This window comes from Quercus suber, unplaced genomic scaffold, assembly GCF_002906115.3.
Source record: "Quercus suber isolate HL8 unplaced genomic scaffold, Cork oak 2.0 scaffold_196, whole genome shotgun sequence".
NCBI classification, from domain to species: Eukaryota; Viridiplantae; Streptophyta; class Magnoliopsida; order Fagales; family Fagaceae; genus Quercus; species Quercus suber.
In genome coordinates, this window is record NW_027069654.1 from 645,225 (window position 1) to 714,501 (window position 69,277).

A 69,277-nucleotide genomic window follows, 5' to 3' on the forward strand; every position below is an offset into this window, starting at 1 on the left:
CTTCTTTCTTTTTTTATTATTAGGAGCCCTTCTTCTTTATATAACATCCTCCCCCATCGTCCACTTGTTCTTCATCTAGCTCCCTACTTGAGTGCATGTCATGTAATGTATCTCCCTCAGCTTTTTGTGAATGGCGGTAGTTGAAGTTACACTATTCAGGTGTCTTCTCCACATAAATGCGGCCAGAAAAGTTGCTACAGTAATACGGCAGTGGCAGCTTTTTCTTTTAGATATTTCTCTGTTCCTCTTATCTCCAAGTGTGTCTAAAGTTTATCTAGATTGCTGAAGTCACTAGTAAACTCATTCAAACTCCCCAGATATTTACATGACCCAAAATCTTTTCATTTGAGGATAATGATCTCTTCGAAACACTGATGCTCTCTTCGGACGGAGTTTCTTCGTCCCCATGTATCCTTCTTTCACGCGAAGTACCCCTCGACAATTTTAGCCTCTTCAGACATACAATAACCTTCACATTGGGCTTTAGGCCCACTACATATGGCTGGGCTTTTCCCGCCACACTTTAAAAGTATTAATCCTTCTTGTATACAATTCATGTCAACACCTGAGTCTATTAAAGCAGTTTCTGTCAAAGAAAACTCTTTATTAATTACTAAAGTGATTCCAGTATGCCATTTTTGAAAAATTTCTCTATCAATTAATCTTAAGAAATTCTGTCTATTGCTATCATCTTTATTATTACTTGAAACATCAATATCTATAACCTCTTTATCTGTTGGAGGATCAGGGGAGTCTGCCATCATTGTGCCTGTTAAGGGAGAATCTGTCAATATTTTAGGAAAATCTTTCAAGTCTACTATTTCTGCAATATTTTGTTCATCTATGTCTGTTGAATCATCCTCTTTAATTTCTTGTTTTACTATTTTTGCTTCTGTCATTAAGTCCTGTAGAGTTACTAATTTTATTTTTGTTCCATCTTGTTTCATTTTTATCTTTTCTTTCTTGTCTTTTTCTTTCTTGGCTTTTTCTTCTTTTCGACAATCCGTAACATGGTGTCCATATTTCCTACACCTAATACAAGCCATAGTTATTTCTATAGAATCTTTCAATTTTAGCAAATAGTCTTTTTTGTCTTTTAGATGATTCGGTAAGTTATCTATCAATTTCATTATTATGTCTTTTTGTTTTCTTTTTCTTTTATTGACTTTAAGTGGGTTGGTTGATTTTACTTCTTCCTTTTTCTTTACGTGGTCTATCTCTCTCTGCTGAACATTAAACATTTCCATTAATTCATTTATTACATCCTTCTCAAATTCTAATTTACTTATATGTTTTACATTTTTATTATGTCTGTCACATTATTTTTTAGTAATTAAACATAATGGATTAGTTGTATCAGCCACTAAAATAAATTTGTTCAAAGATAAAATCTTATTTTTAGGACATAATATTTATAAGGGAACCTTAAGTCCTATTGACAGAGCCATTCAATTTGTAGATAAATTTTCAGATGAAATAAAAGATAAAAATCAGTTACAAAGATTTCTTAGCAGCCTAAATTATGTTTCAGACTATTTTCAAGGATTAAGAAAAATATGTAGACCCTTATATAAAAGGTTAGAAAAGAATCCTTCTGCATGGACAGACAAACATATTATGATAGTTCGACAGATTAAAAAATATGTTAAACAAGTCACGTCTATGCCAAAAAGCAGTAGGAAGATTATAACAAATTTTTGTCTCAATCTATTGTCTAAATACTTCTATTTTATGATTTAATATAGGATCTGTCAATTGATCAGCAATTCTTTCATATATTATTCCTGACTTTAAGGATAACAAATGTCTATTTTTTCTGTAAATTCTTTCTTTATCAATTTCTTTTATTATGGAAATATTATCTAGTGAATAGATTTCTTTCGGAATTTTGTCTTTTAGATGATTGAGTAAATTATCTATCAATTTCACTATTATGTGTTTTTGTTTTCTTTTTCTTTTATTGACTTTAAGTGGGTTGGTTGATTTTAATTCTTCCTTTTTCTTTACTTGGTCTATCTCTTTCTGCTGAACATTAAACATTTTCATTAATTCATTTATTACATCTTTCTCAAATTCTAATTTACTGATTTGTTTAACAATTTGTTGAGGTCCAAAATTTCACAAAGCCCATTCCATAAAAAAATAACGAAGGCCTAATTCGTGCAGTAAGAAGAATCGACATCAAGGCCCTATGTATGTTTAGATTTCCAGCAAAAAATGCCATTAAAAAGTCTAGCAAATTCCAGTGAAAGAACTGGGCCGGGATCCCAGAGGCTTGGGATCCTCGGGACACACAACATGCTCTAAGTAAGATTGAAACGGCTCAAAACATAAACGATGAAGGACAAATAGGTCTCAAGTGCCTAGTCATGCGTCAGAAAGTGTAAAGCAAACATTCATGAACAAAGGAGCTACAAGTCAAGGAACCAAGCATGAGAAAATCATAAGTAGAAGTGGTTGGAGGGAGCTTCCAACCCAGCAATAAAAGATCCCGATTGTTTGGGAAAAATGACAAGGATGGAGGGCAGGCAAAAACTGAAAAGGCAAAGAGGGCCAAATAGCTAAGATCAGCAACCTGAGTGGATCTTGGAATAGAAAGTTAGCTAGGGGCTTTTAGCTTGGTCGGACCAAAAGGAAGAAATTATGAGGAAAAAGGAAAGGACAAGCCTCTGGTTAGCTGAAATAGTACGAGCTCTGAGGGGCAAAAGAGAGAAATCGCTCGTGCCCCGAAGCCCTTGAGTCGTACTATAAAAGGAAAAGAAAACCCATGCTGAGAGACATTCATTCATCACCATTTTGATCTGAGAAAAGATATCACAACAGAGCCAAAGAAAGAACTCTGCAAATCCCATTGAAAAACAGAGGCCTGTCTCCCGGTATCCCAAAAAATAGCCACTATAGCACATACTTGGATTCGAAAGGATTCAAACTTTGCAAGTCTTAGAGGTTTGAATAGCCATCAAAGTCTGCAATTTTTGAGTTAATTTGAACCTTGTATCATGTCTTAGTGGGCACACTGTAATCCATAATCAAGAAAAATAATGAAATACCTCATATTGATTTGAGGATCTCTAACAATTATTTGGTGTATTTTCTTTATTACATTGTCTTCCTTTACTTTTTCTTGCTAAAATCCTTCTCACCTAACTATCTTGAAAGGCAAAGCCCAAGCAAAGCCACTCGGACTTGAGTTCCAAATCCCACAAGTCTTGTGCAAAAGCACTAAGTCTGTGAGAATTGGGGCCAGGATCCTCGTGGCTGGATCATTCTCATAAAACTCATTTACGTATATGTATATGTATATATATTAAAATGTATATCCTGATCTAAGAAACTAAAAATTATTTGAAGATATATGTATTGTATAGTGTGTTTTTATGTAGCACCCATAGAGGTAAAGGGAAAGGACAAAGCTCGATTGCATAATAAACATGGAAAAAGATCATATAGTTCAGAGAACCAGCAATCTGGGTTCTTACAGGCCTAATACGCCCTGGGATCCCACGATAGTATTCTCGGGATCCCACAACAGTACACCCTGGGGTACCAAGTGAAAGAACTCTTTTAAATGTTTATACAATAAAAGATAAGCTTTAAATACTCTATTTCAATATCCTTCTCATTGTGAATATTATGAACACTTATTTTACTTATTTTGTAAGAGTAAATGGTCATTTTACGAGACTAAAACACTTATAATGGTATTTTATTGCTTAGGAGGAATTGCATTTTTCATCTTGAGGAGCTTTATGTAACTAGCGCACAACTTGGTTCGTAATCAGCCCCATTTAGCTGCGGTGAACTAAGCCCAATCCATCAAAACAACAAGTATTTGGGCCCGAGATCCTTGTCTCTACTTAGGCCTGTGTGCTAAGAAAAAAAGAACTCTCACATTTTGGCGACTCCACTGGGGACTGGGAAAAAGGAGAGGGAAGAGGTAGTCCCTTCGCAAGCATGGCTCCAAAGCTAGGAAACACCAAGAGGAAGGAAAGTTCCTCTTAGTGCATTCAACATCAAGATCCCAAAATTGTGGGTTCCTCCAACAAACGTTCTACCAAGGGACTTTATATGGAATTTTGGGGAACTTCCTAACACAAGATAAGTTTTATGCATCATTATTTTCTCCATTTTATATTTTGAATATAATGGAATGAAGTCTATAGTTTTCAAATGGATAGCTATCACTGTGTTGCATGAAAGCAAAAGCATTGTATTGTTTAGTAATAGAAGTAGACACTTGTTCTACACAATATAGAATCACAGATAAGTTTAGTTGCCATACTCATCCTCCAATTAAATAGACCTCATTTAAAGATGTTCATAGAAGATAACTGCCCAGCTGAATCAATTAGTTTTGAAAAATAATAAATAAATAAAATGAGGTCCTAAACTTTGATTAGCATTTATGCAATTAGTTTAGTCCTAAACTTTGAAGTCCAAAACTTGAAGATGCTTGTTAAATGAGGTATTGGTGGTGTGAAACTACTTTGTACCATTGATCTCCAAAGGCAACTCATTGATCTCATAAAACTTAACTAATACTAAAGGTATTTTGAGAGTATAGCCAACCTATAAAGTACAACCAAAAAGTTGAAAATAAATGTTGAACTCAGCTAGAAGAAACAAAATCTTGTTTCTCATGAGGATTCTACTCTTTACAAAAAGGGGGTAAGAGGGGTCATGTAATAATATTTTAACAATCAAAACATTGTCTCATTACTTAAAAAAAAATGGAGAAGTGAGCAAAAAAAAAAAAAGATTGATGGAATGAAGATTGTATGAGCTACATAGTAAAGCAATTGCCTCACATTTGGGGATTGATTTATTTTTCTTTTAAAAAAAATCATAATATTGTTTCATTTCTTTTTAAAAAAGAAAAAAAGAAAAAAGAAAGAGAAGTAAGCGAATCAAAGAGGCTTGATGAGATGTAAATTACATAGCAAAGCAATCGCCTCATGTCGTGGGGCTAAATAATTTTGCAGCAACTTGATAATAATATCATATGGCGCAGGTTAACAAAATGAACAAGTTTCCTTGGCTCCGCCCATGGATTTGGCAAAATGGAGTAGTTCCATGATCCCAGCAAAGCCTAGGAGATCCTTGACTCTAGGAAGCAAAGCCTGGGAGATCCTTGATCCCAACAAAGCTGAGGAGATCCTTTATTCTAGCAAGGCTGAGTACACCCTCAATTCCAGCAAAGCCTAGGAGATCCTTGACTCTAGGAAGCAACGCCTGGGAGATCCTTGATCCCAACAAAGCTGAGGAGATCCTTGATTCCAAATGAGATCCTAGATTCCAGTAATAATAATAAATAAATAAATAAATAAATAAATAAAAGAGTAGTTCCCTGGGTCTAGACACGAATCCAACAAAAATGGAGTAGCTCCTTGATTTCAAAGAAGTTGAGTAGTTCCTTGGTTCCAACCATGGTTCTAGCAAAATGAAGTAGTTCTTTGGTTCCATAAAAAATTTCGAGTTGTGCCTTGATGGAATAGTTTTCTGATTCTAGCAAAGTGGAACAATTTTTTGGTTCCAACAAAGTTGAAGTACCTCCATGGATCCAGCAAAGTTAAATGGTTATAAAAAAAAAATTGAGGCATAAAAAAAAAAAAAAAAATTTTGATAGAAGTTCCACAATAGCATCAAGAGAAGGTGGATCAAGCATGGTTCAACAACTACCTCATGTCCTAGGGGCCAAAGCCTATTGTGCAATAGGCCTTGAATATATTTTGAAGAAAATCAACAGAAACACTACATTGCAAGTCAGCAGCAAAATCAACATTATTGAAAGTTCAACAACTATACAGTACATCTATCATTTCTTATAGCTCAACAAATGGGCCCACCCATGGAAATAACAAGATTTGGAGGAGATACATAGACCACTAAAGGACACCTACAACTAGCTCTAAAGGCCAACCATGAGATCACAAGTATTGCCTAATCCTCTCAATGTACCACTAGTACATGAAAGAGGAATTGAATGGGAAGTCCACAAAAAGTCACTGTCAATCCTAGTCCTTTCATCCAATACAAAGTAAACTTTGTGGAAAATATACTTTATGATGAATTGGCTCCCGCTGGAGAATATCCTATTGTTAGGATCCCGGGGGGCTCCAATCTCAAGGATCCTGAGGGGCTTCTATCTTAGAAGAAGAAGAAACCTGGAGGGAAAGCAAAATTTTACTTATGAAGGCACACGGGACCTAAATGTAGCCTAAAAAAGGATCTTGGACCACCATCTTACATGATAGCCCAGGAAGAGATCTTGGAGGAACCTGGGGATACGATGAGTTAGAATATCCCATCTCTAGGATCTCGAGGGGCCCCCATCCCAGAAGAAGGAAACAATACCCATGATTAGAGGGATCCCTTGGACAAAAAAAAGACAAAAGGAGGAAGGATAATATACTGCTTTTGAAGATCCTGGAGAAACTTATGGATACGGAAAGGAAGACATAAATCCTACCAAAGGAAAAACTAGAAGAGGTGAACTTGGAGGCTAACCCAAGGAACCTGGGCCTATCCTAATCAGCAATTAGTTATCGGTACCCAAAAAAAAAAAAAAAAAAGAGAAACTGGTGGAGCTATTGAAAACTATGAAGATTTAGTGGCGTAGACTTCCCCAAATTAAATAAAGCACGTCTAAAGGATAAATTTCATTTGCCTAACATCGATCTCCTCATAGATCCAGCCAAGGCAACAACAATATCAACCATGAAGAAACATACCATGGTCAAGGAACTCAAGAGATTCTTGGAAAGAGTTTCTACATTAGAAAGTTCACACCAATACCAACCTTGGTCACTAGTAGACTATCCAAACTATTGAAAAAGGAGAATGTTTTCATATGGGGAGCTGAGCATCCAATCATAAAACTTCAACATGAGTCATTTGCTACCTTATGGGTACTAGTCCATGGCAAAATCATTATTGTTATACCTGGGATCCCGATCCCACGCATACAAAGCATTAAAGGAAACTAAAATGAGGTGTCCTAACATAGAAAGGGCTCGTTTGGTGGTCATGCATCTCAACAACTGAATCATTACTTTTTTACCACCAAATCCTATTGGTGATAAGCTCTCATCCAATAAAAGCCCTCCTCCATCAGCCCTTGTGATCTTGAAGAGTGGCTCAGTGGCTAATATTAATTTTCCAATACAACATAGGTCCGAAGGATCCCCAAAACTGTCAAGAGCTAAGCTATAGCAAAATTACTGGTCTAGTTCCCCGAAGAAGAGGAGCACCTATCGAGTGAGAAGATCTCTAAAAAAAGGCAGTAGCGGTAGAGATCCTTGTAAAGAAATAGACTATGAGGTTTGTGAAGACAGCCTTCAACGAGCATGTCTAGAGGAAGCCTTCCTCTTCCAGGATCCCCGTAAGAGGATCCCCCACTTGAAGAAAAACACCATGACAGAATCATCTTGGTGGAGCTCCTGGCCAACAGTTCACCAGTAAGAGCAACCTTAGATGACTCATAAAAGAAGTTTATTTCCATAAAGGATTTGTTCACAACCAAGAGAGGATATTTTAGAAGATCCTCAGAGAAGGAAACAAATCCTCAACCCTTTAAAGAAAAAAAAAAGAAATCAATTCAATGAGTCCACTTGAGAACAAGGGGCTACGCAGGAACTTTTTCTGAAAATTGAAAAATTCAATGGTCATGAACAAACTTTCCAAGTGGCATGGGCTAGGACTGGAAAAGGGAAAATTTTCCATGTACCTAGCCGAGGACTTGATCATAATAGAAATTTTCCAAGTGGCATGGCCTAGGGCTTAGGAAAGGGCAAACTTTCCATGTACCTGGCACAAGACTTGACCAAAATAGAATTTTCCAAGTAGCATGGCCTAGGACTTGGGAAAGGGAAAATTTTCCATGTACCTAGCCCAAGACTTGATCAAAACAGAAATTTTCTAAGTGACATGGCCTAGGACTTGGAAGAACAAACTTTCCATGTACTTGGCCCAGGACTTGGCCAAAACAAATTTTCCAAGTGGCATGGTCTAGGACTTGGGAAAGGGAAAATTTTCCATGTACCTAGCCCGGGACTTGATCATAATAGAAATTTTCCAAGTGGCATGGCCTAGGACTTGGGAAAGGGAAAATTTTCCATGTACCTAGCCCAGGACTTGATCATAATAGAAATTTTCCAAGTGGCATGGCCTAGGACTTGAAGAAGGGAAAATTTTCCATGTACCTAGCCCAAGACTTGACCAAAATAGAATTTTCCAAGTGAAATGGCCCAGGACTTGGAAGAACAAACTTTCCATGTACTTGGCCCAAGACTTGGCCAAAACAAATTTTTCCAAGTGACATGGCCTAGGACTTGAGAAGAGCAAACTTTCCATGTACCTAGCCCAAGAATTGGCCTAGAACAAATTTTCTAAATACATGGCTCAGAAATTGGCCAAAAGCAAAAGTTTCCAAGTACGACCAAGAAACTAGTCAAAAGCAAAAGTTTATGAATACAAGCCATAGCACGTTCCAATAATGCGTGTAGATTGTAAGCATATCCCAGTAATGGGTACAAGTTGTACCATGTACCAGCAATAGCTACAAGTCGTAGCACATCCTAGCAAAGGGTGCAAATTGTAAGCGAGGTCCAATGAGGGGTACAAAGAGAAAGAGCCTCAAGTGGGTATGAAAACCCAAAAGTAGGTGTATAAAGTGCACAAGATTGACCTCCTTGAAAGAAATTGGTTCAAGGGAGCCTGAGGAAGCAAGGAAGGCATAGCTTAAAAAAAAATTCCAAGAGTACATCACTCGAAGCCATAAAAGCATGGATGCTTTTGCAAATCTCTATACAAAGAGATTAGTCAATGACATTGCAAACCAGCTAGCAACATTTCCCTCCTCCTACAAGGTGTAAACTCACCAAAGGCTTGGAGGTACTTCAATTCAACAAAAGAAAGGTACCCTTTCGGTGAGCCCACTCATTAATACCATGTTTGAATATATCAAAACACTGCAGAAAGTTGTGCAAGAGGTATCACCCATGCACTAATACTTTATTCATGTAGATTAAAGTGAAGATTCTAATATTTTGGTCTTCTTACTTGACCAATTATCAAAAATCAAAATTTGGAATTCTTGTGTGGTTGAAATCCTCACATGGTTTCATATACATGAAATAATTTTATTGCTATGTCTTATTTGGCAATTGGCTTTTCCAATGCATACACTGGGGGCTAAGATAGGATTAAAAAAAAATCCCTTAGATATATCTTTCACTTGATGAAAATTGAGAAGCCTAGTGCAAACTTTACTATCCATAAGTTCAACCACTATTATTTTCTTTGGCTCATGAACTATATGTATATAGCAATATAATTGGTGGCATGATATGTGAATAATTTGCTGCAATTTGAAATATTATACAATCTCTCACAATTTGGAAAAAGAATAAAGAGCATCCACAAGAAGAGCAAGGTCTTTAGCTAAAGTAAGGCATGGAGATGTTCTTAAGCATTCTAAGTCATGTCCTTAGGGAAGTTTCTATCTCATAATACATTTTTAGAAGAATAGCTAGCCTTGATTAGACATTAAATCAGCATGTTTATATGATTCAATGACTTATGATATCATGGTCTCATTGGTAAGTCACTATTCTTGGACTAAAAATCTCATATGGCAAACATCTGGGTATTATTCACCTTAGCCATAGCAAGCATGTACTACAATGCATAGAATATCTTTGGCAAAGTTCATGGGGGCTTCCCTCACTTAACCTATTTTGTAAAACAAACAAAATCTTGTTGACAAAGCAATGCTATCTGATATTGAGATTTAATTTTTGTATGCTACTTTCAAAATGCATATCCTAGAATTACTAGCAAAAAACTCTAGTGCTATAAATATACTATTGGCATCAAATGCAACATCAATATAATTTTGGCTATATATGAATACTTCATTTTCAACCTGACAAAATTGACTTGTTTTATGGAAAATTGAATACCAATCTACAGCTTAATACTAACATGAAGGTGAATTCTAATCTTTGGCAACATGTTAGTTCATTCCATGAAGGAAGTGTAGCAATTCATTTGGAATTTCCCTCAAGAATTATTTGATCTACACATTGGTTCTACAAAGCAGGAAAGTGTCCAAAAACAATTTATTTTCTCGCGAGTGGGCTACAGGTAACCCACGTGCTCGGGGGGCTAATGTTGAGGTCCAAAATTTCACAAAGCCCATTCCATAAAAAAAAAAAATAAAGAAGGCCCAATTCGTGCAGTAAGAAGAATCGACATCAAGGCCCTATGTATGTTCAGATTTCCAGCAAAAAAGGCCATTAAAAAGTCTAGCAAATTTCAGTGAAAGAACTGGGCAGGGATTCCCAGAGGCTCGGGATCCTCGGGACACACAACATGATCTAAGTAAGATTGAAATGGCTCAAAGCATAAACGATGAATGACAAACAGGTCTCAAGCACCCAGTCATGCGTTAGAAAGTGTAAAGCAAACATTCATGAACAAAGGAGCTGCACCTCAAGGAACCAAGCATAAGAAAACCATAAGTAGAAGTGGTTGGAGGGAGCTTTCAACCCAGCAGTAAAAGATCCCGATTGTTTGGGAAAAATGACAAGGATGGAGGGCAGACAAAAACTGAAAAGGCGAAGAGGGCCAAATAGCTAAGATCAGCAACCTGAGTGGATCTTGGAATAGAAATTTAGCTAGGGGCTTTCAGCTTGGTCAGACCAAAAGGAAGAAATTATGAGGAAAAAGGAAAGGACAAGCCTCTGGTTAGCTGACACAGTACGAGCTCTGTGGGGCAAAAGAGAGAAATCGCTCGTGCCCCAAAGCCCTAGAGTCGCACTATAAAAGGAAGAGAAAACCCATGCTGAGAGACATTCATTCATCACCATTTTGATCTGAGAAAAGATATCACAACAGAGCCATAGAAAGAATTCTGTAAATCCCATTGAAAAACAGAGGACTGTCTCCCGGTATCCCAAAAAATAGCTACTATAGCACATACTTGGATTCGAAAGGATTCAAACTTTACAAGTCTTAGAGGTTTGAATAGCCATCAAAGTCTGCAATTTTTGAGTTAATTTGAACCTTGTATCATGTCTTAGTGAGCACACTGTAATCCACAGTCAAGAAAAATAATGAAATACCTCATATTGATTTGAGAATCTCTAACAATTATTTGGTGTACTTTCTTTATTACATTGTCTTCCTTTACTTTTTCTTGCTAAAATCCTTCTCACCTAACTATCTTGGAAGGCAAAGCCCAAGCAAAGCCACTCGGACTTGAGTTCCAAATCCCACAAGTCTTGTGCAAAAGCACTAAATCTGTGGGAATTTGGGCCAGGATCCTCGTGGCTGGATCATTCTCATGAAACTCATTTACGTATATGTATATATATTAAAATGTATATCCTAATCTAAGAAACTAACAATTATTTGAAGACATGTGTATTGTATAGTGTGTTTTTATGTAGCACCCATAGAGGTAAAGGGAAAAGACAAAACTCGATTGCATAATAAACATGCAAAAAGATAATATAGTTGAGAGAACCAGCAATCTGGGTTCTTACAGGCCTAGTACGCCCCAGGATCCCACGATAGTATCCTTGGGATCCCACAATAGTACACCCTGAGATACCAAGTGAAGGAACTCTTTTAAATGTTTATAGAATAAAAGATAAGCCTTAAATACTCTATTTCAATCTCCTTCTCATTGTGAATATTATGAACACTTATTTTACTTATTTCGTAAGAGTAAATGGTCATTTTACGAGACTAAAACACTTATAATGGTATTTTATTGCTTAGGAGGAATTGCATTTTTCATCTTGAGGAGTTTTATGTAACTTGCGCACAACTTGGTTCATAATCAGCCCCATTTAGCTGCGGTAAACCAAGCTCAGTCCACCAAAACAACAAGTATTTGGGCCTGAGATCCTCATCTCTACTTAGGCCTGTGTGCTAGGAAAAAAAGCACTCTCACACAATTTTATTATGTCTTTCACATTGTTTCTTAGTATGTCCATATTGTTTACATTTATGACAAATAATATTTCTAATATGTCTGGCAATTTTCTCATTATCTGAAGGCTCAGTATTATTTAAAACTGTTATCTCTCTTTTTCTGTCAGTGTCTAAAGGTGAATTTAAATTTTCTATCTTTTTAGGTAATTCTGCTAAACTATCATTTTGAGTATATATCGTAGTTCTTTCAATTGATTTTAGTCTTTCATCAATTTCTTCTTTAAAATTATTACTCTTTTTGGAATTATCTCTTCTTTCTTTGTTGACTACTTTTATCAAACCATCATTTTCTTTTTCTTTCTCTTTCCTTGTCACAATTCTTTCTTTGTCTATGTCTCTTTCTATGCTAAACTCTTTACGTAGAGTTTCTTTTGGGTTGTTAGCCTTTTGTCTTTCAAAGTCTTACATTTTCTATGTCTTTTCCTATATCTAACTTTCCTATATCTAACTTGTTACGTAGTGTTTATTTTGAGTTGGTTAGAGTACTATTACCTTGTTGTCTTTCTATTCTTTCTAACATCTCTTTTACTATGCCTTTGAGTATTATTCCTTTTTCTTTGTCTCCATCAATTCTATCTACTTTGTCTTCATCAATTATATTTAGCTTCTTCTTTTGCATTGCTTCTATCATGTCATCTTTCCTATTATAATTTTCTTGGCTTTCTATAGAACTTCTTACTACTTGACTATAGTCTTTCTTTTCTGTCAAAGTAGTCTCTAGAGTTTTTAAATTATTTCTCCCGTCATCTTTTCTACACGTGATATTTATGAATCTGTCAGTGCTTACTAAGCTACTATTTTTTTTTATCATGCCAATTATCTGTCACTAAAGATGATCTTTGATGGGGTTCAAAGTTTCTTTCTTGTTTTGAATTTAAAGCTTTAATTTTTACATAGAGGTCCAAAAAACTATCTATTCTATTATCTCTATCATTTTTTCTTTCTACAGTGGTGGATCTTTCAATTGCTTCTAAAGATTCCAATTTTTTATTAATCCTATCTAAGAAACTATTATTGTGTCTATCAGTCTGTCTGTTGATTTTATCTCCTATTAATGTATTCCAATTATTTGTGTTATTATAGTTATAATTATAATTATCCATATCACTGTCAGAGTCAGAATCTATTTCATAATCCATATTATCACTTAACCAATTATTTTCTATAACTCTCATGCTATAACCTTCATCATAATCTATATCATCATAGTCCATGTTTCTAATTAGTGTGTGCCTAACCTAAGTGTGAACAAGCAAACAGATGATGAAGTGATAAACGTATTTATTCTATTTCCAAGCAATTAATAATTACTAGCGGAACTATTACTAACCATTGATATCCTTGTTATCGGGACCACCTCCTCGAGAAACTCCATTGTGGGCCCACCCAAACACACGTCTGTCCATTGGCTAACAAAAAAGGGGCCAGTGGGAATTTGCCCCACCTCGTCAGGTGTAAGTGGGAGGCATTTAAACCTACCACCACCTAATAAAGGGAGTAGTTAGGTACCTACCAGAGTCACATGTCTTCATGCACCTTAGATGCGTTGCACCTGCTTATTACTACGACATCACACTTGCCTTTTTGCTGCCAGATTCGGACTTAAGCTAGCAAGGTGCTACCACATCTTACACTCAATAGGGAAACACAGAGCCGGGCTATAGTCATAAAGAGACACCGTACGATGGAGAGCCCTCCTTTACCCTCGAATGGGTAGTGAGAGTTCCGTACAAGGGAATATGGGTCCCTACTTTAATACCAATGACTACCTAGTGGGGATTCGCCCCACCTTGTCAAGTGTAAGTGGGAGGCATTTAAACCTACCATTACCTAATAATGGGAGTAGTTAGGTACCTACTAGAGTCACATGTCTTCATGCACCTTAGATGCGTCGCACCTGCTTATTGCTATGCCATCACACCTGCCTTTTGCTGCCAGATTCGGACTTACGCTAGCAAGGTGCTGCCACGTCTTACACTCAACAGGAACAAGATAAGCATTAGCAACAGAAGGGGTCTTGCAAGGCTTGCACTCAGACATAGAGAACTTGGCATACTTAGACTGATGCACAAAAATCCCAGCACAAGTGTAATCAAACTGAAGCCCCAAAAAGTAATGCAATCTTCCAAGATCCTTAAGATCAAAATCCTATCTCAGAGTAGCAAGAAGAGAAGCAATGAAACTAGGTTGATTACCAGTCACTATGATGTCATCAACATAGAGCAATAAGAAGATCAAATGATCATCATGAGCATAGATAAACAGATTCCCATCAGCCCCAGAGGCAACAAAACCAACATGAAGCAATTGAGTACTAAACCTCTCAAACCAAGCCCTAGGAGCTTGCTTTAAACCATATAAGGCTTTATGCAACAAACAGACATGAGCAGGGCAAGCCGGATCCACATAACCTTGTGGTTGAGCCATATAAACTTCCTCCTTTAAGATACCATGCAAGAAAGCATTCCCAACATCCAACTGTTTCAACTCCTAACCATAATTCACAGCAAGTACAATAAGAATTCTAACATTAGTGGATTTAACCATAGGACTGAAAGTATCCTCATAGTCCAAACCATACTATTGAAGATAACCTCTAGCAACCAATCTAGCTTTATATCTAGCTATAGTCCCATCACTATTCCTTTTGAGCTTAAACACCCATTTGCAAGTGACAATGTTCTTATCCACAGGAGGAAGAACAAGTGACCAAGTCTGTTGCTTAATTAAAGAATGGAATTATGAATCAATTGTAAAAGAGGGAGGTTCCAGGTATGTGTAATCAGTCACAGCTTTAAAAACCTTAGGCTTATGGATACCCAATTTTGATCTTGTAAGCATAGGATGATGATTGATAGGAATAGGAAGAGGAGGATCAGATGAGGAACTAGGAGAAGAAGTGCTAGGAATGATGGAGGTAACAGATGCATTAGATGAAGAGGGTAAAGAAGATAAGGGAGGATCAAGGACACAAGAAATGGGAGTGGATGACTAAAAAAGCTCAAAAGTAAAAGAAGCAACAAGTGAAACAGAAGAAGAAGGGTCTGGACAAGTGTCAGTAGGTGTAGCAAGGGCATCAGAAGCAAAAGGAAGATGAGCATGTGTAAAGGTAGAATTGACAGCAAAAGGGAACAGGTTTTCATTGAATAAGGCATAGCAAGTGGTATAGACTTTATTGGTAGAAGTGTCCAAACATAAGCAACCCTTGGACAAAGGTGGATAGCCTAGAAAAACACACTCCACAGACCTAGGCTGAAGTTTGTATTTGTTATAGGGACAGATATTGGGATAGCGTGCACAACCAAAGGTCTTAAGGGCAGAAAGAGAAGAGGAGACACCATTAACCAATTCCCAAGGAGAAATTAAACCAATGACAGAACTAGGAAGCCTATTGATAAGAAAGGAAGCAGTGGAGAAAGCATAAAACCAAAAATTCAAAGGTAAATGAGCCTGATAAAGTAAAGCAAGACCAGTTTTCACAATATGTCTATGCTTTCTCTCAGAGATGCCATTTTGTTGAGGAGTATGTGGACAGGAGGTCTGATGTATAATACCATGGTTAGAACAAAACTCTTGAAATTGAGAGTTAACATATTCTTTACCATTGTCAGACCTAAGAATTTCGATTTTAGTGGAGTATTGAATCTCAACTAGGTTCTTAAAATGCTTGAATACAGTAAAGAATTCATGCTTTTGTTTGAGAAGAAAGAAGCAGGTAAACCTAGTGCAATCATCAATGAACACAACATAGTAATTATAACCAAGTAAAGAAGAAATTGGTGCTGGACCCCAAATATCAGAATGCACAAGCTGAAGCATAAAAGTAGATTGAATTTCATGTTTGTTCAAAGGAAGTATGTGCATTTTAGCACTTATACAATATGTAAAAGAAGAACAATATTTATCAAACTTATTGAATGTAAAAGCAGAATTTACAAGTTGAATAGCAAAATGAAGGAGTTTCGCACTTGGATGTCCAAGTCTGCTATGCCAGAGAGAGATTTGATCAGGACTAACAGAAGTTTGGGAAGAATTAGGAACATGTGATGTAGAAAAGGCAGTGGAATTGGAGGAATGCAAGGAAGAAGGATCAGGAATAGGGTAGACACCATCCTTACTTAATCCTTTGTAAAGGATCTTCCCTGTAAGTAAATCCTAAATAGAGAATCTATAAGCATCAAAGTAGCAGAAAACATTATTTTGCAAACAAAGTTTATGAACAGATAGCAAATTAGAAGCTGTTAGGACATATGTGTTTTCACTTGCTAAGAACATATGTCACTTATTTATGTAAATTGGCTAATCTTTTGGCAAAATGCACTCTACTTGTAATTGGGTAGTTCTAGGTGTTTTTTAATACCTCAAGAAATAAGGTTTCAAGATCAAGTGTTGAAGTCATCAAGTCTTTCCAAAAAAAAAACCGAAGTGCAAAATCATTAAAGCTCGACATCTACTTGATAGCTCCTTGACACCTGTTATCTGTCGAGATTTATAAAATCAGATTTTCTGATCTGATTTCTTGGGATCCGTGAATATGCTTTTGGGCCTTCTTTTCTCCTAACCCTAAACATATAAAAGAATTGTTTTAAGAGCCGTCAAATTGTACACAAATTGCACAAGCATTGAGAAAACTATGTTCAAGCAATTTATGATCAAAAACGAAGTTCTTGACCTAGTTCATCTTCTCTGAAGAAGTTGCTGTGTATTTGCACCAAAGGGTTTTGTGACCAAGCATCTTCCTGATCTTCATCGTGTAGGATAAACTGAAGAACTTTGCAACCAACCTCTCCTTCTAAGTTGGTGTCTGAAGTCGTGTACTGGGATCTGCGCATTGGTTAGTCACGCACTTGGGAGCTGTGCATCAAAAGGGGGAACTATTACTACAGATCAAGTCCAATTGGGTATTAGGGTAAGGGTTCAACTGTAAGTTGGTAAGGTACTTGGGATTCCTTTACTTGTAACCGCTTGATTTGATAATAGTGGAGTTTCTGGAATGGTGACCTAAAAATCACCCAGTGGAGTTTTTGCCGCAAGGGTTTTCTCCATTCGTAAACAAATCACCGTGTCTTTTAATTTTCGCTGCATATTTAGTTTTTGGTGATTTGTTTGTGCTTCCATGCATTTGCATGATAAATTGATTAATTTACAACTTGGCTAATAAATTAATTGGTTTAATCAGAATGGGTCATTCAGTTTGTGGCCTATCAAGTGGTATCAGAGCAGGCACACTTTGATTAGGCTTAATCTTTGCTATGTTGATCCATTGACCCCTGTTTGTCATGGATAGAGGACAGTCATTAATCATACCTCTTTTATTTGATGGCATTAACTATGCATACTAAAAAGTACGCATGAGAGTTTTCTTGCAGTCTTTAGATGAAAAGGTGTGGCAAGCTGTAGAGATTGCCTGGACCAAGCCAAAAGAAGAGCCGGGCGATTGGGATGATGCCAAGATCAAGGTGGCAAACTTCAACAGCAAAGCGTTGAATGCCCTATTTAGCGCAGTCACCAATGAGGAGTTCAAGAAGATATCCTCTACTGAAACTGCAAAGGAAGCATGGACCATCCTCCAGACAACCTATGAGGGTATAAAGGCTGTCAAGGATTCAAAACTTCAAAGGCTCACTACAAGCTTTGAAGAAATAAAGATGGAGGAGGCTGAGTCGTTTGATGAGTTCTATGCCAAGCTAAAGGACATAGTAAACTCAGCCTTCAATCTTGGGGAAACCATCCCTGAACCCAAGATTGTAAGGAAGGTGCTCAAATCTCTACCCGAGAGATTCCATGCTACGATTATTGCTATAGAGGAATCAAAGGACATTGACAAGATTCCTTTAACTGAGCTAGTTGGAAACTTGCAGACCTATGAGATAAGATTATCTAGGATTGGCAAAACGGGTAAAGGCAAGAGCATGGCCTTGAAGGCAAAGAGCAGTGATACAGATGAGTCTTTCGATGATGAAGATTCCAAGATGAAATCCTACATTACAAGGCAGTTCAGGAAGTTTATGAAGAATGCCAATGGGAGGAGCTTCGATAAGGACCATAGACAATCTAGTTCTTTCCAATCTAAGGTGCAAGACAAAGGGAAAAAGGATGCTAAGCAAGGTGGTCAGTACACTGTTCCTGCAGAACCAAAGTGTTTTGGATGTCATGGATTCGGTCATATGAAGCATGAATGCCCGACATAGCTCAAGAGCATTGAGAAGAGTAAGGCACTTGCTGTAACCTTGAGTGACACTGAGCCCAAAGATGATTCCGACAATGAGGATGACGGAATCTTAAATGCCTTCACTGCCATAATCAATCCTACTAAAGGGATTGTTGAAGAAGTGGACGAAGAAGAAGAACTGGTGGAGTCCAAATTCGAGAAGATGGATGATCAAGATGATATCCATTCAGCCTATGAAAAGCTTTACAAGCTCTCTGAGAAGCATGAAAAATTGTATAGGCTGGCCACCAAGAAGCTCAGTAATGTGGAACTTGATCGTGAAGAGTTGTCCATAAAGTTTGATGAGGCGAATCAAACTATTGGAGCACTAAGGTTTAAGAACAATTTCTTGGCTGAAAAGACCAAGAAGCTTAAAGCGGAGCTGTTTCAAATCAAAGCTCAACTGGAGAGGACTTCAAGTGCAAAGCTTAATGAGATGCTCAGCATCCAGAAATCTGCTTCGGATCTAACAAGTTTAGGGTATGGTCTTTCTTCCTCTTATATTGCTTCTACTAGTGCTACTATTTTTGTTTCTCCTGCTAATAACATTGATATTGAGAACACTGATGATAAAACTGAATTAGCTAGTGAGAACTTAGACAAGGGTAAATCTATCTTAGGAGCACCTCCTAAACAGGATAAAAAAAGATGTTAAAAACCCTAAGGCTAAGAAGGCTAACTCTCAAAAGCCTAAATAAAAGAAGCAGCATCTCTGTCATCATTGTATGGAGTTGTCGGTCAAACTCGACCAAATTGCTATAAGTGGCTAGCCACTCAACAGAGCAATGGCATGATCGCGTCTGGTAGCCAGAATCAGCTTCAATCCTCTCTTGCTCCTCTTGGAGATCTTCTGAAAGCCCTCATGTTCCTTTTAAACTTGAACAGTTTCAATTCTTCCCCCTCACAGCCGGTTCAAGGGTTTAATCAAAGGAAAGGTTCTTCCAAGGTGTGGAAGAAAAAGGACTCTAAGTGATTTCATCACTCTCTTCTCTCTTCATGTTTTTCTTGTTTGTTGCATTGTTTGTGTGCTTTGCATTTATTTTGAGTCAGTCTAGTTTTATGTTTGTTTAACATGTTTTTGTGTGTTTACTTTCAGTTTTGTTTATTTTATTTTTGATACAAAAATTTAAAAAAAAATTGAAAAATCAGAAAAATACAAAAACAGTGTGTGTTTTGTGTACATTGGTATTTGTGTACCTTGGATGGCCATTGAAACAAAGTTTTCTAAACTTTGTATCTCTTGTAACTTAAATGAGCATCTCCATGCACAACTAAGCAATTGAACTTTGTGGCTCTTGCTTGTGATGAGTAAGATTAAGTTATCTCTTAAAACTTAACACTCATATCACTCTTTTTGACAGGTAGAACTAGAAAATCCTAAGAGAAAGGCATAAATAATCATCTCACCACCGTTGCCCGCCAATCATAATATGACACATGTATGCTTCGGCATAGCAAAAGTACAGTGTCAAAGACACCCGTATACTTTGGCATAACAAAAGTGCAGTGTCAAATGCTTAACATGTTGGGTATTTCTTTTCTCTCTTTTTATATGCCTATGCATGATATGCTTAAAAGAAAATATGCAAAGAAAAATAAAAAGCAAAAAGATCAAAAATGCTTTAAATATAGTTGCAAGCGTGTATTCTAAGAGATGTGGGAGTTATATGATGTACCTCAAAGGTGATAATCCCCATCAAATAGTTATGATTGTGTGTAAGTTAAAGTTATTTTCTTATATCTCAAATCGTCATAACATGTATACACATATGCAATTTTGCGATGTTTTTCACACACAACACACAATATTCTTTGCTACTTTTGATACATGTGCAGGTACAATGTGATTTGGCCATCACAAGTGTTTACATGTGCTAATGTATGCTCAAAAATATGCAAAGAAAAATAAAAAGCAAAAAGATCAAAAATGCTTTAAATATGGTTACAAGCGTGTATTCTAGAAGATGTGGGAGTTATAGGATGTACCTCAAATGTGATAGTCCCTATCAAATAGTTATGATTGTGTGTGAGTTAAAGTTATTTTCTCATATCTCAGATCGTCATAACATGTATACACATATGCAATCTTGCGATATTTTTCACACATAACACGTAATATTCTTTGCTACTTTTGATACATGTGCAGGTACAATGTGATTTGGCCATCACAAGTGTTTACATGTGCTAATGTATGCTCACTAAACTGTCTTGACTTGTTTTTGAAAAATAAAATTGGTTAGACTTGTTTAGTGTGTGTGTGTGTGTGTGTGTGTGTGTTTCTGAGGATCCATATGCTTAAATTGTTTAATGAGAGATGTTTTTTAGAGCTTAATATGTTGATTTGATCATTGATTGAGGTGTATGTTGGATTGCATTCATGTCTGTGTTTTTTACTTCTTAAAAAACTGCTTTTAACTGCTGGCTCGACACCTCCTCGACACCTCCTCAATACCTTATTATCTGTCGAGCTTCTCAAGCCTTTTTTTTATCGCAGTCTCAACACCTCTTCGACACCTGATGGATCGATCGAGAAAGTTCCTGTCTCCTCGATACCTTCTTGATACCTTGTCGATCGATCGAGTTTCTGTTCTTGGTTTTGGTGTTTATTCCTCGATACCTTCTCGACACCTGTAGCTGTCGACGTTCATTTTCTCGACACCTACCTCGACAGCTGTCTAAACACCTCTCGACACCTTAGCTATCAAGATTTACTAAAGCTTCTATTTAAGCTGCTGTCGCGATCTGAACTTCATTTTCTCGATCTCTCTCGACCTATCCGCAGATGTTCATCTCCCTAACCTCTTTTTCTCACTCAAAATCTCCAACCCACATGATTTTCGGCCATTCCTTGCTTCAAATCACTTGGTAAGATCTCTTTTTCTTTCCTTTTTCATGCATTTCATGTTTTGAATCTTAGGTTTTGGGGTTTTTCAAAATTTTTAGGGTTTTTCACAATTAATGAATTTTTCTTGAAATTTTGGATTGGGTTTTCACTTAAATGTGTTCAAAATGTCATACATTGCATTTCATGTGCATTAGAATGGTATTTTCATGCATTTAGATATGTGTTTTCTACTTGTGTGCTGGTAGGATTGGATTGGGCTAAGCCCATGATGCTTTTTAATTTGCATGTCACATGTTCATGCATTCCCCATGCATACATACTCTTTGTTCAATATATTTGATATATGTGAATTGTTTTGGGACTTTTCTGATTGTCTCCTTCTCTATCTCTTTCTCATTTTGTTTACGTTAGTAGTGTCTATGGCACCTAAGCGTAAATCCACTCCGGCTCAGAACCCTTTGCATTCTGGAGCTTCTTCATCTTCTGATTCTGCTCCTCTAAATCTTCAGTTCCGTGATGGTGATGCCTACAAGGCATTTTCGGAGAACTTTTCTAGACGAGGTGTTCATTCGGAACGCCAAGTCATCTTGGCGAACTTCGCCGACACTGACCTTCCCTCTGTCATTCATAGTAGGGGATAGGAGTCACTGTGTGACGTCCCGGTCACATCTCCTCTTGTGCTTATTCAGGAGTTTTACTCCAACATGCACGAGATCGATCGTTCAGTACCTCTCTTTTTCACTCGTGTTCGAGGTACGCGCATCCTTGTCGCACCGCAGCTAATTGCGAATGTGCTTAGGGTTCCTAGGATAGAGTTTCCTGACTATCCTTCTTGTGAGCGTCTGAGGACTGTGTCCAAAGATGAGCTCATTTCTGCTTTTTGTGAGCACCCCGCTGTTTGGGTGAGCATCAGTATACATCATGTAGACCTTTTGCTAAAGGTCCTAGATTCTTAAACATAGTGATGACTTTTGTACTCCATCCACTATCTCATTACAACTCCATCACAGAGACTCGTGCTTATTTTTGTTATCTCTTCTTGAGCATCTTACTATAGATTTTTCTTCTCATTTCATCCTTTCTATCATAAATGTTCATTTAGATTCGGCGTCTCGTGATAAGCTCATCTTTCCTTCCGCTATCACAAGGATCTTATGCCATTTTTCTATCCCTTTTCCTGTATCCGACCACTTCACACACATCTGTGCCATAGATGCCGCTACCGTAAAATGTAGTGAGGCTCAATTTAGGTCGAGACAGCCGGATTCCACTCCTTCCTCCCGCTCTGCTCCATCTCATACTGCTCCATCTACATCGGCTCCTTCTTCCTCTATGGGCGATGTATCTCTCGGAGACATCATGGCGTAGTCACAGCGCATGGATGCTCGCCTCGATACACTCTCCACTAAGTTGTATTAGGTGAATGTTCGTGTTGGTTGTATTGCACCATGACAGGCGACCATGGGCGGTTTTGCTCCTGAGGCTACTCCTTCACCACCTCTTCCAGCAACTTCTGACTCTGAAGATGATGATGATGATGATGATGGAGATGCTAGCTCTACTGATGAGATGTCTACATGACACTCTATCCTTTGTCACTCGTGACACAAAGGGGGAGTAGTTTTGGGTTATGAGAGTAGTCATCTTAGAGGAAGAGTTAGTATAGGACATTTTTGATAGGGGGAGTGTTGATATTTGAGGGATGTAATGAGACTTTGATGTATCTTTTTCTTTTCTACTTTTTAGATACATTGTTCTTGTATATGAGGTCTTATGACCAGTTTTTACATACATTGTACATATATTCTTTATATATTGGATGTATGTTTCTTTCACCTCTCTCGTCATATGTTGTTTCTTCTCTATCTTTACACACATGTTCATTATACTTGTATGCAATCTATTATTTCTGTTTCACATAAGATGCCTTGATGAGTTTTGTTTAAAGTGTCTCAGAAATACAGGTTGTCAAAGTCTACTTACCATAAACTCTCTTCTTGCAAAGTTTTTCAAGAGTTTATATTAGGATAGATTTTATTGTATTCAACAAGTGAGTATGAGTTGAGTGATTTATGACTTCTCTCATATGTTCATTTGTTTGTTGTGGTTTTTTCACGGATTGCCAAAGGAGGAGATTGTTAGGACATATGCGTTTTCACTTGTTAAGAACATATGTCACATATTTATGTAAATTGGCTAATCCTTTGACAAAATGCACTCTACTTATAATTGGGTAGTTCTAGGTGTTTTTTAATACTTCAAGAAACAAGGTTTCAAGATCAAGTATTGAAGTCATCAAGTCTGTCCAAAAAAAAAAAAACAAACTGAAGTGCAAAATCATTAAAGCTCGACACCTGTTCGATAGCTCCTCGACACCTGCTATCTGTCGAGATTTATAAAATCAGATTTTCTGATCTGATTTCTTGGGATCCATGAATATGCTTTTAGGTCTTCTTTTCTCCTAACCCTAAACATATAAAAGGATTGTTTTAAGAGCCATCAAACTGTACACAAGTTGTACAAGCATTGAGAAAACTCTGTTCAAGAAAGTTCATCTTCTCTGAAGAAGTTGCTGTGTATTTGCATCAAAGGATTTTATGTCCAAGCATCTTCCTAATCTTCATCGTGTAGGATGAACTGAAGAACTTTGTAGCCAACCTCTCCTTCTAAGTTGGTGTTTAAAGTCGCGTACTGGGATCCGCGCATTGGTTAGTCACGTACTTGGGAGCCGTGCATCAAAAGGGGGAACTGTCACTACAGATCAAGTACAATTAGGTATTGGGGTAAGGGTTCAACTGTAGGTTGGTAAGGTACTTGGGATTCCTTTACTTGTAACTGCTTGATTTGATGATAGTGGAGTTTCGAGAGTAGTGACCTGAAAATCACCCAGTGGAGTTTTTGCCGCAAGGGTTTTCCCCGTTCGTAAATAAATCACCGTGTCTTTTAATTTCTGCTGCATATTTCATTTTTGGTGATTTGTTTGTGCTTCCACGCGTTTGCGTGATAAATTGATTAATTTATAACTTGGCTAATAAATTGATTGGTTTAATCACAAGGGGTCATTCAGTTTGTGGCCTATCAGAAGCAAGATCAAGAACCCTAAGTATACCATCAAGCTTAAAGTTGTGAGTTAAAGTACATAACTCACCATTACCAATGTGAGTCACAGGAAAGTCTTGATTATTACCAACAATCACAGTTTCAGAACTAGTGGTAGATTGTTGTTGTAGTGAAAGATTAGCCAAATTTGGTGTAACATAATCTGAAAACCCTGTATCAGTAAGCCACCCATTAGCCATATGAACTTGAGATGAGTTGGCTACCATAGCAACAAGCTTGGATGGAGCATGCTTTCCTTGGAAGGAAAAATCCATCATATGATAATAGTCAAGAGCAGTGTGACCACTCTTGCCACAAATCTGACATTGTGGTCTCTGTGACAAACCCTGAGATCTTGAAGGTCTTGGTGGATTAGGCTGAGACTGACTGAAGGGAGAAGAGAAAGCATTATTGTTGAAATTTCCATTAGGATTAAAACCACGACCACCAAAACTGCTACCTCTTCCTTCATTACCACGACCTCTCTGAGCATTGTTCCTGCCTCTACCTCTACCAAATCTTGGAGGTTGGTAATTGGCAACCATAGCCATAGTGATGCATCAATCACACCAGATCTCTTCCTAATAGCTCTTTCCTCAGCATTGAGAAGAGTATTAAGTTCTTCAACAATAAGAACATCACTGCGAGTCCTAATAGCTGAACTGGAGGAGTCATAATCTGATGGCAGACCATCAAGTGCAATATGAAGAAGCTCTTCATCATCAAGAATAACTGATACTGCAGCCAATTTGTCACGGATTTGCTTGATCTTTTGAAAGTATACATCAATTGAATCTGTACCTTTCTTCATAGCACTCAATTCATTCCTCAAGCTCATCACACTTGACCTAGAAATTGAGGCAAAACGTTTTTTCAAAACTTTCCAAACACCTCTACCAGATTTCTGCCCAATAGTAAGAGCAAGAACAGAGGGAGAAAGTGTGAAATTAAGAAATGTAAACAAAGCTTGCTCTCGATTTCTCCAAATGAGAAAATCTGGATTAACTTCTGTAGTGAAATTACCAGAAGAATCATTTAAGAACTGATCTGGTGCCATTACAGTATCAATGATAGCATCAATCATGGAGTAGGTTTCCAAGATAACCTCAATCTGGTGCTTCCAAACAATGTAGTTGGAGTAGTCAAGTTTCACCATCATCATTGATGACATATTTGAAAGTAAAAGAAGTGAAGGATTAAAATGAGTGATAGTGTTTGTCATTGTAGAAGGAGTGGTTGAAGAAGGTGATGAAGTTGAAGCTGAAGTTGAAGAAGGAGTAGACGCCATGGAAGCAAAGCTCTGATACCATGAAAGGAAAGCTAAAGAACAAAGCTATAAAAGAAAGTTCTCGAAGAGTGAAAGAAAGCTTTGTTTTTCAAAGAAAACTAATTGCATAATTACATTCTTAAGAGAGGTTTGTTTATATAAGAATAGAGAGAGGGAGAGAAGGAGATGCTTAGCGTGTAAGGTGGAGTCTGTTATAGACTAACCACCTAATACACGTGTGCTAATAATAGACTAATAACAAACTAACAACAGTAGCTTACAAGTGAAACGGTGTGATTTGGTTAATCAAAACTAGGCTTGGGCTTTTCCTTTATTTCTGGACTCACTACTGATATTGGGCTCATCACTGGGTTGTTGGCTGAGGCTCATACCAAACTGCTCTTCAAACGTCATTGCTGCACTACTTTATGACAAATACAATTTAAAAAAAAAAAAAAAAAAAGAGTTTCTTAACTAAATAAGAGGAAGTTGGGGTTCTTGTAGGTGGATACATTGGAGCACTTTTTTCGACATTTACCATTTAACAATACGAATCCACACGATTTTCCGTTCTCAAGATTATAAGGTAGTAATAACCAAAAAAGTTGACACTCTTTATGATTAGGGATTTTTTATAGGCTAAAAAACCATGAAGAACAATTGCTCTTCAACAAAGCCCAACTTTATCAATGCACCGTTCGATGGTATTCAACAAATCAATGAGAATAAGAATTATTAGAACTTTTTTTTTTTTTTTTTGGAGAAACAAAGAATTATTAGAACACGAATATGGAGATAAGCAATTGTTTTATTGGAAAATAGACTGAATTTTTTTTTTTTTAAAAAATTCCTAATCATGAACACTAAAACTCTATTTGTTTTGTTGTATAATAGTTTCCGATATAAAATAGTTTACAATTGAAAATATTGTTAAGTGATTGTTTACTTGGAAGATATGGTCAAACCTGTAAAAAATAATAATAATAATAATAATCCATTGATCAAAAAGCCAACCTAAAAAGTTGTAAAAATTTTTACGACATAAACAATTAATAAAATATTTTACAAGACACCTATTTTTTTTTTTTTTGGGTAAGCGGGAATTCAAACCTCCAAATCTCATTTTCAATGATAAGAAATTTTATCTAGAACCCACAATACAATCAATATATACATATGCATAATATTAATAGGTATTTTTGGGAGTTTTTAACAAAAAGTATTATTTTTCCCAAAAAGAAAAACTTTTCATTTTACAAAGAATCAAACGCTAGAAAATATTTTTCAGTGCGTTTTCAAGAATGCAACCGAGCACAAAGAAAGAATACCCCTCTTAAATAATTTGTAGTAAAAAAAAGGAAGTAGAGAAGTAGAACTTTTTTGGGAAATTCCTAGTCAGACAGTGAGCACTAAGTCATTATTTAACACAAGTATACTCCTATTTAAAAAATAAATAAAAAAAAAAAAGTATACTCTTCTTGAGTAATGTGCAGTAAAAGAAAAAATATGGTCATAAATTGAAATAAATTTTAATTGCTATTTTTATTTAGGTACCATAAGGCTTATTGCTATTGAAATGATTGACAAAATCATCCTTAGGTAAAAAATGATATTGAAAGAAACCAAAATTTCATTCTTTTAAAATAACCTTTGTACAATGAAATTGATTTACAAAACTATATGACCCACACTAGTTCAACATTTTTCTAGCAATCTAAAATCAAAGAAACGCCCTCTCTCTTTCTTTCTTTTTATTTTATTTTTTTCCTGAATCAAACAAGCTCTCTTAGCTACAAAAATGCAGTAAACAATATCCCATTATATAAAACCGTGATTCCTGTAAAAACGCATACATGTAAGGTTGAACACATTCATCTATACTACATACAAAAATAGAAGCACTAACATTTAATTTAGCATTTCCCATAACGTGCCATGTAGGAGTCAGTTCTCTTACTGCTTTCTTTTTTCACCCTTTTCTTGCCTAGCGTTTAATGCCTTCATTTTTCCAACTTGCTCATTTACTTCTGCCCACCATTACGGGATTCAAGTGATAGTTCAATGTTAACGACACCATTTGCGGTGCAATATATGTGTTTGAAACTTTGAACCCATCCCCTCACCCCCACTATATACATATATATATATATATATATGAAACTGTAGTATTTAAGAAGGCATAAAGTAGAGAATTTAAGATTGCTTTAAGGAATGGAATGAAAATTTAAGAAGGCAACAAATGAAAGAGATGAATGGTTGAACAAAGTGCAAAGTGGGGGGTGGGGGAAGATGACGATGATATGGTGCAACAAGAAGTTTGCAAAATTTATTGCAAAGCCTTCATTATTATATATTGTAGTATTGTATTGATTGGGAAAGATTAGTCAAACTTGTCATAGCTGACTTAACTGAAACTGCAAATCAATATAGCAAAGGGAGGGGGATAAACAACATCATTAAATAAAAAAGGATAATTAATAGATCCTAAACCAGACATTTCTTTAGGTTCTTGTTAGCATTGGTTTCTTGTTTGATCCCAACATTCACTTGAGGTTGAAGCCGTGGAGAGAGAGAGTGCCATTGGGGTGGGGGGTGTTCATTTGTTGTGTTGCTTTCAATCCACAACATTGGAAGCCTCGGGTTTGTGAGTTTGGTGTCAATACTGAAGTTATATTTTGACTTTGTGCTGCATCATGTATTGTTAAACAAAAAATGCATTTCTTCTTGTTCATTGCATATGATGCACTTACTACATGCAATTTTTTTTTTAAATGTAGGAAACAATTTTAAAGAAGAACCCTTTAGACTCGCTTCCAGCTAGTAAATGAACATTCATTATTTTTTAAATGAACATTGTTGGGGATAACAGGACATGCTTGAACATTAACAAATCAGAATTTCATTTATCATAATAGTAGTCATAGAGAAGAAAAGTGATGAACCATACATCCATAGGACAGAGAAATAAAACATTGCAAATCAAAGAGTCATGAAGAACTAACGCATCTTCAATCCATCACTACTTTCTCCCCTGCTTGTTCTATACCTTGCACAGATGGTAACGAACAACCAGAAAAATGGTATTATCAACACTTCAAAAGTTTGCAAATACAGAAAAGCAATGCACTGCCAATTAAAACCTTAAGCCATATAATAAAATCATAAATTATGGACTTTTTTTAAAGTCCACTACCTTGCACAGACAGTAAATTGCTTGAAAAAATAACAAAGCATAGGATTAATGACAAAGTCAAGCAAACAAAGAAAAATTATGCACTTCAATCCAAACAAAACCTTAAACCAAATTATGATATTACCATCTTGTTGACTATCTCATTATTCCATTCCATCAGCTTTGATGCTACATATGTCCATTCGAGTTCTTGTTCACAAGGTACAAAGCATATATAACCTAAAAGTTATCTGTGTGTGTGTGTGTGTTTTCCGTCTGGAATACAAGTTGATAAGGACATTATTATTGTAATAGTAAATAACAGAAAACAGCAGTCAATTTCTGATTTCTTTCACATTCATACATTACAGTTAGATGTAAAAAGAAGTCTGGTACTCTTAATTAAGGTCAGCTAGGGAAGAGGAAGAAGGTAGGAAACAGAGCAAACAGATGACAAGGGAAAGATCAGGAAGGAACTTGCAGCATCTTCTATGTAACCTTAAATGTAATGAAGTTTGGAGAGAACTGGACATTCTCAATACTTGCAACATGGTTCTTGCTCGGTTTGCTTTGTTTAGTTTTTTGGTTTCTCATTTCTCCTTCCAACTCAAGACCTATCTATAAACGAAAAGGTTTTATTATTTATCTTGGCCTTTTTTTTAATAACTAAATATACTTTAATTAGATAAATGCTAATGAGCTCAACCTTAGCACACAGGATCAGGCCCTATTGGGGGAGGGTTGTGTTGGAGAAGGGAATCTAAGGTCCAAGTATGAACCATCTAGACACTAACCCTTCACACACAGAGAGTATGAAGATTGGAAAAAGACTACAACAGTAAGTAATGCTGGTATATATGATAATATATCACTATAGAGTCATTTCACTCCCAAGGTTAAGAATACAATCCCAAGTGAAATTCTGTTTGCCCAATAGAATAGATATATAGCTTCAAGCATCAGTAAAATATTCCATATTCAGAACAAGCAACAAATAACTTCACACAATAACCCAAGTTAGATGAAGATTGCAAGTGTGGCATGAGTCTCTTGTCAAGATAAAAGCATTTGCAGAAAGTTTAAGCCTCACCAGTTTGACCCTTCCTGTGGAAGACTACGACTGTAGAAAGGAAATTCGAAGAGGAAAGTTGTTTTGAACCATGAGGGCAAATTCCCATATACTACTGGTGGCAGCGGAATTAGAGGGCTGCAACATACGATGTTAGGCTTAGTTACTTTCTCCTCCAAAATACACTTAAAAGATTAAGTAAAAGAAGAAAGGAAGAACATAACCTAGTTTTTCTTTTATAAAGCCTATATCCAGTCACATTCCCAAACTTCTTATCTGCCGATTCCTGGTAAGAATTATGCAGTATTTATCATAAGCATATTCAGAATGCAGTGGATATAGTAATTAAATCCAAAGCCAGGAGAAGCAAACCTCAAGTAATGGTATGCCACTGATGAAAAGAAGCAACAATGTGAGGAAGATTGGCCCAAGGATTACAAGCCACTCAGCACCTTCAAGTACAGGTGTGGAAGCCACAAAAATTCCCCACCAGAGGAAAATCTGAGCTCAACATTCATCAAGGTTTCATTATTTTACAGAATTGAAATCAAGGTAAATAATGTAACAATGTTGTTGAACATCTGATGTATTCATATAATTGTCATGTTCATGAGGTATGGCTTCTGAGCATGTGAGATGTATAAGGCAAGCATACGTTACCAGATTCCCAGAACCAAGGGCTAATTTTAGTCACTTCCTCAAAAAAAGCTATCAAATTTTTCATAATTAAACTATCTATTTTCTTTACCCAGATATATTGAAGCATCAATACTGTAGTGCCACAGCGGTGGAGACTCATATTTAGGATGTAATTTAACCTAAAATTCAACAGCCTAAATGTGCATATGTCCATTATTCAGTTGAAAGAAGTCTAGATGTTACAAATTATTTTTTTGATAGGTAGTTACAAATTATGACTCGTTGATATAGTTTCATATTTAGGAGTTTATAGTAATAGCAGTAAAGTATAAGATAGATAGCACACAAAAAATCTGCAGCTTGCATGCAACCAGTAACCATGAGAAAGATATTATCAATTACAAACGATATGGATTAAAACAGAGAAATATATATATATATATATATATATATATATGTATGTATATCATTACTTTCAAGGTTTTTTTTGAGATTCCTGGTAAGAATTATGCAGTATTTATCATAAGCATATTCAGAATGCAGTGGATATAGTAATTAAATCCAAAGCCAGGAGAAGCAAACCTCAAGTAATGGTATGCCACTGATGAAAAGAAGCAACAATGTGAGGAAGATTGGCCCAAGGATTACAAGCCACTCAGCACCTTCAAGTACAGGTGTGGAAGCCACAAAAATTCCCCACCAGAGGAAAATCTGAGCTCAACATTCATCAAGGTTTCATTATTTTACAGAATTGAAATCAAGGTAAATAATGTAACAATGTTGTTGAACATCTGATGTATTCATATAATTGTCATGTTCATGAGGTATGGCTTCTGAGCATGTGAGATGTATAAGGCAAGCATACGTTACCAGATTCCCAGAACCAAGGGCTAATTTTAGTCACTTCCTCAAAAAAAGCTATCAAATTTTTCATAATTAAACTATCTATTTTCTTTACCCAGATATATTGAAGCATCAATACTGTAGTGCCACAGCGGTGGAGACTCATATTTAGGATGTAATTTAACCTAAAATTCAACAGCCTAAATGTGCATATGTCCATTATTCAGTTGAAAGAAGTCTAGATGTTACAAATTATTTTTTTGATAGGTAGTTACAAATTATGACTCGTTGATATAGTTTCATATTTAGGAGTTTATAGTAATAGCAGTAAAGTATAAGATAGATAGCACACAAAAAATCTGCAGCTTGCATGCAACCAGTAACCATGAGAAAGATATTATCAATTACAAACGATATGGATTAAAACAGAGAAATATATATATATATATATATATATATGTATGTATATCATTACTTTCAAGGTTTTTTTTGTTAACAGCGTTTTACATTTCTAAGCAGCATCATGAACAGAAGCATTCAGCACCAGCTCTAAGTATATGTGCATCTGAATGAAATGGCAGCACTAACCTCACCAAAATAGTTTGGATGACGAGAGTATTGCCATAGTCCAACATTGCACCATTTCCCTCTATTTTCTGGAGAGTTTTTGAATGTTAGTTTTTGCTGATCAGCTGTTGCTTCAACTAGAAAACCCACTGACCAAATAATCCAGCCAATTATGTCCTCAGCCTGGAGAGATGGATTTTTGTTGCTTGAATTAACCACTGTAACAGGCAAACTAACTGTCCACACCCAGACAGCCTGCAGTGAAGGGGGGTAAATCACATATCGAATGTCAAAAACTATATATAGACATTCCAACTGGCAACTAGAATTCCAGTATACAGTCATAGCTAATCCAAAATAGATATAGAGAAATCCTAAAAAACCTGAAATATCCAGAAAACTGCCAGTTTTCCCAAACTAGCACGCATTTCATCAAAACGCCTATCCTCCCCCCACTGCAAGATCCTGATCGTAGTACCCAGAAAATAAAAATTAAATATGAAGTTGATATCTAGGTGATACTGCACTAAACAGCAACAACATTGTTAAGTTTGGCCTGGCCCTAGGGATAAAAATTATATGCAAGTCAAGTATTCAAGTAAAGGATTTGGACAAGTATATAAACTAATTTTAGAACACCAAAACCAAAGTAGATGGAAGGATACAAGAGAAGATAGAAGCATTCAGTAAATTGTGTAAAAAGAAAACAAAATTTTTATTAAATCTAAAAGTAAAATTTGAGTAGAAGAACTGATAGTCCACATCCACCACTATGGTTGAAACTAAGCAGGGGCCAAGCATCAAAAACAATAACTAAAACAAAAATGATGCCTACAACATAACAAAGGACATGCCTCAAGGTACAGGTGAATGCCAGAGATTTCATCTATCCACAACTCCAGGTAGTTCAAAATATGAGGTTTTGTCAAGTTGATTTTCAAGAACTAAAATCAAGTCACAAATTTAATGAGCTGTCTAATAAACTGTACATAGACTAGCCTTGCTAACTAATAAACTTCATCATTTCATGTTAGAATCAAATAAATCATACCTCATTAATAGAAACAGTCCCAGGCGGAGACCCCATATTACCACAAGCAAAGTCAAGACTATCTGAAATCACAGCAGCAAAATTATATATATAATGAGACCATGTTGAACAACACATTGGCCAGCCACAATTGATGGACGCTTTATGTGAGGCCTTGACATGACAAGTTGGGATACTGCCTTAATTAAAAACTTAAGTGTATAGATTTGGACCCAACAATGCTATATTAATCACTTAGAAATGTCAGACTTAATCACTTTCTCTCAAACGTGAAATTCCAACCATGAGGAATATATTGCACTTGAGAGACACAAATTCCTTCTTTTTATTAATAATCAGGACACAACCACAAAAATCATTTATCCAACAAAAAATATAATTTTTTAAGAAAAATTGAAAAAATTACCAATTGTTTCAAAAGTTTAAGCATCCTCACTTAATAAGTAGGGTCCAACACGTGGGGAAATTTTTAAATAGATGGTAGAACAGAGAAAAGGTCCGAACTTAGAACCACATGCTCTGATACCAGGGTAAACTATCATTTGCCCCAAAAGCTTAAACCACTAGGAAAGTGTGAGTTAACTATAATTCTAACAAAAATAGAAACTTGGATTCCATCATAAGCGTAAATCAATACCCACTTAGTATAATAAAATTGGGTTATTTTTCAAAGAGCAAGAGTCTGTGCAAAAGTGTGAAGCAGAGGGTGTTAACATGTCCAGCCCAATCAAAGAAAAATGTAAGATCAAATTTTGAGAATTTTTCCACAAACAACCCCTGATAATAGAGAGTGCACAAGCACAAGCACAACAACACAAACATGATTATTTATACCTGTCTGAAATGCCATGAGCCTTTCAGAACCAGAGTCAATATAGCAATGATAACAAAGTTTGTGCTTCCTGCAAATTCAAACAACAAAAACAAGAAAACCAGAGTTAACGTGCAAAACAGCTTTGCAACTCAACAAGCAATAAAATTTCCAATTTCATATTAGCGTTTTAAGCAACAAAAGGACTAAAGAAAGAAAACCCACCAGCAAAGTCAGTGACTTTATCGAATTTGAGAAGAGCAGTGATTATAAAGAACAACAACTGATACCCCACCTGCAAATACCAAGATCCAATTTATTTTGAAAGGCTTATACAAACATCAATAAAGAAAAATTCACAAGGAGAGAGAGAGAGAGAGAGAGAGAGAGAGAGAGAGAGAGAGTATTACAGTGACAATGGCAGTTAAGCCCAAGAAATGGGAGTCGATAACGGTTCCCATGAGTATGAAGATCTACCCCAACAGTGCCAATGACTAAATAGAATAATGGTGGCACTTTTTTATTTTATATATATATATATATATTTTTTAAATTAACGTGCTACTAAAACTTTTTTTTTTTTAGAATGGCTTTTTTAATAAAATATAAGAAAATATTTTATGTTTAAGACATCTATTGACTTTTATTTTTAATTTTTTTTAATTTTTATTATCTATTGTTTTTGGAATGATGCTAGATATATAGTGTGCGTTTGAATACTGCTTATTTTGCTGAAAACTGAAAATAATAAAAAAAATTATTTTTTGATTACTGCTTACTTTTAAAATTACTGTTCACATGACTATTTATACTGTTCATGACATGAACAGTGCAATAGTTTAAAAAACAAAATGCTTGACATGCTAGACGCGCAAAAAAAAGGACTCATAATCTATTTTACAAAAAAATTTACAAACTATTGATGTGATAAGTGATTATTAGTAAATGAAAAAGTGATATTAATAGTGAGTTTAGGTGAAAGTCAGTAAGAAGTTGACTACATTTGTAAAATAGTTTGTGGTTGTAGCATTACTCATTTATCTGTACACTGTCTTTTTGAAATCATGTTTTAGTTAAAATTGTAAAATCATATTTTTGGTGAGGAGTGAGTGATTGATATTTGTCCATGTGTCGCTGTGTATTTAAGTGTATAATAAGAACTAATTAAGGAGGTAGTGATTATCAATATCATTACTCTAATTTTAAATGCGGATACCTTATCAGAATCTCTACGTTTTGCTTGGTTTGGTTAGGTTAGGCGTTAATACTCCTCCATTCGGGTCTTGTGGTTGGGATTTCATTTCAGCAGTCAGCACCGTTGGTCTTGTGGCACTGTTGTGTTCAATTTACAACCTTGCAAGTTTTCATACTGATATTTCTATACTGACCCATATATTTGGCGAAAAAATATTCTATATGCCCCAATCCAACTGCTATTTAATTCATTTTCATACTTTTAAGATCAATAATGATTTCTTGGTCATCGTTTTCCGATCCTTAAGTACATGAAATTCAATGTGTCTCGTATGTCTATCAAATAATTTTTTTTTTTTTTTAAGAAGAATGTCTATCAAATAATAGTCAGCCCATGAAACATTCAATATTCCATTTGGTGGAACTATGACTATTTTTTTGTACTTAAGTTTCAAAAGTTGGTTTCAATATTCCATTTGGTGGAATTATGACTATTTTTTTTACTTATATTAAGTTTCAAAAGTCAATTAATAAAGTTTTTTTTGTCCAAGAGATTTTAGATCTAATTTTGCCTACATTAAAAAAAAATTATTTGTAATTTAGCAAGACCAACTCAATATATTTTGAGGTCTAAAGGGATAAGATTTAGTGAGGTTTTTAATATTTGATACAGTATCAATTAAGTATTTTTTATTCAAATTTCCATATTATTATTTTTCTGTTTAAAACAGTTGTATTTTGAAAAGCAAAATTGATAATTAAGTTTTTGTTTTTAGGTATTATTGACTTTCTTTTACAAATTGTTGAGTAAAATTTATTGTTTTTTTTTTTGTAAAAACGATAGCAAATTTTTTTTATTCAAAACACATTGTACAATGGGAAAAGGAAAAGAGAGACATAAACAATGATCCACTCATTCTCTTTTTGTTAGGAAAATTTATTGTTAATGATTATTAATTATACTCAACAATTTTTTGTTTCACCAAAATTAAACATTATCAATTAGGGCCAGCCCCAGGTCTAGGCCTAAGACCCTAATTGATAATGTTTAATTTTGTTCGTTGAGTTCTTTCTCTTTTTCTTTTTGAAAAGAGAAAAGAGTGGTCGAATTTTGGATCCTTTAACACTATTGCATCATGAGTTGCACAAATGGAGATAGCTCATAATAATATCTTCAGTGTTTTTGGAGAAGACTTCAAAATTCTACCTTTGTTGTGAAATACAAAAATGGAAAAAGAAAAATTCATCTTCTAATTATGAGCTATCATATCTAATTCCATTTTCTAATTTAATCCAATACCACATAATATATGATGGAATCCGCTAATGATCTTTCCTCTTTCCATCCTGTGGTATTCTAAGATATTCTCGAATTTCATTTAAAGGAGCAAACCACATAAATGGTTCTGTTCTAATACAAACTGAATAAAAATAAGATTAGAATCAATTTTGAATTGGGAGTTGAAACCGGTTAGGTTAATGTGTTTGCTTTGTCTAAACACATTTTAAAACTTTCTTTAGTTTATATTTAGCTGTCATTCATAGGTTATGTAGTCATTTTTAACCTACAAGTGTTGTGTGTGTATTATGTATCTATTTTATGTGATTCTCAAAAACAAACAAAAAAAAGGATCTGTTTTATGTTTGTACGAATGCATTTATTTATATAGGTTTATTAGATAAGTATATTTTGAATAGTTAAATTCAAAAAGTTTAGAACAATTGACAAATCTTGAGTACTAATTTGTGTAGATATAGATTGCTAAGTCTATATGTATAATTAGACAATGTTCAAGGTGCTACAAGTCAGAGTACAAGAACAAGGAAGTTACTATTTTAAGGAATCTGATTTTAGCAATTTTCGACTGATCGAAAGTCGCATTTGCAGATTACATTTTCAGCCCAACAGTCTATTAAGCACAGTAAGTGATTAGGGTTTCAGATCTAATTCACATAATATTTAAAGGAAACTTGAAGACACGTTTTGAAGAGACTTTGGAGTCGCTCTTTTGAGATCTAAAAAGTTCTATACTTTCTCCTTTCAAAGTCACTACCAGAAAACAATCTACATACTATTAGAACTAGTAGATCTAAAGTTGTTGCATACCAGTCATCAAAAGTGCTGGATCTAAACCTTCAATGGTAGTCTTGGAGTCATAGACTGGAGGTCTATGTTGGAGATCTATAGCATGAACTGGAGGTTCATGTTGGAGCAAATCCACATCAAAGAAATTTGAGAGTTTCAGAACTAGATTTGATAATCATAGTTAAGTTTATTACGAATTAAATAATTTTTACTGTAAACTTCTATTTGATATAGTAAATTGTTCTTCTTGGGATAGTTCCCCCAAGTTTTTCCTCTTGAAATTAGTTCGTTTCATTGGTTTTTCTGAGTTATTATATCTTGTATTATTTACTTTTCCGTTACATGATATGTATGATGAATGTTTAACCTAATATCTACATTATTGACTTAAGTATCTTGGCAATAAAATTAGGTTAAACAATATGTTTTCAAGTGTCTAAAAACTAACACTAACTATCAAAATAAACAAATAAATAATGATATAAGCTAATATTTTGAAGATTCCAAAGTAATTTATTACATAAGTTGGTAAATACAAAAACATAGAAAAATATGTATGAGGTAAAAAAATTTTAAAATTTTTGTAAGATAGGATAAGAAAATTTTAAAATAATTTTGAGTGAATATATAAATGAAAAGAATATATATGTTTGGAGGAATGTAATTTAAGTAACCAAGTTTAAAACGAGTTTTTTTTTTTTTTGGGGTCGGAAATATCTAATTTAATTTGAATGAATAGTGTTTACTTTAAAACCAATTTAATGAACAAAAAGAATTACTATATAACTTCTTTTTTGTGTTAAAGTTTAAGACGGAGGGATCAAAGCAATGTCATTTGACCATTTGGCTATTAGCAATTACGAATTGTGACCATAATAAATAAATAAACTATGTGCTTTAATCTGCTCAATGGTAAAGTCTCATGTCATCAAATAAGGATTTTAAAATTGAATCTTATCTTGCAGCAATCATATAAAGAGAATGTAATTTGTTTGTTGTTTGAAATTTTTTTTTTTTTTTTCTCGGAGAAAGAGTGGAATGTGTGATTTAAACAACATATATGAGACACCAAACAAGATAACATGATCATTGGACTATGCTTAAACACCAAAATTTGTAATTTTGGTCAAATATTCCAATCAGTCCAACCAATTATAAAACTTGTATATATATGTGGAAATGCTAGACTACAAGTGGGGCTATTAAACGAAAAGGTCGAAAACTAGTGGATAAAAAAAAAAAAAAATGGTTCCAGTTCTGACTCAATATGCTTTGGGCCAAGGTAACAAATTCTTCTTTTTCATTAGTTTAAAAACTTACCGAGCAAAAAAATAGTAAATCAATAAGAAATGTCATATTTTACTGAGGTCATAATCTACCCATATACATTCAAACTCAAGCGGGTGCAATGGACACTTTTTCCACCTCAACAATATACTCAAGAGTTGCAAATGGGGGAATTTGCACACCAGGACCTAAATCTGTTCCCTTCTCCCCAAACCCCAAAGTAGGAGGAATTATCACTCTTCTTTTACCCCCAGCCTTCATAGACCTTAATACATATTCTATCCCTTCACACATTCCCCTACTATATGGCCTAGACCCCATTACCAGTGCCAATGGCTTCTTCTCACCACCAAATGTATCCACAAACACTTCCCCATTGCCTTCTATTTTTCCCTTGAGATCGATTACAACAAGGTCCCCTGGCCTTGGAGAAGCTCCGCCGCCAACTCTCAACTCATAATACCTGGGGGGGGAATTGTACATGTTAGGACAATTATGCACTTCAAAGTTCGAAGGCCAATACTGTCAAGTTATGGACAATGAGAACTTTTACCTTATGCCATTTGGCAAGACCACCTCCTCTTCCTTTTCAACATTTCTGTAGAAGATAAATCATGGTTATTGGATGCAGTTTTAAAGACCATATGGCTAAATTTACATATAAAGATCAAACCAATATGTGAGAAATCAACAGATTGAATTGATTCTTCCAATACAAAACTATTCAATAATCAAAGCATATTGAACCTAGCCTAACCCTATTCTAATCCTAGGAAGACTAGGTTGCTTGACCTATAAGTACACGTTTGAGCTTTACAACATGTTTGGACCCAAAGAGTTCTATTATGTCTAATATTTCTCCTCGAACACAAGGTGGCAAATTTAAGACAAGGTTGAATGTGGACAAAAGCAAGCAGAAATGACCAGAAGCAAAGATGGAGCAAATTAAAATAATTTTCACAATACAAAACTATATACTAGTAGAGCATACTTAACCTAACACTATTGATAGCCCAAAGAATTCAACCAGCCTTAAAAAAAAAAAAATCTTCCCTAGTCTTAATGTCATGTCCAATCTCATGACAATAGTTTAAGTCCCCATCTTTATCTTAACTTCTCCTATCAAAATTCCCCCAGGCCATACACTCCTACCATGCACGACTTGATTCGAACTTTACCACAAATGCCCAATTTCTGAATTATTCGTTAGCTTCTTAAACTTTTATGGCTTGTTTGGAAGTTTAGAGAGGGAGGAGAGTAGAGGAGAGTAGAGGGGAGGGAAGTAGTGGGGAGGAGATTAGAGGAAAATGATTCTCCTCCACCTTGTTTGGATGTTTTTAAAATTAGTAAGGGGGAAGGGAGTAATTAGCCCTTCCCCTTGTGTAATTTTGTTAATATAATAAGGGTAAATTAGGTAATTTACTTGGTCAATAGTTTATGTACTCTACTCTCCCTCCAAATCTCTCCAATTTAGGGGAATTAAAAATAGGGGGCTAGAGGGAGTTGAAACCCCTCCAAACCCCTCCAAACCCCTCCCCCTCCTTCCTTAAAAAACTTCCAAACAAGGTAATTAGATTACTCTCCCTCCCTCTACTCTACTCCCCCTCCTTTTTTAAACATCCAAACAGGCCATTAGTCTCCAAGAAAACTCTTATAACCATTTTAACTTGAGTGTCTCCTTTGTCAACCAACACTAGTGTAGCCATCAAGATATCATATGAAGAATTAAAAGCAACAAGGCTTGATCCTAAATACCAATCTATTGAAAGCTTTGAGATGATCCCTGCTTTCTATCTCGATGTGTAGTTGACACAACTCTCTCTTTAAATGCAACTAATTTCGACATATAAATCTCATTTGATTTCTTCCATAATTCTTGAGGAGAAGTCTCGTTTAGACACTCTACTTCTAGAGTAAGATTTAAATGGATAGTACTAAATGGCTTCCTACTTCCTACTAAGCTCTTCTTATTTATCGTTATTCGTTACACATAACATAATAGCTAATTTCTTTAACTTATCCTTAATTAATCTTTTTTGTACAAAATATCTTTAAATAGAGGTTTGCAAATCACTCAAAGTATCTTCTCCATCAAAGGGTTTCATGCACCTTGAACTTTTCCAAAAACTGAATCATCCTTCGACTTTTATTTTATATATATATATATATATGAAACTGAATTGTGGCGGATAGTGAAGTTAGTTAGTTGACAAACCTAGTATTTGCTTCTTGTTGAGAGACTTCAATTCGGGTCTTAATCTGTTCAGAGATTACACCAAAAGCTAGAAAGGCAGCCCATGCAAGGCCTGCACCAAGGCCAAACCGCCTGGTCAATGTGGAAGCTATCCAGTCTGTGCTATCAGCAGTGGCAGGCTTAGGCTTTGTAGGCTTGAATTCTTGTTGGACGTTAACTGAGACTGGTGCTTGTTGGTTGGATGAAGATGTACTTAGCTGTTGAGATGGTGCTGGAGATTGAGGTTGTGAAGGTGGAGTTGATGGAGATGGAGGAGTAGGTGGAGGTGTTTGTGATGATGATGAAGAAAACTGAGTTTTTGTGAGTGGGTGGGACATAAATGGTGGTGAGCCAAAGATGGAAGCCATTTTCAGGATGGAAGATTAAAGAAGCTTGGATAAGGTAGAGATATGAGAAGGAAGAATGTTGATTCCATGTTCACTGTAATTAGTAGGGCTTTGGTCCCTACCCTTTTCTTTTTTGTGTTTTGGTCCCTACCTTATCCACATATACATGCGATAGATTTTACATTTTAGGTGGTGGGTCTCTCTTACTTTCTTTTCTCTTTTTATTTATTTATTTATTTGTGTGTGTTTGGCTGCATAAAAATCGTAGAGAAACTTGAAAACAAATATTGTTACGTTTAAGAAAGGATTAACTCTTTTCAGTTTCAGAATGTAAAAGTGGGGCTGCATCTACCTTGGAACAAGAATAATGGTTTCTGATTGCACTTCCATGCCTGAAACCTAGATGAAACTATTATGCATTTTAGCTGATATGAAACTATTTAATAACAACCAAGTAGGGTAGGGTTGCCTAGTAAAATGACCACATAGCAGCCATGATGTCCAAGACATGAAAGTGTCCTGGTGAAGCTTCGGTCTAGTGCATTGGATGGGACACGAAAACAACATACTTTGTTCTAGATGTGTTTTAGAAAGGGAATCCCCTTTTAAAATAGTACTGTTGTTATTTATGATACAAACATGCTCTTATGTAACAAAGGAATCATTAAGGATGTGTTATTGAGGAATGGTGATCCCTCTTTAGTTTTTAATACGAATTTCAAGGCACCTTTACAAGAATCAATTAGTTGTGCTAGAATTGGATTTGGATCCCGTGTAATAGGATGTAGTAATTATCAATGATTGATATTGAGAGTTAAAAAATTAACTTTCAATCTTGGATCAAAGCATTTTTAACTTTTTCATTTTTATGATCTAAGGACTGAGATTGAAAATTAATTTTTTTCACTCTCAATCTCAGTCATTAGGATGATATTCAATCTGCTCGAATTCTGATGAATTATGACAGCTTTGGGGTTTACCATGATCCGAAGCTCCTTAAAAAAATGTAAATTGCAAAATGAATTATGACAGCTCCTGAAAAATACTTTTAAATGTAATTTTTTCCCTACCCACTATATATTTACAGCTTGGAACCAATGAAATTACCAAACCACCAACACCCCACCCCCCCCCCCCCCCAAAAAAAAAAAAAAAACTCTCCTCTTATGCCCAATGCTCCAGTCAGCAAAACGCTTATGCAACTACTGAATAGAACTTCACGTACAGCGAAAATTTCAAACATGTACAACAATTTCAATGGCTTTTTACAAACAAATACACAACCTTGACAATAGCTGCACTGTGAAGAATACCAAAAAAGAAAAAGAAAAAGAAAAAAAAGGAATTGAGGAAAAGAATCACAATCTCAAATTAGAGTAAATGTCGGGTCATGATTTTCAACCAGTCTCTTTCCCTTGCTTGTCACAAGAAATCTTACCAAATGTTGGCAGTCCAACGAGCAGCAAATCAGTTAGCTTGTTGACTCTCTTCTAGCCAGCTGGATCTTCTGCAACTTGTGACGGTTGAGGCCTTTCGCGGGCACTACCAACTAATGCAGTTTGTCTAGGAACTTGAGAACTGGTTATGGGCTTCTGCAACGGCTTCAGAGCAGCCATGATCTCAGTAAACGATGGTCTCAATTTCGGATCTCTACAATGTTTAAATGGATCAATTATCAGGATCTCAAACTAGTGCATTTACAAATAAATTGACACAGTGCATTAACCATGACAAACATAACAATGGAATTTCTCCTACTAATTCACAAGTTTAAGCTTTAATCTTCTATTTTGTAAAATGCAAGGCTTGCTAATATCTTCTTGGGCAACGTATTTAATCAGAAACAGATTGAAGATCATGTTACCCATAGGACAAGTATGTGGCCACTAGATGAGAATTGTTGTAACAACAGAAGCAATGATACTAGTTTGTTGTGTCAAAAGGGTATTTGAATAGCACTACATCAGAGGATTAGATATGAACATCATTATGGTCTTGTGAAAAACCTTACAAACAAACAATAGGAAAAAAAAAAAAAAAAAAAAGGTTGCTAGACAGCCAGGTACACAATATCTTCCTGGGATCAATTTTTATTATTATTTGATATATTCACATTTCTTGTCACAAAATGACAAGTTAAGATGCTTGCCTTTATGAGGTTCAAACCTCTACAAGTGAGCAAAAAAGAGAGGAAGGCCCTTTTTTGATGGCTACAATATGTGAGAAGCGATCCAATGGCAATGAAGTTGGAATAAGAGACCGTGTACCAAGCAAGAGAAAAAGAGAAAGTTGATCTGCTTGGGGAGTGCTGGTAGGCTTTAAGTGTCACCGATTTGACTATTCTAAGTGGCCAGAGTGTAGATTGAATGAGGTGAGCAAGAGGAAATCAAGATTGTTGATCTAAGGTGACAATCCAATTTTTTTCCTCTTTTTTTTCTTTTCAATTTTTGGCCATTGTCTCTTAAATCAAAATTAAAATTAAAATTAAAAAAAACACCAAGCAGACACAAATGCAACCATGCCCCAGGCGTGTCCATGTCCAACATGTGTCTGATACCACACAAGGGTTTTTTCCGTGTCTGTGCTTCTATAGCAGACTAAGGTAAGCCAACAAAAGAAAATGCCAATGGATGTTTTGAATCACAATATCAATATGTAAACAATTATTCACACACATTCCTTAACCAAAAAATACTCACGTCTGCCAGCATTTCCGAATAATATCTGCAATGGAAGGATCCATATCATCTGGAATGTCAAGACGCCGATGTTGAAATCCAACTGCACCAACAACTTGCATTGGGTTCATTCCCCCCCATGGTTGTTGCATCGTTGAGAGTTCCCATAGTATGACCCCAAAGCTATAAACATCACACCTGCAAGTTTAATTATACAATGTATTTATAAAAATAAAATAAAAAATCATAAAGGGTCCAAAACAAAGTACTAAAAACATATGTAGGAGAGAGAGACAGACAGAAAGAAGGCTTACTTTTCATTTGAAGGTTCATTTCTTAGCACTTCTGGGGCCATCCACTCAGCCTGAAGAGTGCAATACAAAATGAACTCATTCAAAACCTAGCTTTAATGGTTGCATGCTTGCAATCAAAGACCGATACAAACAAGTTGATAATCAAGAAAGCAAACATATTCAGGAAATTCATGAATACATATAGGCATGGCCAACGACTGCAATATTCATTATTTGTTTCACAAATTCTACAATATGGAGATTTCTGCTTTTGAAACCATTGCACATAACAAAGTTACTTCAATGGAAATAATTCCTGAAGTTCTAGTGCAATAGCATCAAAAACCTATTGGGGTAACTTACCTTTTAACATTATTAAATAATAATAATCTGATTGTACCAACTACCACCAAAAACAGCCTTCATTATTTTTAGGCCTAACCAACAAGCTTTTATTTCAATGTTCGCCATCCCTATGAACACCAAAAGTACAGATAGTACACATGTCCTTTAAATATTTCATGATTAGAGAATAAAGCATGTAATTCTACAGTCATGAATACACTGTTATAAACAGTAAGTCCAAATGATCTTACAATTGAAGAACTTTTGGAATGGTTCTCTCTTTGTGATTTCCAAAGTTTGAGGAAAACATGCATCAATCAATTTCAGCATTAAACAACATCAAAGCCAAACACCAATTCCCTTCAATTAGTCCTGACTTGTATGCCATTTGCCACGCCAAAAAAGATGTCTAGTCACCCCCTACCCCCCACACCAAACCTTTAATCACCACGAGAAGATCTACTGAATGCCTGGATACAGGCAACTAACAAGGAAAACGTTTAAAACAAAATGCAACAAATGTGTAGTATCAAGAAAAGCACAAAAGTTTCTACCTTTTCAGTCAAAAAGAAAAGCACAAAAGTCAATGCTTTACTATTATTGGAAGCATAAAGCAGGTGCATAGAAACCAGATATTTAAAAAAAAAAAAAAAAAAAGAATATATAAATCAGTGAGGCATGAACATGATAGATCTGTTTGATAGATAACCCAAAAATAAACAAAGAAAAAGATTTTGGATGGTTCAACTGGCAGAAGGAAAAAGTGAAGTTGTTATTGGCTTACCGTCCCTGCAGTTGACCTTGAAGAGAGAAATGTGCTATGTTTCATTCGTGACAACCCAAAATCGCACACCTGAACAGGCAGAATATTTTACATCATGCTGGATTAGGCATGGAAGACACATTAAACGTATTCAGCAATCACAGTAAAGAGGTAAGACACCACCTTCACAACCCAATTTTTATCAACAAGAAGATTTGGGGACTTCAAATCTCGGTGCACTATCATGGGAGAGCAGTTGTGCAGATAGTTCATTCCCCGAGCCTAAAAGCGTAATCATTCAAAAAAAAGATAAATTATATAAGTCACAGATTAGAGTAAATTCTGACTGAAATTGGAATAAAGAGCAAGAATGAAAGGGTCATACAGCATCAAGGGCCATCCTCAAGCGCCTTCTTTCGTCTAATTGATTGTTAGGCCGATGAAGCAACCTATACAAACTACCTCTGCAAAACATGAGCGGTTTTTTAACATTTGAATTGACATAACTCATAAGATCCAAGAGACAATTTATCAAAAAGGAGCATACTGGGAGTGGAAGCTCTGAATCAAACAGAATCATAGTGGCAGAGCATCCATTAACCTTCTGTCTACTTTTTGAAAATGATATAGTTTTAGTAGATGAAATTAGATATAAAGTTAACGTCAAGTTAAAAATTTGGAGAGATGCTTTAGAATCTAAAGACTTTCAACTGAGCAAGACTGAAACAGGGTACATAGAATTTAAGTTTAGTAAAAGTAGAAAAAAATATGAAGGGGTTGAAAGACTTAATGGTCAATGATAGCAAAGAGTGAATGCTTTCGATATCTTGGATCAAGAATTCATAAGGATGGAAAAATTGAAGAGAATGTGAATCACAAAATAAGAGCAAAGTGGATGATGTGAGGAAATGCATTGAGAGTATCATGTGATTATAGAATACCCATTAAGTTAAATTGAAAATTTTAGAAGAATATTATAAGATCAGCTATGCTCTATTGTACTAAATTTTAGGCTATTAAGAAGCAACATTTTCACAAAATGAGTATAGTTGAAATAAGAATGTTACGATGGATAAGTGAAAATACTAGAAAAGATAAGATTCAAATTAAAAAAATAAATAAATAAAATAAAAAATAACAGTTAAAAATAGGGGCGACCCTATTGATGAAAAGATGAGGAAGAGACATTTAAGATGGTTTGGTCATGTGCAATAAACAGCTACTAATGCACCAATGAGGAAGAATGAGTTGAAGTTAAAAAATAAATAAATAATATTTTTTATAAAAAGCATGTTAACTAAAGAGGTGATAGAGAATATGATTTTTGATAGAATAGAATGGTTGTAAAAAAGCATGCGACCAACTTTGATAGTCTGTTGAGGATCCATATCCAACCCCAAGGATTTGGAACTAAGGCTTGATTTTTTTTTTTTTTTTTTTTTAAACCAATTCTCAAGAAAATCGCACAAGATGGAAAGTTACAGAAGATACATTGAAAAAAACAGAAAACAGAATTAAGAAAGTTTAACTATTGTGAAAGGTATTTCTGCCTTAATCAATAATTTCCAAAAGCCATACCATACAAGAGCCACTTTTGATGCCATCTCATTGGCAATATGTGCGCGTATTGATTTCATATTATATGTAGTATTGTACTAATAAGAGCTTTTTTCTCCCATAATTAGCAGTATAGTGCATTGACTTCCATAAATCTTTGATTAAGACCACGACACAGTTATGATCAGAAATAGAATGTTTACATACCTGGGAAGAAATTCAGTGATGATTGAAAGATTTGGGGTACGTGTTACAGCTCCCATGAATAGAACAACATTAGGATGCCTGAGTCTTTTCATTATCCGAACCTTGCAATTCAGACACAAGTAAAACAAATTATGTCAATATAATCCTTATATACTTAGAGATACCAATGACAGTTAAATCCTAAAGGAAGCTATTTAGACATGTAAAAATGATGGTGGAAGGAGTGAGGTTTAAAACAAAAGAAAAGTAAGAATTTTCTATGCAGACCACAAAAAATGATCTTCACATGCTTAGAGAGTGGAAAGAGTTTGCATGAATCATCACAGGTGCCCTATTCAAATTCACTATCAGAATTCTGAGAAATATGTTCAGATATCTCATCCCATAGAATTTTGATGAGAATCATTTGCTCAATAAAAATAAGGCAATGATTGGTCACAGAACATTTAGAGAGCACATGCAGACTTATAACGGAACAGTTCAGATAAATAACTCTCATTCTGTATAATACTTTAATGTGATCTCCCATTAACCTATATGTCAATCAGCCATGGATAGTCAATTCACCACAGTAATGTGAGGGGTCAAGAATCGTGGTAAAGTAGATGAAAATCCCATTATCAATGAATTGAAGTGACACCTCACCAGCACATATAAAGAAAAAAATTATAGAGTAACTACATATTTGGTCCCCAGCCTTTGCATTGTATTTCAATTTGATTCCTGACCTTTTAAACATGTCAATTTAGTCCCTGATGTTTTGGTATCATGTCAAAATGGCCCCTGCCATTAAGTGAAGGATGAAAAATGCTGACATAGCTAACAGTGAAAATAAAATATTATTTTCATGCCCAGTAGACTGCCACTTGTATTGCCACATCAGTAATTAAAACACACTCAATTACAATTTACAGTCTGATATTAGGTTGAAAATTTCAATATATAATATCTTAAAAGTTATAACACCAAATCTGTAACCACATCAGCATTTATATTAAAAAATATTCAAATAATCAAACATTAATAAAAATGAAAAGAAAATCAACATCTCATTTTCTTTGCTCACACTTTCTTGGCAAACAAACACAAAAATAAAAATAAAAACAAATCTACTTTGGGTTGAAATTCACAACTCCTCTTTACTTTGGCTGAAATTTCAACTTGGATTTGAGATTTTAATGACAAAAAATTCACCCAACTCACAATGAAATTTCCACTGGGATTTGGATCTTCACCCAACCAAACATAAACTCCTAAATCTCAACTCTCAAAACATGAAGAAGAAGGTTGCTTTTATTTGAATTTATATAAACTTTTCAAAGCTATTTGTACAAGGCAAATGTGAGAGAGGTTAGTTCCAGTAGCAATAGCTGTAGCTAGTTGGAGATGACACAAGAAGGCAATTAATGGAGAGCTATTTGAATGAGAACTTTGAAATGCAGCCAAAGCGCTCATCTGAAGAGGTGCTTCAGTAAGGAAATTGCACGTTGTTCACACCAAACCCATGAACAACACACACTGTTCTCAACAAACCCAAATCTGAAAGTGAAGAAGGTAAAAAATTAAGGATTTGCCAGTATGGATCTGGGTTTTTTTTATATGGATCTAGGTGAGAGGCTCTAGAGATTGGGTTGAATCTTGCACAGCACCAACGAATGATGATTCTGGGTGTAATGGTCCACTAATGGATCTAATCGGTTGGTTTTAGTTCTTTATTTGAATGAGCTTTTTTAATTTCAGTTTCCTATCAAATTTCTAGTGGGCTTTTAACATTTTGTGTCCATTTGGGAACAGCTTACTTAGCTGAAACTAAAAATTTTTGGCTAAAAGTAGTGAAGATAAAGCTAAAATCTAGCTAAAATAATACAATAGGACCCATGAATAGTAGCAAAAATAAGCTAAATAATAAAAAAAAAACTGGCTTTTTCAGCTAATGCCAAATGCAACCTTTATCCAATTTTCAGCGTGGGTTGGGTGACTTTTTTCCACCTAATGTCAAACGTGTAAACGGAGTGTTTTAATTGCTGATGTGGTAATATACATGTCAGTCTATTTGGCATTAAAATAATATTTTATTTTCATGTCATTAGTTATGTCAACATTTTTCATTCATCACTTAATTGCATGGACCATTTTGACACAAAACCAAAACGTTAGGGACTAAATTGACACATTTAAAAGGCCATGGACCAAATTGAAATACAGCATAAAGGTTAGAGACCAAATATGTAATTTATCCAAATTATATCAATTGAAGGTGCAGGCACATAGAATATAAAATTGAAGAAACTAGATTTCTTTACTTTGGAAACAATAGCTAAGAACACATAATGGTAAATGCAACGACAATGAGAGGGTAAATATAACAAAATAGAGATGATGTTGGAATCCTAATTCTAAAGCACAATTTAATTTGGGACTATTATGATGCCACACGCCCCAACTGGGATTTATCAAGCTAGTTAAATTGGTGGAAGTTTTATTTTATCTTTGCTGCCAGTTTTTTTTTTTCCAGTGCTTTATTTGATTTAGAAGTCAGGTATATTAGTACTTTTGTTATTGTTAGAAATAAAGAGAATTGCATCATTCTAGCAAGATAGCTTAGGTGAGGTGTCCCTATTCTAGATTCTTCAAGAACATACTATTGGTCAGGTGTCCCTAGTGAGCTGTCCCTAACAACTGTCATTATTAGAATATTCTTTGTAAAATTTTGCAAATCTTCTCCTATATATATGGAGTGGATTGGGAAAGGGCTGAACATAGAAACCTCCTTTTCTTTCATATATTTCTTCTTATTTGCATCTTCTTTTTCACTAACAATCATGTAGGGTCTCCAGAAACTTTATTATAAAAGCAATTTGTAGCCAACTTAAGAAAAAATGAAAGTTTGTAAAATTTTTCTACAACCATGTGAAGCATTCAAACCCTAGGAGTGAATCCTAGAACCCTAGAGTTAATCTAGGTCTTTTCCCCTCCTGTTTCCCCCCTTTTCCTCCTCGGTTATTGGACTACAATAACTCAAATAACCTGAAATTTGAATGCTTTCGGCCTCCACCAAAACCCATTTTAATTTCCCTAAACCTAACCCTAGTTTTGGAGATACAGTTATATCAGCACCTTTTGTTCTACATCAAAAGATTAACTCCTAGAAAGAATGGATACTTCAACAAACCTGCCGTAATTATACGTATCCAATACGGATTACGGTGGGATCCATAAATATAGGGGAAATTTTTCACGGATACAGCATGAGTACAGCACAAATACATTTGGGGTCAAAAAATTGAATTTTCTTGAGAAAAATGGGATTTTAAATGTATGTTAGTGAAGTCATATTGTACAAAACCCATGTACTTGTTTCTTTTTAGATAAAATTCTTGTAAAAAAATGGAGGTTTAAAGGTAATATATGGTCCAGTGCATTCGATGATTTAAAAAGCACACAGAAATAAATTGAATTTACCTTTTTATAATAGCTTAAATTTTAGGGACATGCAATTTATCATGATATAAGAAGATGAAATCTTGTGTTTGAGTCAGGAGAATTCCCACATGGTTTAATACTCCACATGTTAGGCCACAACATGGGAAAAGTGTTGGGGCCACATAAAAGGAGGAGAGTTCATAGAAGTTAAATTCACCATTACCAAATAGCTTAAGCTTCTACACAGTTAGTAATATATTCAAAGAAAGCATACAAAGAGGTGAAGGGGGAAGACAGATTCTACCTCACTTCTGAACTCTTCAAGTGAGTCACCAGAAATAGCTTGGTCTAGAAATCTCTTCACAGCCACTTCCTGTAAAACCAAATAGGGAAAATAAGTTCAAAATATAAACCTTCCAAAAATGGGAATTCAACCAAAAAATAAATTCTCAAAACAAACAAGGTATTGGTGAGATATGGCTAGACAGTTTATTTTTCTATTCTAAACCATAAACTAAATAAACTTCCCAAAACAAATCAGAAAATAATGTTATATTAAGCATTTCAGGGAAAGGAAAACGGTGGTCATGATGCATCGGGCTTCAAATATTTAAACAGATAGTCCAAAAACACCTCAAATTATTCAATTATGAGTAAACAGTCCAGAGATAGACACAACAAGATAAAATAAGCAAAGTGCAGTTTATCAGATTAATGTATTACTCGAACATCATATGTTAATTAAAGCTGATGTAATAATTTAAGTTAAAATCTCCTGGTGCAGGATCAATGTTCAAGGGGACACCATTTAAAGTAATCAAACATTGCTTCCATATAAGCAGAATAGAACTTAGTAAATACCTGAAATTCATTGCTGCCATATAAACAGAAATAGAAAGTCTAAGTCTTGGATTTGCAGAAATTCATATTTTTAGGTTCAGTCATATTTCAGCCATATCCCAATTTGTTTTGTTTGGTGTCAAATTTAGTACTTGGAGCATGTAGGCCACCAATTTTGATTGTACAAAACCCTAAACAAAGGGCCATCCTACAAATTCCCATTTTTTGCAAACAGTTTTTCTCTGGTCAGTGTCACATGTAACATATTCTTTTCAGACTGCATATTTGGCTTACATTTCTCATGTTATTATCCATTCCCACATCTTGCAAAGATAACCATAAGCCGTACAGAGGCTTTCTAACCCCACACAGCCAGCACAAAATACATAACATCTCCCAAAACAACAAACTAAGGATGCACCATGATCATTCAAGGTCTGCATGATAAAACTTACAGTTCCATGCCAGTCTCCACGATAAACCTCCCCATATGATCCTGCAGAACAAAGAATGCACCAAAAATATCAAGTTACTCGCTTGTGAAAAGCATCCGTAATTATATTTTTATATTAACAAGAAGTACATGAACTTGATGGCACAAGCATACCAAGTCCGATACGTTCACCCAAGGTGATTTCCTCCCATGGAATTTCACATTCTGCAACTTCATCAAGTGCACCATCAGATTTTGTACTATCATTACCTCCCGATCTATCTGATATTATCTCACCCTCTGAATTGGCTCCAGAAGCATCATGCTGCCGGTCACCACTACCACGTGTCTCAGAACTAGAACCATCTGCATCTCCATCACTTCTTGCACCCTGCTCATATTGCTTACTAACAGCTGCAGTTGTTGCTACCACAGCTGCAGCAGTAGCAGTGGCAGCAGCTGCTACAGGAAGTTCAAGATTGGAGTCACTGCTTGACTTTGCAGCAGCAACTACCATTGAAGATGCTACAACAGCAGCTGCCGCTGCTGCAGCAGCAGCTACAGGTACATTTTTTGTATATTTTACAGGAGTCACTTCAGATTGTGATGAGATCAGCTGTCCAGTTACTTCTGCTGTATCAAGTGGAAAGTTAAAATGCTCTGGTTGGCCAGAAGAATTAGTTGCTTTAGAGTGCAATCTGTGAGGAGGTAGAGGAGGCAAAAAGCGAGCAGGACAAGGATCTTCTTGAGCTTTGATTTCTTGAGTTCCAAATCCCTGCTTATCTTCTTCCCTATCTTCAGTCGGGGACTTGGCCTCAGCTGTCAATGCATCTAACTGCTCAGAATAAATTTCAGTAAACAAGTTTCGTGGGGCAACAACACCGCTCTCAAGTAGCACATCGTGAAGTTTCTGAGCTAATTGTGGATTCTCTTTGGCAGCATTAATCATGTACTGTGAAACATCTTTCACTTTCATTCTACGTACAGCAGGGGAGCTAACACCTTCAGTCCAAGAAGGAGATCTTGCATGCATGTAAGGATAATTAGGCCGGCCAGGAGCCTCCCGCACCGGCACCTTCTCTACACTGGAGGGATTTATAAAATCTTCTGAGGAAACCTTCTGCTCTTCCTCAATTTTAGTTGGCCTGTTTATATTTGCAGAAGAAGTGAAATCGCTTCTATCCTCAGATTCTTTTCCTAAAGCAGCTAAATTACTGGCCCTAGACCTCTTCTCAAATATCCCAAAGTCTGAATGTTCTTCAAATGAACTCCCAACCCCACTGCTCGAAGAGGCCATATGAGAGGAATCAATATCTCTAGACAAAGGACTGGCTGTATAGAAAGATTCGTCATAGTCTATATGTGACCCAGCTGCATCAGCTGGAATAAGTGTACCAGGATCTGCCATTAGATCAACAATATACTCCCTGAAATTGACATTAACCACATCTTAAAAATGGATAACATTTTCCAACCCCGAATGAGGAAAAAAAAAAAAAAAAATTACAGTGACAAATTATACAATTTTCGGCTCTGGGATCATTTCCAGCGTTATTTGATAAAGGGAAAAAATATAACTACAAGTCTACAACTACATATGCAAATGCAATCCTATAACGCTAATATATAGACACTGAATAAGATTCTAACTAAAATATAAGTATATAACAGCATTGCATGCATTGAATTAACTGTGAGTGAGAAAGAAGAAATAAGCAGCTCATATATGCATACCAAAGTCATGTTTCAGAGAACAGAAAATAGATAAATAAACTCAGACTAATCCAGCTGACTTGACTGCATCACCAAACACAAATTTATAATACCAATTACCTTCCATCATCAATCTTTACAAAGTTCATTGCCACATCATCAGAACCCGTGTATTGCTGCCCTTTCACCAATCGGCACGGGAAACCCACACTATCAGCCAAGACCTACACAATAAAATGTTAAAGAAAAGAGAAACTAGTGCAAGGCCAGGATTTCAAACAACAAGGAAAACTGATTTAACAAGAGTTAGTGAAGTACAGAACCATATAAAACGAGATAATCAAAGAACCTAAGAATAATAACAAAGTTGTGGGATTTAGTGCAATAAAAAAAATTTGTAGACAAATTTTTAGGGCAATAAAATAAGGCTATTGAAAGAACAAAAAGAGAGAGAGAGAGAGAGATATCCAATGATTTAAGACAGCTGACTCAAAAGGACAAAAACAGCTTCAAACAAGCATACCTGCTGAACATCTTGATAACATGGTAATCCAGTACCCATGCAGTTTTCAAGATTAGTTAATATGGAGACAGTAACAACCCATCAACCTCATAGTACCAAATATTTGACCAGTCAAAGTCCAACATATCAGAAATGATATACAGGATGCTGTAATAAAAAATCTGCCATCAAGCTATTCAACTTTACCTTCTGAAAGAGGTAACCTAAATTTTAACTACAATGGAGATACTTCATGCACAATTACTAAAAGTATGTGCATACTAAGGAGTTTATTTAATCTGGTCCACATTTCTTAACATAAGTCGACTTTGCTAACGTAGGTGTTGGGGAGTTGGGGAGAAAACACCTTTGGAGACTCCAATTGAGTAGTTAATATAACATATAGAGGAACTACTTAACCCAAAAGCTTAATCTTATGAGCTTGGGCCCAACAATATCATATTAACCGCTCATTCCTTATTATTATTCAATGTGGGACTTCACTCACACGTGTATTCCCAAAATCTCCCTCTCACGTGTGAGCCTTTTCCTCTCTGTAGGCCATGAACAAGTCCTACTAGCTCCCCTCCCTCTTGCCTTATGAGCTTTACTTATACTAGTACGTCATCCATAAGAACCACGTGTGAACCCTGCACACTAATCCATGGGAACCTTGCGCTTTACCTTGATTTAGCACCATTGACAATGCTCCTTTGTTGGGTCTTTTTCCAAGATCATTTGTGTGCGCCTTTAGGCTTACTTTTTCCTCACTCCAATTGCAAAGGTGACCCTAAACTCATTGTCCCACCTTCAGCTCTAACACATCTTGTTAGGAAGATAGCACCTTGCCACATGTCACCCTGAGCTCCAATACCACTTCTTGTGAAGATAACACCATGGGGAGACTCCAATTGAGTAGTTTTTTTTTTTTTTTTTTTTGATAGGTAAACAGAAAACTTTTATTAAAGGGGGAAAAAAATAAAAGAGAAGTGCAAGATGTTTATGATGATGAACAACAACACAACAGCAACAAAACAGCAACACAGCATAACACTACACAACACAACACAACAAGAAGAGAGAATTCAGGAAACTAAGCTAAGAGTAGGCATAAACTTAGAGAGAGAAGAACACTCAGTAAAACCCCAGCAACGAGACCACTCCATTAGACTGCATTGGCATAAAATCTTTAACTCCTCCAACATTTTCTCTTTATCTTCAAAAAATCGACAATTTCGCTCCAACCACACAATCCACATTAAGCACCCTGGAACCAAGTTCCAAATTTCTGAATTATGCTTCCCAGGCCACTGATGCCAACTAGATAACAAACCCGCCACCAAACCCGACATAACCCAATGAATACCAAAAGCTTGAATCATGAAAGCCCATAGGGAGTGAGTAACAGGACAATGAAGAAGAAGGTGGTCTACCGACTTCCCATCACAGCAATACATACAACACTAATTAGCCAAAGGGCGACCCTTAAGCATTAGATTATCCAGAGTAAGGATTCGACCATGTGCAGCAGTCCACAGAAAGAACGCCACGCACTTAGAAATCTTTGGTTTCCAAACACCCTTTCAAGGAAATAAAGAATTTGAGGCACCCCGAATCTCATGGTATTAGGACTGGGTGTCAAACTTTCCATCCCCTTTTAGCCACCAGTGAAGAGTATCTCTCCTATCACCCCAAGGGATATAAGGATGGATAAGCTGAAATAGAGAATAAGATGCAACCAACTCCCAATCTTCAAATGCTCTATAAACCTTAAATTCCAAACTCTAACAGTACCCCCTTTTGGAGCCCACAAAACCTCAGAGATGCAAGCATCCTTGACCGCCAAACATGCATAAAGCGCAGGCTAGCGATCTTTTAACGAATTCTCACCAATCCACCTGTCATGCCAAAAGCGGATACGAGTTCCATCACCCACTTCAAAGGACAGATGCTTAGAAAAACTCTCCCACCCTTCATTAATGCTTCTCCAAAGACCACACCCATGAGCCCTCCTGCAAACTTCAAAGACACCATTTAACCTAGAATCTTAAGCTTATGAGCTTGGGCCCAACAATATTATACTAACCACTCACTCTTCTCAATATTATTCAATGTGAAATTTCACTCACACATATAACCCAAAAATAGGCCAACAAATACTTATTCCAGTTCATCTTCACATGTCTGATGCAGAACCTAGGTTTGTTCTTGAGTTATCTTTTTTCAACTCAAGTACCTCAAGAAGAGTGTTCCTCACATGGAGCATGAAGTTCATCACCGCCCAATGAAAGATATTAACAATAGCTTAAAAGGTTGTATAAAAATGAGAGGCAGAAAAGAGAGCAATTAATGCATCACAAATTCAGACAAGAAGCATAACAGCAATGCATGATGCAGCCACCACCTTTGAGTCCTTTCTTTTTCTTTTTTTTCCTGGCCAGTACCCTTGGGTTTTTTGGATTTTTTTTTTTTTTGGGGGGGGGGTGTTGAGTTTTCCCGGTTCCAGTTGACAGTTGACAATTTAATAGACTCCACGTATTTTCTTCAAAATCAGGAGGTGGTTATGAACCACTTTTGTGCTTTAGCCATCATTATTACACATGCCTTAGCAATATGTTATATCAGGTTGTTCAGGGTGGTATAATTGCAAGGGTCCAGTCAATCTTAAAATGGAAAATATTGACCCATGTAACAAGCATCAAATCTTCATACCTCAAGGCATATCGTAGATTATGCTTTATATTCAGATATCCTAAAATGATCTCGGAAAATTAAAGCAAACCTAAGAATAAACCTAGGAAGCAGCAAGATAAGGTGGAAAATATAAACACAGCAAAGATAATGTATCTAAATATGGATCTAAGTGGCTCAAAGGCAGACCACAGATAGTAGGAATACTGTTATATGCAAAGTTGAGAGAATGCAACAACACGGAATCCCTAAATTTTCACAAATGGGATAAATACTCTTATTTGGCACTGCAGTAGATTACCATCTAAATCATTATGTCTCTGCACCCAAATCTTAAGGATGGGCAAAGACTATAGAGTGGCTAACCACAACATTCTTGATGAATAATAGGAAGGAACTACCGCAGTCGTAAAATTTATCAATCATGAAAGGTCTTTGACAATGTACGCATCAGATTCTCTAACAGGACCTTCATGAGAAAAGACATCAGAGACTTAGCATGGACAAGGAAAGCATTTCTGAAGTGAATAAAAGAAGTATGGGAATAAAATAGAACCGGCAACAACAAGAACCTGATCACATGATTGCATATAAATTGCACCTTTCTCAAATTTTCTCAGTCTTCTTAGTCTGTCATTTCCAGTCTGAAATATATTCATCCTTAACAACGAAGTGTCATTTTGCTCATGCAATCATATTAATTCAAAAACAGCTACGAAATTGATATAATTAAATTATCAGAAGTACCAATAGCATTCTCATCATGAGGGAAACCAAGGCTGTGAGAATGTTGCTTTTGCTTAGACATTTTTGTCAAAACCATCCAAAAGGAATTTCAAATATGGGAATCAAATGCTCCCAGATCAAATTAACATATCAATGTAACTTAAGTTTTGAACCATAAAGGAAAAAAGTCAAGCACGTACCTTAAACAACAACGCTCGGTGACGAGCCAATCCAACTTTCAGAGAACCAAGCGGCAAAACCATGCTACCAAGGGTTGCTTTTAAATTGTAACTGAGACTTCGCCATGCTCTCAACATGTTCTCAGGATTCCCAACTGGTCCACCCATAGAGTCAGCAACTAAAATAGCAAGCTTTCGCACCAAATCACTACCTAGAATAACTAGAGAATTGGACCTTGATTTGACAGCCATCTCTAGAGCCTTCTGTTCAAGTTTCAACAAATTAGCATCAGCAACCCTATTGACCAAAACGGCCTCCCAGGTGACACCGTCTGACACTGGTGTTCTTTGCAGATCAACAAGGGATGGCATTCTTTCTGCGGCTGATTCCGTCATAACTCCGTACAGGTCATAGAAACCATCCAAGATCTTGTCATCATAGCTAAGAGAATTGTAATTCTGTGAAGCATGGATAAATCTACGATATGAGATAGGTTAGAAAGGAATAAACATGACAAAAATGAGAAACAAAGTTAAATAGAGTAATCTTGTACAATTATGTTAGTCTCCAATTTGTCTTTAAAAAAATAGTTCAAGCTCCCAGAAAATTTAGGAGATTTTTTTTTTTTTCAATAGCAATAAAAAGATTAAATGCTTCAGTTTTTCTCATATACTTTATTCTGAAATATGACCTAGTAAGGAAAGGGGCAATTGGCTTTGTTGGAAGTATGTTTTCAGAAAGAAGATACAAAAAGTCACAAATAATGCAAATTACACAAGTTGGTAACTCCTTGACAGAACCTTGTGATGCTATTATTCACGTGTTAAACAAAAGCAAGAGGCAGGAAGCTCAACTAGTTGCTAGTTGTTCTCACTGACAATTGCACATCAATATAAAGAGATCATGGTGAGACATGGATTTCAATATTTCAACAATTTTCCATCTTAAATTGGATTGGCATGAGAGAATCCTAGGAACAGAAAGGGTGAAAACTAAAATTACAAAAATGAAAATGCATGTGAACAGAATATAATATACACATGTATGTGCACAAGAACTTAAAACATATAGCTAAACAAATTAAATCTAAACTAGAGAATGGTAAACAGACAACCCGTTCTGCCCATTCTGCCTATGCACTTTCTTTCAATGCAAAGCAGCTTTGATGGTGACTCTCAACAACATTTCTTACACTAGTTGGCATGAGAGAATCCTTGGAACAGAAAGGATAAACTAAAATTACAAAAATGAAAATGCATGTGAATAGAATATAATATACACATGTATGTGCACAAGAGCTTAAAACATATAGCTCAACAAATTAAATCTAAACTAGAGAATGGTAAACAGACAACCCGTTCTGCCCGTTCTGCCCATTCTGCCTATGCACTTTCTTTCAATGCAAAGCAGCTTTGATGGTGACTCTCAACAACATTTTTTACACTAGTTGCTAGTTGTTCTCAGTGACAATTGCACATCAATATAAAGAGATCATGGTGAGACATGGATTTCAATATTTCAACAATTTGCCATCTTAAAGTGGATTGGCATGAGAGAATCCTTGGAACAGAAAGGGTGAAAACTAAAATTACAAAAATGAAAATGCATGTGAACAGAATATAATATACACATGTATGTGCACAAGAACTTAAAACATATAGCTAAACAAATTAAATCTAAACTAGAGAATGGTAAACAGACAACCAGTTCTGCCCATTCTGCCTATGCACTTTCTTTCAATGCAAAGCAGCTTTGATGGTGACCCTCAACAACATTTCTTACACTATCAGAATGCGACTAACATTAAACTGGTAGATGTTTCTGACTTTTATCATAGGTAATAGTGTTACTTAAAAGACAAATATCACAGGAGGTATGAGGATGATAACAACACCGTGCCAGATCTTTTTCCTAGTTTCTTTAACAGCTCTTCAAGTCTAATGCATAAAAATATTTTTACGGGTCTTTTAAAAGACCATCCAGTTCATCCAAAAAAGAAAAAGCAAACTTAAGGAAGCACCATATGCATATATGGAAAGAAACAAAATTAAACTTTTTTTAGGCACATATTTTTCTGACATCCATATCATTTTGTATGCAGCAACAAGTGAGTCAACTACACCACAAGAAATTTAAACTTAGACTATAATTGAAGGTTGGACGATAAGCAATTATGCCCCCAACAAATTCCTATAATGTATTGTGATTATAAGAACTATGACTGCAATAACAAGTCAACCAAATTGAAATCAGTAAAAATAAGAAGAGACAAGTGCCTACCCAGTATCGGTAGGCAACAACTTCAGCTGGAGTATTATCAAGAGCACAGGAGCCTAAACTGATCTGCTTTACAGCCTCGATCTGAACTGCCTCAGGATCCTCCTTGGCACTCAACTCTAAAGCCAATTGTATCTGATACTCTTCCTCTATATCCGGATCCCTCGAGTTACTAGAACCCGAATCGCGCCTAACTGCGTCCAAAGGGACATCTAAACCACCAGTACTAGCTGAATCAGATGGTTCCATGTTCTCTCCTCTTGTCTCATTCGAAGATGACGGAGGACTGGGGCTGCGTCTATTAGCAACTGAATTCAACCAACCTGAAAGCCCTGAAAGAGGTTTATGCTCAAAATTATGATGGGGCCTAGAGTGCAAAATCCTATCAGGGGATGACCCTTCATTGGGCTTGTTATTTCCCTTTGATGAAGTAGACCCTTCTGCATCTTCTGATTGATTGGACATGATATGAAGCTTCTTAAGAAAGTTCTTCATATTAATATTTTCACTAAGCTAAAGTTTTGAATGCTAAAGAAGTAAAAATCTGGCCATAAACCACTCCATTGTCTTGGACCAAGCATGAAATCACAGCCACTATTCCACCAAAAAAGAAAAGTTCACACTCATACAAAAAGCCCCTTTTGTCCAGCACATCCCATCCCTTAAACCCCACAAGTGACCCCAAACAAACCTCTCAAATCCAAAAGCTACATCAACCATTACATGCAATACCAATACCCAGTAAAGCTCACACAATATCAAGAGTACCCCAGATGCTTGAATTGATAGCTAACACCTTCCTATTTACAAAAAGACCAAGTTTTGAACATAATACAGAAACAAACAAGTATTCAATGAAAGAAAACAAGCTATACAAATATCAGAACTTGTTGATCTTTTTATTACCTTGAAGAAGCAGAACAATCAGAATGAATGAATACCCATATGAGAAAAAGAAGAAAAATTGGATCTTACTTGGATATGGAGAAGAAGAAGTAGAAGCAGAGAACACAGAAAAGAGAGAAGTGTCTATTGGGGAAGTTTGAAAAAGAGGGCAGGTAGGAACACAGGCTGAGACAGCAAAGACCAGCAAGTGGGAGAGAGAGAGAGAGAGGGTAGGACCTCGTAGAAAAGAATGACCCACTTGAGTTTAAGGCACAAGGATTTCACGGTCCCAGGGAAAAAGGTTAAATTGGTGGGAAACACAACCAACTGGCTCTGTCTCTCTCTCTCTCTCTCTCTCCCCAAAAAGCTAAGTAAAGCTTGGACTTGTTGGAGTACTCAAATCCTAAAAATAACTGTGGTGGCATAAATAAGTTCGAAAGCTTTTGTACAGAAATGGAATATTGAATGATCAAGTTGAGGGGAAAAAAATTCATTCTTTGCAACTCAACTTTGGCTATTTCGAGTTGTTACTTTGATTTTGTCCTCCCATAAATACCTCTTTTGTAACTAGATGACAAAAAATAATTTAAAATTTGAGGAAAGTGGTAAAATCAAATTTCACTTCAGCCCCAAAAACAAGCCAATTTTTCAGGACCAACGGTTCATATCAATTTTTGCTATATACACGCGAAAAAAATTTTTTTCATTCCCTAAAAACTAAAAAGTATAAAGTACTATATATCCGAAAAGATTTAGAGAAGTCAAAAGGTATGACCAACTAGTAAAAGCTGCACGAGTTTTAAGGAGAGGGACAGATTATATCATATTCACCGTATATTACGAAGGCATAAAACTCTTATCAATAAGTCAATTCTTTTTTATTTTTAATAAAAAATTTGATGTTGGTTATTTTTTTGTAAAGAGATAATTAAAGTATACTATTAAGCCGGCAGTTCAAATTATTTTCCCATTAAATCAATCAACATTTTATGTATGAAGATGTGTCAATTGAACTACAAAATTATTAGTATTTTAAGATGTTAAGATATCTATTAACTTCTTTTTTTATTAGGAAAGTTGCAAGGTGTAACATTTATATATATATATATATCTCTTGTATCTAGAAAATGATCTTATATTAATATGCTTCTATTTTATCGAAAATTATTTCATGTGCTCGTTCTATGGAACGGGTCTCTTACATCATAGGCTTATCCGCCCCACTAACATGTGACTCACCAACTTGTGAGGAGAGATGCTTTCTTCTTTCAAGCTAAGATTGGATTAGGGTCTCCATGTCTCGAAGGTGTAACAAATTTTTAAGTTTATCTTAATTTTTAATATAACATCCCTTTGACTTTGTATTCCCTTTTTTTTTAATGAAGATTTGCCAAATTTTAGCTTATACAATTAGTGTTCTTGAGCGCAAGTTACTTTTGCGGCCCGATTAACCCAAACAACCAATAATTACACATGTATCAACAAAAGTTTAGAGAAGATATTAATTCAACAACAAAAAAGTTTCTTATTTCAAAAACCTTATAGCTCAATGATGTTATCTAATTATCACACATAGGAGAACTTAGATTTGAATTTCCCCTCCCCTACTTTATTATAATCAAAACAAAAAGCTTCTTACAGGAGCAATTTGCATGCAATCATGATAGATTTGCTCATTATCTTTTCTTTTCTTTTTTTTAGTCGAATTTTTATGTTTGCAGTGCAAAATTAAAAAGTAAAAATAAATATTCAAGTAGACAAAGTAAAAAACTAGTAATAACTACTACTATTTTATTGTAGGTTTTGGATTATACATGTGAGTGAAGTCTCACATTAAATAATGATGAAAAATATGAGTAGATAATATAACATAATTGAGCACATACTCATTGAATTTAGGCCTTTTAAATTAAAATGTGTCTTTATATATTATATTATATTAATTACTCAATGAAACTCCCGGTATTTTTATTTCCCCAATAGCAAACTGTTGGTTAGATGTATCGGACCTAGCATTAGCATTCTTGTCTCTGGAAACATCAACCCTCACAGGTAAATGACAATGACTTTTTTTTTAATAATCAAATTGACAATGACTTGGATGCACCTTTTCAAAGGCTTTACTTGTTCTGATTCACTAAAAATGATTACTTTGAGCATATTTCATGAAATTCTTGAATCCTTAAATGCAATACAGGTTAAGGTTGATATTTCTTTTTATCCAAATTAGGGGTGGTAACAAGAAAAGTATTGATGATCAGGATATCACGAATACGAATTGGTGCACTTTTCTCTTTTGTCCTATTAGAATGCCCCAATTAACAGGGATCATAGGGAGCTTTCTCAACCTCTAGAAGCTACTTTCTTTTTATAATCATAATAATTGTGTGCTTCCCTAATTGAAAGTGATGATAGAAAACTTCTCTGCCTTTCAAAATTATATTATTTTCTTTTTAAAGAGAAAGCTGATTATTATGTAGAATTACAATGAAGGACACAAAGTTTGAGAAAGTCAAATCCATAAACAAATCGATACGAGGAAGTAGCCTACACTTTATCCAATTAATAATGCCAATATTTTTTAAGATTGGGGTGAGTATAAAGCAAGTAGCACTTGATATGATAGTAGAAGCACATATCTTGAAAATATAATTGTTGTACAACACATATGAACATTTGGGATCAGTTTCTTTTTATAAGAGCCACTAAAAGCAAAAATTTCAAAGACTAGCTACCCTTTCATGATTAAAATTTAGAAAACAAAAAATGACACATGTCCTAGGACCTAATTTTTTTTCTTCTTTTTCCTGTTTTTGCTTTTTCTTTTTTCTTTTCTTTTTTCCTTTTTTGTGTGTCCTCAGATTGTTTTTCTTTTAATTTTTAAGCTAGGTTTGACCCGTTTGTGCCATTCAAAAAAGTTTTCTTTCGATTGTCTACTTGTGGGAATATGCTAAAAATGTTTATGGTGAAACGGCTAGGAGAGACTTACTTAAAAAAGAAACAAGTAACAATTAATTTTGGCTAGTAAATGCTTCACTATTTATGTTCTTTGTTCTTTTTCTTGTTATTTTCAAATTTCCATTTTCTCATTACTGAAATTTTTTTTTTTCGCTTTTTGTTCCTCAGCATCAAGTTAGTTTTACTTAAAATAAGCCAATTTTGTCATGTCATGGTTGCAGGATTTCGTCAACACAAGTTTAATTATATTATTTTGAAGGAGTTAATTGAATAATATATAATATTATTATTTGAGATGATTGTATATCATGTGAACTGTCTATGATATTGTTTAATATATTATCATTATAAAATGTATAAGACAATACATTACGTTAGTGATTAAGATTAAATAAGTATGATACATTTTTTTATTTTATTTAAAAAAGTGTGTATTGTGGAATTCTCTATGGCGTGATATGATATAGCATATAAATTTTTATAAAATTGATTCAACTTTAATTGTGTGGTTATAGAATCGATATGTATTTGTGCGAATTTTCTTTTTATAGTTTATACATCATCATAAAAGAAATGCGGCTTTCATTTTCTTTCATGTGAATGCAAGGTCACTCCTTTTTCCTTGAGAACTTATCCAAGAAAATAACACCATGTTTTCAATTTTGTAATTTATCTAACAAGCAAGGTTGGGATTTTCTCATTTGGTCTTCTTCTCCAAAAAAGTAAAGTGATTCCCTTGTTTATAGACAACTATTTCTATCATTTGATTCTCGTTTGTATCTAGATTTGACGTCTTATATTAAAATGTTCTTTCATGCGCCACCCAAACCCCACCATATATATAACCACATTTCTATATTTATAAATATAGAATAAAATAAAGTTATTGGACTTATTTGCTAAAGCGATTGAAATAGTTAAATATCAAATATGGTTGTGAGGTTAAAAGTTAAAACTTAAAACACAGTTAGCAAGTTGATGATTTGACGAATCATTAATTTTCTTGTTCTTTACTAAATTCTAGGGAATCAACCAATCATGTGTTAACGAAATGCAAACATAATCTAAGAGGTAGATAATATATAGTTTCCTATCACTAATTGTTGATATGATAACCATGAATTGGTTCGGCTTAAAAGATCAATTATAAGCAATTTTAATGTCAAGAGTCTTGTAACTCAACTGGTTAACACTTTCTAATATTTTTCAAAACGTTTAGAGTTCAAGTTTCCATTCTTCTATTGTAATTATCAAATTAGGACTAACCAATGACGTTCGTTCATGATGATAGCTCTTTATCATCAGACTAAAACATCAATCGGTTTTTGGTGTAGGTGGGAATTAAATTCTAAAATCTCTTATTCAACATTCAGAAACTTTACCAGTAGAGTTAACTAGAATCTAAAAAAACACTAAGTGATCTTGATTGTGCTTATGAATTTATTTGTTGACTAATAATTTACACATGGGTAGTCCGTCCATCCATCATGTTAGTTGAAAAGAAACACCAACACAGATACTGTCATATATGCAATGCAATAGTATCACCACTTAATACTTGGATATGAATATTCCTGACTTCTAGGTGCCCTTACAGCAAGGCACATGCCCAATATGGATATATATCAATATTAATAAGATAATTTGCCTATTCTGTGCTTTTGAAGAATTTCAGAGAAGTATATTAATAAACAAAACTTTTGACCCCACAGTCTTTGATATGAATCATTGAGCAGAATTGGTGGAGTGGAAGAGAGAGGCTTACTTAATGGAGGGTCTCACTTTCTTTCCATCTTCTGCAAGTTCCGAAGAGCATATACTATTATTGCATACTTTTTTGCATAAAAATATTACTATATGTTTCTTTGAGTACATTTTTTAATGCACTATATGTGAATATGATGGGCAGATGAGTCGGTTGGATCCACGAAAACAGTAAGGCTTAATTTGTTTTAGTTGCCCCTGCATATTCACTCTTTTTAACCTCGCAAGAGGAATAAAATTTTGTTGTGTTGTGTACATGTTATTTGATAGTATGAAAACAATATTATCATCTTATTACTCTTCTCTCTAATTTTTGGGTATCTTATCCGGGCGGATCAAAGTTCAAACATATGACATGATTACCTGATATTGTAATAATTGTTGATCAGTAAGAAGAATATATAGCTCAATGAAATTTAGTGCAGTGCCAAACCCCATTTATTATGGAATTATTATTGAAATAGCTGATCAACTTGCTTATTTATTTTTTTCACAAATAGTAAAGTTCCATATCTTAATTTGCCATGATATTCTTAGAGACTCTATGTGATGGATAGGCTCCTGCTACCATGACATGACAAAGTTGGCTTATTTTAAGTAAAACTAACTTGATGCTGAGGAACAAAAAGCGAAAAAAAAAAATTTCAGTAATGAGAAAATGGAAATTTGAAAATAACAAGAAAAAGAACAAAGAACATAAATAGTGAAGCATTTACTAGCCAAAATTAATTGTTACTTGTTTCTTTTTTAAGTAAGTCTCTCCTAGCCGTTTCACCATAAACATTTTTAGCATATTCCCACAAGTAGACAATCGAAAGAAAACTTTTTTGAATGGCACAAACGGGTCAAACCTAGCTTAAAAATTAAAAGAAAAACAATCTGAGGACACACAAAAAAGGAAAAAAGAAAAGAAAAAAGAAAAAGCAAAAACAGGAAAAAGAAGAAAAAAAATTAGGTCCTAGGACATGTGTCATTTTTTGTTTTCTAAATTTTAATCATGAAAGGGTAGCTAGTCTTTGAAATTTTTGCTTTTAGTGGCTCTTATAAAAAGAAACTGATCCCAAATGTTCATATGTGTTGTACAACAATTATATTTTCAAGATATGTGCTTCTACTATCATATCAAGTGCTACTTGCTTTATACTCACCCCAATCTTAAAAAATATTGGCATTATTAATTGGATAAAGTGTAGGCTACTTCCTCGTATCGATTTGTTTATGGATTTGACTTTCTCAAACTTTGTGTCCTTCATTGTAATTCTACATAATAATCAGCTTTCTCTTTAAAAAGAAAATAATATAATTTTGAAAGGCAGAGAAGTTTTCTATCATCACTTTCAATTAGGGAAGCACACAATTATTATGATTATAAAAAGAAAGTAGCTTCTAGAGGTTGAGAAAGCTCCCTATGATCCCTGTTAATTGGGGCATTCTAATAGGACAAAAGAGAAAAGTGCACCAATTCGTATTCGTGATATCCTGATCATCAATACTTTTCTTGTTACCACCCCTAATTTGGATAAAAAGAAATANTGTTTTTTTTTTTTTGGGGATTTGAAGTCTGTAGTTTAAATAGTAAATAACTTAATACACAAAATGAGTGACATTCCTATTGAAGTGATTAACATTTAATTTCAGCCATAGAGAAAAAAAAAAAACAAAACAAAACATAACATTAAAAAAAAAAAAAAGGTGGACTTTAGACATGCCATCCATAGCTAGGAAAGAATAAGGGTTTTACCGGTACTAAGAAATAATAATAATAATAATAATAATTTATTATTTAAATTAATAAAAAGTAAATTTCAGTTAGTTCAATTTATAAAAACTCTCATAGTTGAGTATAATATTTAGAATTTAGTAATATAAAAAACAATTACCATAGAGTGGAATATCCAGTTTATTTATTAAAAAAGTCTTCATTAGTTTATTTAAATGGTAATAATAAAAATAAAAAAAGGGGTAAAATGTAAAATTGACTTTTTAAGTTTTTTCAGATGTCATTTCAATACTCTATCTTTGTTTTTGTTCATTTTAGTTCTCTAACTTTCAAGTTTATTCAATTAAGACTTTTTCATCAACTTTTGTCATATATTATGGTTAATTTTTTAATTTTATAAATTTTTTTTGAAATTTTTTAAATTAAAAAAATTAATTAATGATTGAAAAATATTTTTTAAAACTTTTTTTTTCAAAAAATTTTAACAAAAATTAACAAAAAGATCTTAATTGAATAAATTTAAAATTTAAAAAATTAAAATGAACTAAAACAAAATTAAAGGACTGAAATAAAATCTAAAAAAAATGAAAGAGATAGTTTTGTATTTTAACTTAAAAACAAAAAAGAAATGTACATTAAATTAAGACACAGAATACGTCAAGGTCCTATATTAGTTGGCGTCCGACTCCGACTTCTACAAATGGGCGGCTTTGCTTGTCCTAAGCTTTTAATGCAAAAATAAAAATAAAAAAGTAAGTAAAAATTTATTGCTCGAAAAGCGTGGGGCTGCTGTCCTTAAATCATAACGTTTTAAACACTTTATGTCTAATGTAACCCACGCGCTATCCCATCAAACAATAAGTGAGCCGAGATTGAAAAGTAAAGAATCTGATTGGAGCGTGAGTTGGCGCTGAGAACAAAGTTAGTATTATTTGAGATAGGACCACGGGGTACCTAAATTGGGGGCCACCATTATCCAACCAGTAGGGAAGTAAAAGTAGAATTCCTGAGATTGTAATTGGAGCGTGAAGAAGCGCGTGGCCTTGAATTGGTCAAAATAATGGGCCATGGCCCCTTCCTCTCGTACCAATGGGAATGAATGAAATGAAACCTCATTGCGGTATGACAATTTGTATCCAATAGGCTATAGGTCTGTTAATGCAATTTGACTCAGGTTTGGGGAAGAGAGCCGGTGTGGGCATAAATTATTGGGTCATGCCTTTATTTTGAGAAATGCTAACAAATATTCTAAAAACACTAGTTAAGAATTTAGTTGAAGAAAATTTTTATGAGAAAAGAAAAAAATTAATATTTTAACAATTTTTTTTATTTTTCATGAAAATAGTGTCAAAATTTTTCTAAAATAAATCATGCCAATTTTCATATCAATCGGATATTATTTACCATTTGATATATAAACTCATCTTTTATTCATTATTTTAAATTACAAAAATTTGAATTTTCACAATTAATTGATAACATGGCTATTAATCTTTGATTACCTCGAAATTTTTCAAGCATGAAGAATATACGAAAATAATGTAATCTAACGGTAGATTTGTCAATATTTGCATCCAATTAAAAAATATTGAGTACCGTAACTCTAAGTAATGTTACACTACCTAATAACTTGTTATTGAATTAATATTTTAAAAATCCAACCGTTGAATTATATGTTCTATATTTTCTTAACATGCATGCCAATTTTCATATCAATCGGATGTTATTTACTATTTGATCTATAAACTCATCTTTTATGCATTATTTTAAACTACAAAAATTTGAATTTTAACAATTAATCGATGACATAGCTATTAATTTTTGATCATCTCAAAATTTTTCAAGCATGAAGAATATACGAAAATAAAGTAATCTAACGGTAGATTTGTCAATATTTGCATCCAATTAAAAAATATTGAGTAGTGTAATATTATTTAGAATTACACAAAGTGTAACTTGAACCAAACTCTATTAACTAATGCCTAAAGACACTCGTTAACATAACCTATTATTTATAAAACTAGCACCCAATCATTCATGCAGCGAGCTGTGAACCGTAAAAATTTGAGCAGTGAAAATTTGGACTTGTTACTTTTTTTTTTTTTGGGTTATTCACAACTATGGTAAAATTATGAATTTAGTTGCCACTATAGCATTTTTCTTAGAAACGCAAATAATTATACATTCAATTTCACATCTTATTTATTGGTGGGAACGGAAGTAGTAGGTGAATATTTTTTATTTTGTGTGACTTTATGCGAGAACATGAAAATTGTAGGAAGCAGTAGCAGTAGACTGAAATGCAAAGTCAAAATGATGTGCCGACGGCTACACACTCATAGGTTCTGCCACACAGTAATTTTTGGAAAGTTTAATGTTAAAGATGGTTGGGGGGACAGGGGTCTAGTCTCTGGAAGGCAAAAGGTTGCGTAGCATAGGGGTAGTGTACCAGTAGCACACCACAAACCAGTTCCAAAGGACAAAATATAAGTTACGCGTGGGATCTACTCTTTTTCTTTTTTTCCTGATAAATAAATATTAAAAAAAAAAAAACTTTCTATCTTCTTTTTCTTATAGTGGAATATAATTGCTGGTAAG

General features: G+C 34.9%; 3 protein-coding genes across 8 annotated transcripts; all 3 read right to left on the reverse strand.

Annotated features, from left to right (window-relative positions):
- Positions 1-28,301: 28,301 nt before the first annotated feature.
- Positions 28,302-34,085, reverse strand: LOC112001158 (uncharacterized). The gene is made up of 10 exons (XM_065779019.1): positions 33,988-34,085; positions 33,803-33,872; positions 33,601-33,668; positions 32,767-32,828; positions 32,099-32,180; positions 31,737-31,970; positions 30,888-31,016; positions 29,891-29,952; positions 29,688-29,804; positions 28,302-28,471 (listed from the first exon to the last, which is right to left on the reverse strand). Exons 1-10 carry the CDS (start codon positions 34,036-34,038, stop codon positions 28,423-28,425), a joined length of 924 nt encoding a protein of 307 aa, XP_065635091.1. The 5' UTR covers positions 34,039-34,085; the 3' UTR covers positions 28,302-28,422.
- A 4,055-nt stretch (positions 34,086-38,140) lies between these two features.
- Positions 38,141-40,859, reverse strand: LOC112001162 (peptidyl-prolyl cis-trans isomerase FKBP17-2, chloroplastic). The gene is made up of 3 exons (XM_024033337.2): positions 40,360-40,859; positions 38,698-38,742; positions 38,141-38,607 (listed from the first exon to the last, which is right to left on the reverse strand). The coding sequence occupies exons 1-3, from the start codon at positions 40,743-40,745 to the stop codon at positions 38,253-38,255; spliced, it is 786 nt and encodes a 261-aa protein (XP_023889105.1). The 5' UTR covers positions 40,746-40,859; the 3' UTR covers positions 38,141-38,252.
- Positions 40,860-41,946: 1,087 nt separating this feature from the next.
- Positions 41,947-60,743, reverse strand: LOC112001156 (probable serine/threonine-protein kinase SIS8). 6 transcript variants are annotated; one of them, XM_065779020.1, is made up of 14 exons: positions 60,328-60,743; positions 59,356-60,152; positions 57,096-57,533; positions 53,097-53,200; positions 51,438-52,690; positions 51,286-51,326; positions 50,295-50,363; positions 46,568-46,668; positions 45,189-45,267; positions 44,987-45,085; positions 44,825-44,893; positions 43,717-43,766; positions 43,424-43,600; positions 41,947-42,374 (listed from the first exon to the last, which is right to left on the reverse strand). In XM_065779020.1, exons 2-14 carry the CDS (start codon positions 59,845-59,847, stop codon positions 42,215-42,217), a joined length of 3,132 nt encoding a protein of 1,043 aa, XP_065635092.1. In that variant the 5' UTR covers positions 59,848-60,152; positions 60,328-60,743; the 3' UTR covers positions 41,947-42,214. The 6 variants fall into 6 exon arrangements, with proteins under 6 accessions (XP_065635092.1, XP_023889097.1, XP_065635095.1 ...); XM_024033329.2 differs by having other exon boundaries at positions 60,259-60,743; XM_065779023.1 differs by having other exon boundaries at positions 59,356-59,684; positions 60,328-60,741.
- Between the last annotated feature and the right edge of the window lie 8,534 nt (positions 60,744-69,277).

Coding starts and splice junctions, on each gene's coding strand:
- LOC112001158 (XM_065779019.1), bottom strand. CDS start 34,038: ATGGGAACCGTTATCGACTCCCATTTCTTGGGCTTAACTGCCATTGTC. Junction 33,873..33,987: donor GCTTAACTGCCATTGTCACT/GTAATACTCTCT, acceptor TGGTATTTGCAG/GTGGGGTATCAGTTGTTGTT. Junction 32,829..33,600: donor GCTCATGGCATTTCAGACAG/GTATAAATAATC, acceptor CTGTGATTTCAG/ATAGTCTTGACTTTGCTTGT.
- LOC112001162 (XM_024033337.2), bottom strand. CDS start 40,745: ATGGCTTCCATCTTTGGCTCACCACCATTTATGTCCCACCCACTCACA. Junction 38,743..40,359: donor CAACAAGAAGCAAATACTAG/GTTTGTCAACTA, acceptor TATCTTCTACAG/AAATGTTGAAAAGGAAGAGG. Junction 38,608..38,697: donor GTCTTGCCAAATGGCATAAG/GTAAAAGTTCTC, acceptor TTCCCCCCCCAG/GTATTATGAGTTGAGAGTTG.
- LOC112001156 (XM_065779020.1), bottom strand. CDS start 59,847: ATGAAGAACTTTCTTAAGAAGCTTCATATCATGTCCAATCAATCAGAA. Junction 51,327..51,437: donor GGGTGAACGTATCGGACTTG/GTATGCTTGTGC, acceptor TTTGTTCTGCAG/GATCATATGGGGAGGTTTAT. Junction 44,894..44,986: donor ATAAAAATTGGGTTGTGAAG/GTGGTGTCTTAC, acceptor CTGCCTGTTCAG/GTGTGCGATTTTGGGTTGTC.